The 61515-nt window shown below is 44.0% G+C and overlaps 5 protein-coding genes across 5 annotated transcripts; 2 read left to right on the forward strand and 3 right to left on the reverse strand.

The window, feature by feature from the left end:
* Positions 1 to 6436: 6436 nt before the first annotated feature.
* On the reverse strand, positions 6437 to 18963 carry enc3 (ectodermal-neural cortex 3). The gene is made up of 4 exons (XM_056277250.1): positions 18629 to 18963; positions 16475 to 17509; positions 15582 to 16358; positions 6437 to 7185 (listed from the first exon to the last, which is right to left on the reverse strand). The coding sequence occupies exons 2-3, from the start codon at positions 17495 to 17497 to the stop codon at positions 15612 to 15614; spliced, it is 1770 nt and encodes a 589-aa protein (XP_056133225.1). The 5' UTR covers positions 17498 to 17509; positions 18629 to 18963; the 3' UTR covers positions 6437 to 7185; positions 15582 to 15611.
* A 2364-nt stretch (positions 18964 to 21327) lies between these two features.
* timm13 (translocase of inner mitochondrial membrane 13 homolog (yeast)) lies at positions 21328 to 23432 on the forward strand. The gene is made up of 3 exons (XM_056277488.1): positions 21328 to 21536; positions 21790 to 21855; positions 22013 to 23432. Exons 1-3 carry the CDS (start codon positions 21417 to 21419, stop codon positions 22109 to 22111), a joined length of 285 nt encoding a protein of 94 aa, XP_056133463.1. The 5' UTR covers positions 21328 to 21416; the 3' UTR covers positions 22112 to 23432.
* An 83-nt stretch (positions 23433 to 23515) lies between these two features.
* On the reverse strand, positions 23516 to 37110 carry tmprss9 (transmembrane serine protease 9). The gene is made up of 15 exons (XM_056277560.1): positions 36966 to 37110; positions 36650 to 36777; positions 36495 to 36562; positions 36207 to 36382; positions 35984 to 36028; positions 35412 to 35525; positions 34643 to 34808; positions 32816 to 33090; positions 31890 to 32032; positions 29054 to 29330; positions 28737 to 28850; positions 28456 to 28624; positions 27920 to 28185; positions 24884 to 25020; positions 23516 to 24136 (listed from the first exon to the last, which is right to left on the reverse strand). The coding sequence occupies exons 1-15, from the start codon at positions 37108 to 37110 to the stop codon at positions 23975 to 23977; spliced, it is 2385 nt and encodes a 794-aa protein (XP_056133535.1). The 3' UTR covers positions 23516 to 23974.
* Positions 37111 to 38885: 1775 nt separating this feature from the next.
* On the reverse strand, positions 38886 to 43194 carry lsm7 (LSM7 homolog, U6 small nuclear RNA and mRNA degradation associated). The gene is made up of 4 exons (XM_056277394.1): positions 43158 to 43194; positions 42818 to 42908; positions 42520 to 42591; positions 38886 to 39944 (listed from the first exon to the last, which is right to left on the reverse strand). The coding sequence occupies exons 1-4, from the start codon at positions 43161 to 43163 to the stop codon at positions 39802 to 39804; spliced, it is 312 nt and encodes a 103-aa protein (XP_056133369.1). The 5' UTR covers positions 43164 to 43194; the 3' UTR covers positions 38886 to 39801.
* Positions 43195 to 56011: 12817 nt separating this feature from the next.
* On the forward strand, positions 56012 to 58518 carry LOC130110778 (kelch-like protein 23). The gene is made up of 3 exons (XM_056277960.1): positions 56012 to 57005; positions 57588 to 57999; positions 58215 to 58518. Exons 1-3 carry the CDS (start codon positions 56012 to 56014, stop codon positions 58516 to 58518), a joined length of 1710 nt encoding a protein of 569 aa, XP_056133935.1.
* The last annotated feature ends 2997 nt before the right edge of the window (positions 58519 to 61515 follow it).

Raw genomic sequence — 61515 nt, forward strand, 5'->3', positions numbered from 1 at the left:
TCTGTCCCATTCAAGCTTGCAGTGGATGCCTGTGATGTTGGAGTGGGGGAGATGCTGCTACAGACTGATGTGACAGGAATAAACAGCCCTGTTGCATATTTCTCAAAGAAACTGAATTGCTGTCAGAAGCGATATTCCACCATTGAGAAGGAGGCCCTGGCTCATGTCCTAGCAGTCCAACACTTTGAGGTGTACGTGTCTAGTGCTGGAGCTGATCTGGTAGTCCTCACTGATCACAACCCACTTACGTTCCTGTCAAAGTTCAAAATATTCAGTCAGAATGTTCTGTTGGAGTTTAATTTTACAACCCTATAACCTGATGGTAGTGCATTTGCCAGGCAGAGAAAATGTTATTGCAGACGGTTTGGGTATTTTGAAAGGGTTGGGAGTGCATTGTTGATAGTAATGCACGTGAATCAGTGGAGTAAAAAAAAAAAAAAAACGGATTATATTATAATTGTACATAGTCTTGTTGTTGTTTTAAGAAACAAGAAAATTATTAATATTAAAAGGATAAAACAAAGAAAAAAATAGGTTGAAACCAGATGTTTTTTGTTTTGTAAGGGGGCAGGAATGTCAGAAGTGATGGGAGTTATAGTTGCCTTCTTCCTTTTCTTACATAATTGGACTAGTTTTCATTGAGAAAAGATTGGAGGCATGGTTAAGCAGTGTTTATAAGAGGATGTCACTGTGGGGTGCCAACGCATCCCCTGGAGTTACTTAATGCCGGCAGTTTGCATACATACGCCTCAGGATACGCCATTTTGAACACGCTGTCCAGGACACTACAAGTTCTCACCTTTCCAGCTCAACACCATCAACCTAAAGTTAACTAACCTACCAAGACGGAGTCTGCCGCTTACGGGAGCTGAGACCCATATGGGCAAGGCCTTGTCGGAGGGACCTGCTAACTGCTAGCCTGCTACCTCAGTAAGCTAGCCCACCTCCTGGCTATTTCTCCAGTCTTGGAAATCAGTCCTCCTTTCTGTTTCTTCCCTCGTTTTTCATCTTTTCTACACACTCCAGGTTAGGACTAGTATTGCATGCGTAACCCTTAACCCCTAGACCCGACTAGTCTGTAACACACATGCACAAACCCACACACACCTGAAGGCTGCATAATAGTCCCTACCGCCTCTCATTGTGTCGGGTACTGGCCAACTACACTGGAGATGGTGCCTTGCTCAGGGGTACCTTGATGATAACAGTTGATGGACATTACCTATTAATGAGTCCCTTTCTCAGGCCTGTTATCCCTAGGGATTTAACCAGCAACCCTGCTGTCACTAGCCCAGTTCAGTTAACTGTGTAAACATTTATACTATGGGGCGGGGGGGGACTCCTTTTACAGCAATACTAGGGTGGCACGGTGGCCTAGTGGTTACCACTGTTGTCTCAGAGCAAGAAGGTCCTGGGTTTGAACCCCAGGCTGTCCCAGGTCCTTTTGTGTGGAATTTGCATATTTTCCCCGTGTCTGCATGGGTTTGCGCCGGATGCGCCAGTTTCCTCCCACCATCAAAAAGACATGTATGTTAGGGTTAATACTCCTGTCTGTGCCCCTGAGCAAGGCAATAGGAAGAAATAACTGGAGTTGGTCCCCAGGTGCTGCACAGCAGCTGCCCAGTGCTCTTAGCTACACAGCTAGGGCGGGTTAAATAAAGAGAGTACATTTCATTTGTATGTATGCATAAAATGACTAATAAATACAATACAATGTATTGTACAAAAAATACAATTTAATGTAGCTCATTGATACACATTGAGTGGCTCTATCAGGTTTGTCTCTGTGTCTATGTATGTGTCTGCAGCCTGAGAGCCCAGGTCAGTTTGAACAGGGCTGCATTTGATTCGGCCAGAAGGTATGCATTGATCTGCCCTCTCCCTCTGGGGTTCCCCATCCCCGGCCTGCTGGGTCTGCCAGGCCCCCCGGGGAAGGTGAGTGGAGGTCCATTCTGGCCTTAATCAAGGGGTCTTTGTGCCTGGACGGGGGAGGCGGAGGTGGAGTGAAGCGAAGCGGAGGCCCCAGCTGTGGGTCTCAGACCAGCAGACACACGCCGGTATTTGGGTGGAGAGACCGAGTACACCCTCCATGTCCGTTACAGCTCGATGCCTCCTTTCTTTTCATTGAAAGCAAGCGGTGGGTGCCCCTCCCCCTCCTCTAATGCCAGTGTATACACACACACACACACACACACACACACACACACACACACACACACACACACACACACACACTCACACACACATTAAATTTCACATACAGAGTCACTCACTCACACACACAGATACACATGCATTAAACATGTACACCAATGCAGACAGACAACCACATGCTCAGAAACACACACAGAGTCCAGATTGTTGTGGTGGTTTTTCCTCTTTATCTTGCTTTATTCTCCCCATCTCTTTCTCACTTCGTCTCGTCTCGTCTCTCTCTCTTTTTTTTTTGTTGTTCAAGTCCTCTGAGTTCCTTTTGTCGCCGGCCGACTTTCAAACGTCTATTTATGCTTGCTGGCTTGATTGTGTTGTTGGCTGAAGCCGTTTGAAATTGTTGGGTTTGCACATTTTGCATGACAATAGGCACCATTGACTGGCTGTGCTCATCCCGCTGGCCTGTGCCAGGTCCTCTTTCAAGAGAGAGGTGTTTCATCTTTCTACGCATGTCTGCATTGTGTTTAAAAATCCATAAATTAAAACTTGATGATCCCCTGTCCCCATACTGGCAAAAACATGCCTACATGCCTGACTGGACACAGCCCATTATAGGCATGACGTCATCCTGCTGAAAGAAGACTTTCTGTTTGCAATTAATTAAGATGGCCCTTTGAAGTTTTAAAGCTTTGTTAAAACTTGAAAAGATTTAAGAGCGCTGCTGCATTATGTTGCCCAAGTGCACGTTTTAAAACATCTTTTACTGGCTTTTATGTAATTTGTTAAACAAATTATGTTCTGTAATTTATGGATAAAGTTGTATTTGGGGCACGCTGAGCCTTCTGAACACTTTGTTCCCTGAAATAGTTTTTTTTTTCAGAGCTTGTAAATACAGCTCTAAACCGCTCCACACCGACTGCCACTATTTTATTAAGAGCATAGGTTGCAAATTAGATGCAAAACATTCAGACGGCTGTTTCCCTTGTGTCGCCTCAGCATTTTATTAGTCTCTCCTACCTAATTTTCCTATCTCTCTCTCTCTCACCCTCTCTCTCCCACTCTCTCACCCTCTCGCTCTCTCACCCTCTCTCTCTCCCTCTCTCACCCTCCCTCCGTCTGTCTTCCTCTCTCGCTTTCCCCCTCTCTGTCTCCCGCTCTCTCTTTCTCTCTCACCCCCCTCTCTCTAGTATCTTTTCCATGTCATTGTCTATGAGGCTTACCATCAGTCTGTCAGAGAAACCAGACCCAGCTGTCTTTGGAAGGAATGAAAGAGCATTAAGCTTTCAGCTCTACTCACCTCTGTTCTCCTTTCACTGAAAAACATCCATCCATCCATTTATATCTCTGTAACCAACATAAAGCATCATATGCATCAACATCCAATAAAGCATCCTGGTTCACTGGGTCTGAAGAGGCGAGGGCAAACTGGACAGCGGGATGAAACACACGTGGTGGTCTATGGATTAATGCTTTGGGTTGTGATTTTATGAGTTTGATTGAATTTATTTTCATTCTTTCCTAAGAGGGATACTGTAGGTCCTCTCGGACCAGACGCAGGAGCTGATTTACTGTTGCCACCCAGTTGCAGTGTTCAGTAGGCGTTCAATCACACAGGATCAAACTGTCCTGTCTAGCCCTCAGTCCTCCCTCTCTGTCTCTCCTCCCCTCCTTCTGTCTCCTGTCTCCTCCCTTCCTCACTGTCAAGGGTTTTGCCAAAACTCATAAAACCACACTCTGCCCACAAGGCCCAAAACAACCACTTGAAATATCTTAGCGTATAAGACGATGACGTCTTGAAGAAATTTTAAGGAAATCCACCAAAAAATAAAACAAAACACAAATCCACGTTAATCATTCCCAACTTGGACCAAAAAAAAAAAAAATTGGCTCAAATTAAAATAAAAGAACCTGCATACTTGTGTGACCGCTAGTTAAAAGTGAGCTTGGTGAAGGAGCCACAACCTGACAGCCTTGCAGTCCAGATGCACAGAGATGCATGTAATTGGGATGCATCATGTGCATGAGTGGTGATTGGGGTTGAGTTTAATTCACACGACAGTCAACAGGTACTATAGATGTGGATTCCAGCTTGTTCGTCAGAGCATGGGATGAGAAAGGAAAATGCCCATTCTGTTTTTTTTTTCCTTCTTCTGGATTCATAAGCCTCTGGGCATCACATTCCCCAGCGAAACAACTCCCTCCACTTGAGATGGGCACTTGCCTCTCCTTTTTTTTTACCCCTCCCTGCCTCTCGTCTGCATTCCTGAATGTGCCAACCAGTCTTCTATCCACCCGACGCCCCGTTTCTTTTTGTCTGGAGTGTGGTGTTTCTCACGGAAACCTGGCTGCGGCGGGGTGAGAGGTATGTGGGGGACCACACCTGACTACCGCCGAGGAGGATTACTGCATTCTCTGTGCATTGTGGGTAGTAAGGGTATGACCGTATGTGTGTGCTTGTGTGTCTATGTGGCCAGTGCCTGGAGAACAAAGAGAGACGGTTCACATACCACATAATCACATCACCTACAAATGTAGGCATCTGGGTATTGGGATGGGTGTTTCGTTATAGTGAAGTTCAAGCTCATCTGACATTGTAAATCACCATAGGCAAATGAATGCAAAGCCGGCCTGCATGTTCCATATACAAGGTGTTTGTTTTTTTTATCACCTGGTGTTGCATGCATTTCTTCGATTGCTCTCTCCCGGTCTATTAGAGCATTCGCAGAGTAAAGGAGATGGGCTGCGGTAGCAGAGGAAGGAGACGGTTGTTCCCGGTGAATACCAAAACCACTTGTGATCTTAAATGTGTGTTTTGGAAAGTATTCAAGGCACGCTAAGAGTACCTGTGTGATTATATGGCTGCCGATGCCTTTTTAGTAGCACAGCTGCAGAATTCCTGTCATTCCTTGGAGAAAAAAAAAAGAAAAAAAAAAGAGGACAAACAGCAGAAAAGCTTTTTTTTTCAGCCATATGACATTTATTAACAAGTCAGAGCTTGCAGGATATGGACAAGAAATTTCGACAAAAAAGTAACAGGTGATGTTTCATTAGTAACTTGATCTATCAGTACCTTGATATATGGAAAACTATAGACTGTACATAGAGAAAATGGCAACTGTTGAAAGAAAAATAAGTCAATTGTCACAAAAATGTCCCGATTATTCACACTACCCATGCGCTGGGTTAAGACTATAAAAAAATTAAGACAATTGAGAGTTCTTTGTACAAAATGTGCAAATCAAAGTCTTCTACAAACAAATAAAAGCAAATTAGACAAACTAGACACACAAAGACTTCTATTAAAGATACTCGATGCTGACAGAAGTTAATAACAGCTCAGAATAATTTGCCGACTACAATGTTCAGAACAATAGCTTTAAGTAATCGTAGCTTTGGCAAAACCGATGTTAAATTGGATAATGCGTGTTCTTTCCAATATAATCAGAACATTGCAAAATAAACTCTGCAAAACAACAGCTGAAGACGTTCTGAAACATTTCTGAGCAAATTCTTCCTGTCCAATTTCAGCCTGCTTCAATGATACATTCACAAACAAAAAAGGAAAATATCAGCTTTTGATGCCACTTTTAGAAACAAAAAGACAGAAGTTAGGCTATTTTACACAAATATAGGCAATGTTCATTTTTACAGAGCACAACTATACATAACCCTGAGACAAAAACAGAAAAACAAAATAAAAAGAACACTACTTGCAACACCATTTGAAATCATGTCTTAAAAGAGAAATACATCATCTTGGGTCACATTCTCTCTGCAGAGCTCATGTTTTAAGGTTAGGAAGAAGATACAAATTTAGTTGACCAAAATTAAGGGAAGCTGGACTCCAACATCTAAAAATACACACAGAGGAAGATCGCTTCTGTGCAGCAAATCATACACTGTCCAAAATGCCCTCCCTCCTGCTCCTATTCTCAGCACAGCAAAGGCCTTATTCAGCCTATCAGCAGTCCACAATAAATTACACCTGAGTAAAGGAAGAAAGCCCAGTGTGAGGAGAGGAGCGTGAACCACAACAATTTACAGTATCACAAGTGAGACTATTTTTGGTCAGATACAAAACAAATCCAAAATGAACGTCCTGATCAGTCCAATAGTCTAGACCAGTGTTTCCCAACCCAGTCCTCAAGGAACCCCTATCCTGCAATTTTCTTTGCAACCCTGAATAGGTACCTGTTTGTAGTTGTTCAACCAATCAGCAATGAATTATGTCAGATGTTGCACACCTTGCATAATTAAGTGCTGTGAGATGATTGGTTGAGTAAGTACAAGCAGGGCTACCTATGCAGGGTTACAATGAAAATCTGCAGGATAGGGGTTCCCTGAGGACTGGGTTAGGAAATGCTGGTCTAGACTTTTCCAACCTGATCAGTCAGTGACGACACTATTAAGTCCTTAAAGAGGTTGACGAGTCCCTTTTAAATCTGTGGTAACTTAAAAAACAAAACAAAAACAGATGCACAGTTAGTGATACAGTCAGTCAGTTCAGCAGTATTGGGGCATGACAGTCAGTGCTTTTCAACAGCTTACTAGCCCCAGGGAGCAAAAACAGAAAGGGTGCCGACAGTTATTTCCCTTTGAGGCAGAGTTAAGTCCGAGGGGTAGCTGGCAGACCGGCATTCCTAATGCTCAGAGCCCACATCTAAGCTATCTGGCCGTCTCTGGGCTGTAGTCAAGTGTGTTGTATAGACAGTACTGGTGAAGTAACCGGTACTGTGCATTGCACATGGCAACTAGGGCAGCTCAGAGTGGTCGCTACATGGGAAAGTTACACAAGGAACTCCGGCGGGGAGACGCCACAGGCAGGTGGACTGCAGGCCTCTAGTTTCTCGGCCGTCTCCAGGGCCCCGGGCCTTTGGTCTACCCCTGCAGAAAAAAACGTGAATCAGGCTAGATGGACGAACGGCAGGAATACAAAGCCCCCCCCTTCCTCCTCCTCTTCCTCCAAGTGCCCACGAAACATTCCACAGCCATTGAAGGGAGACACACACCTGCATTCCAGACACCATCGCTGATCTGGGGAAAGAGGAAAGAGGGAATACGGACAGGGCGAGAGGGGTGGGGTGGGGGGATGAGACAAAGAGAGAGAGAATAAATGGTTAGGCATCCAAAGAACTCTGAGAAGCTTGCTCCATGAGAATGCTTAACATTTCTATGGAGGCTGACCACATGACCAGCGGGGCAGCCTGGACGTTCTCAGGGATAGGGGAGGAATGCAAAAAACTGCACTCCATCAGGCTGCGGATCAGCTTATCACCATGCCAAATTATCAGCCTTATTCACATAGCGTTAATAATGCCGTAGGACAGGGTATTATTGAGCCAAAGTCCTGCTGGCATGCCAGATATTAGGCAGCGCTAGCCATTTATGTCATTGAGAAATTAATATCTGAGGATGGCAGCAGAGAATACCCCTCTGTGAAAGGGAAGCTTCTCCGCCCTCTATTTTGAGTGCAACAGGAAAGCAGATACTCCAAAACGATCCCCTCGTTATTTTTTTTCACCCCAAATAATACGTGTTGGGATTTTAGTTTCTTTATCCTTGCAACACTTTTCATCTGATTTCTAGTTCCTGCAGCACGTACTAAGCATCAGTCACATTGCACACATTGTGGTGAATTCTTTGGGTTCCAGAGCTGGAATCTCTTCTCATCTCTCTCTATCTGTCTGCCGCCACAGTGAGATATTTTAGCATCCAATTTGCCATCGCTGATGTTAAGATGGAATGCTCCAACAGATCTTTGGGGGATAGGAGAGAAGAGGAGACATGATATTTATCTCTGATTTGCATACTTTCGCCGATAATTCAATTCTGCCGGGATAAATGAAGGACGCGGAGTGTGTGGACGTGTGTGTGTTCTCTGTCCTAAACCAGACAGAAAGCCAACAGTTGCAGTCAGTCTGTGCTGGAGGCTTGTTTGGTTTGCCTAATGAGCTCTCATTACCATGGCTGCCAAGGCAGGCTGATATTACAGAAACCCCTACTTACCCATAAGCATCGGCTACTGCTTCAAACATGCGGCACGAAGCACAATAGCAGCCACCTGACTAACACCGCGTACTACTCACACCACCTACAATTCACACTACCGAGGCAACACATGGTTATAAATAAAAGCTCGACTATAAAGACACAGTACAAAATGGGCATTCTGCAGGTACGCTAACTCCATGGAGGAGGGCTATGTTGGTATATTAGGGCTAGTCTATGCAAGATGTATTACAGTACAGTAGAATGCAAGAGTAGATATTCATGGACCCCAGAAATGGTAGGGGAAAAAAAGTGTTAAGCTTTCTCTAGTTCCCGAGAAGATGTGTTGCCTCGGGACAGAAAAAAAATCACCTAGGATACAGTACATTTACTGCAAAGGCTCCTCCTGATCAAGCCCAAGTAACGCAGCTGTAAAAAAAAAAAAAAAATCATACGCAGCAGCAACCCTGATGGAAGTTTCCATTGCTACTCTGTGTATGTGTGTGTGTGTGTGTGTGTGTGTGTGTGTGTGTGTGTGTGTGTGTGTGTGTGTGTTGTTGCCTCCTCTTAAATTCTGTGGCTGTTTTAATCTTTCAAGTGCGGATGATGTGGAGCACACCCCTCCATCTAAAATACTTGCCCCATGCTGCTCTGCTGCAGCAGCAACAATAGCACTGTTGCACAAGCACTGCAGCTTTACATTGAGTGGTACATCGCTCCACTGCAGTAGGGGTGTTTTTTGTGTTTGTTTGTTTTTTTAAACATGTATGCAGGCATGTGATGCCATCTGCATGATCTCAACAACGAGAAGAACGCACAAGTGCATACATAGGATGAGGATCAACATGCTCATCCCCATTTTACTTTCCCTTTTTCAATAATTAGACAGAGAATGGTTAATCAGTTGGTTTGTGTTTAGAACTGAATTGTCCTTGCCTGACCGGCTTAAAGGGGGGAAAAAGTGTTGTTGCACTGTTGTTGTAATAAACTTGCACAAAGACTTCCATGTCAGATAAAGTCAATGTTAGGAACAGCCGTCTGACATCAACTTTCCCGTCTGACATTATCTAACCTAGTCTCGGTCAGCCATTACACAATAAGGGTCCTGCTGTCACCAGAAATGAGATCCAGACAGTCTCTGTGCTATTACCCGTCATGTCAAGGTCAAGTTAAAAAGAATTTTGCGTTGTGTCAGCAAGGCTGTTCACCTCTCACCCCTGTCTCAAACAGCATCGCAGATGCAAATGGACAGCCAGATGCGACAAACCGGAACAAACATTAGTGAGGTTTGCACTCATTCTGTTGGGCGATTTTTAAAAAAATTTTTATTCGAACCATCCTATAGATTGTTGAACTGTCCACGGCGTGGAAAATGCAAACTGCATGTTGGCTATAACCTGTCCGAGAACTTTGCACACCGCCTGTGTGTATCTATGGGCAAGTCTTGTGTACTTTAATAACCACATACCACTGCCTTAACAGGAGCAGGGTTTCAATGTGTCCCTCAGCCAACCAACCAGCTGGGCAAGGCAGATATGAAATAATTGGAAATGGCATACCAAGGTTCAGCTTGACTACATCTGTCGACACCCATCAGTTAGCATTCTCCTCCACATGGGGACATTGCCAGATTGGGCTCTATAATTATGCTGTAAAACAGGAAAATTATTACCAATACTCGGGCAATTGTTGATGATGGAGGGAATGCTCCCAGCAAGGAATTGCATGTGCACCCTCACCTCAGGGCTGGGTCACATAAATCAAATCACTGACACCTGCATCACCAAAGTGATTTGCTTTGCCTTTAGCTTTGTCAAACCTCTGACTGCATCTGCTCATCGGCATCCACAAGAAGCCTAATTACCCACGACGTACCGCACCAAAGCCAAGCCTCATTCCTTTTAATCTGTCCCTGGTGTCCAACTAGGGCTGTGTCATGTTTACTAATGACCACCTAGAATTACACTGTATTGACTAACATATAAATCAAAACCACACCTCAGACAGATCTGATCAGCAACCATGAGTGTTAAGTATCTCAGGAAGTAGAGCAGCTCGTCTGGTAACTGCAGGGTTGCCGGTTCGATCCTCGGCTCCGCCTGGCAAAAATGCTGAGGTGTCCCTGAGCAAGACACCTAACCCCCATCTGCTCCTGATGAGCTGGTTGTTACCTTGTATGGTTGACACCGCCATTAGCGTATGAGTGTGTGTGTGTGTGTCCAGGTAAATGTGAGGCATTAATTAATTGTAAAGCCCTTGGAATGGCTGTTGCAGCTGAAAAAGCGCTGTATGAAATGCAGTCCAATTATGCAGTCCATTGTAGTTCTAGGGTCTACTGTAACTGTTTTTGATGCCTTCCAAGAATATAATGAGCCATGTCTCACCATGGCTGCGAAATCCTACCGAAAATATTCTCCGGTGCGGGATTACCACTTGTAGAGGGACAAAGACAATCTCTGAGACTGAATACAAGCCACTCCAATGCCACTTTAGAGAGGTAAATATTACATAATTCAGATTAATTACCAAGCGGGCATACCCTATCCAGAACCCAGCTGGCTTGCTGAAAAGGCCCCAGCTACTGTATGACAGCTCGTCTCTTTTTAAGAAGGTAATCAAATTAGTCTGGGTTATTATTCAGCCATTTTAAGCATCCTTTTCCCCTTTTTCCTCTTTGTCACTCACAGCGTGCAGAAAAGGACAATAAAAACTCCATTAGGTTTATGCAAATTTAAGCAGCCATGCCGAATGCTGTAATATGGCAGATTGATTACTCAGGGGGACCAGAGACGACAGAGAGTGTTGGTGCACGTGCTCACTGTGTGCATGTGTGTGTAAGCAGTAAAAATGGATGGGGAAGGAATAGGAGGGAAAGGGGGATAGTTGTTGTACACAGATGCCACAATAAAAAGCTCATTCAGCTTGGAGTTCCTGGTGGCCCTCACAGCGAGGCATTAATAAAACATTAGTATTGAGTGTGTGGGGCCTCTGCACTCCTCCTCCCTGATCCCACTGTGACCTTTCCCTTTTACAGCAGCTGTCTGGGGATGGAGGGAGCCCACCGAGCCCCCCCCCCCACCACCCAATGGCCTTTGACTTCTCCAGGTGTACCCTATCACAAAGCCGTTCGCACCTCATGAGGGCTCCTGTTGAAACCGTTAAAAAAAGAGAATGTGGTGATTTTGTCTGTGTGTGGGGGCGGGGGAGGGGGCAGGAAAAGGGAGGTGGATGACTGACAGGATAGAGGGGTAGTGGCTAACAGTAATTTCTATGGCCTCTACGGTTAACAAGAGATCATGGAGACCGTGTTGAACTTTGTGTGCAAGGATCTCAAGTTACGTCCTGTATGCCGGCCATCTCGTATCCACCAAGGCACAAAAAGGAGCTGGTTAGCTACCAACCCTCAGCGCCCAAAGTGGGTGAAACCCACCCCCTCCACTCAAAAAAAAAAAAAAAAGGGGGGGGGGGAGAAGTACAGCAGCCAAATTGATTATTCATGAGGTTTCATATTTGGTCTAGGCGAGACTCTTCCAAAGTAATTTCTTTCACCCATCTGCACCATAGCAAAAACAAACCATAATAAATCTCACTTTTACAAATACTTTTCCACTAACAGTGGGTTCTGGGCTTGGCCCTGGAGTCTGTGGTTAGTCACATCTGGGGGGAATGCAGAGAGCTAGGAACTAGGTGGTGACACAAAGACTAGAGAGAGGCTGGTGATCACACGCAGCCAAACCAAACTGCCAGGACACCCAAATTGCCTCAACCGCGAGGAGGCATTAACAAATCATTACTAATGGGGATCCAGGCCACACCTTCATTCCTCCCAATTTAGAAGAAGGATGGTTGGCTTTTTAAAGGACAGGCAATGCAAGCAATGCAACGCCTATGTGCGCCTCTGTGTCCATTTGTATGCGCGTGTATGTGCACGTGTGTGTGCACAAGTAGCACGAGTGTAAAACAAGAGTCGCCGCAACAACAACAACACTGGCTGTAGTTGATTTCAGCCCCTCATGAACATGGAGCGTGCACACATGTGCACACGCGCATGCATGTGCACACGCAGGCACACACACACGCAATTATTTCTCTCTCTGACCCCAGTTGAAAGTTGACAGCCTTGGGAGCAAAGTGTATTTTTAGTCAAGAGTTAGTCGCGGCTGCCAAACAGCGCAAAATATAGCTTAGCTTCAGCCTCTCTTACTCACTCTCCTCCTCATCTCCGTTTCTCAATCTGTGTGTGTTTCTAGCTTTGTGCCTCACTCGATCTTTCCCTAAATTTCCTTATTATCCTTTTTCTTTTTTTTGGATGGGGGTGGGGGGTGGGGTGGCATTGATTTTCTTATGCCAGTCCTCTCCTCTCCAGCCCCTTGTCACGGGTGAGAAAGAGACAAGCATCTGAGTGCTGTGGCGTCAGAGGAGAAGTGAAGGATGCCTGCTTAACAAGTGAGGCTTCTGGAAATCCAAGCTTTTTCCATCTCGGCTGTAATTAAACATAAAGACAGTCAGCAGCAGGATGGTAGGTACTGTAAGTCAGAGCACACATGAGGATTTGGTGCCTTGATCTTTCATAGCCAGCCAGGCTGTCTCCATCCCAGACTGAAGCCCCAGCCCAAAAATGTAGTCTAGCGTGAAGGCTGGAGTGGACCCAACTGGTAGCCCCATGCTAGTAATCCCTGAATTTCATCTTATCCAGCTGTTTACTGTAGGCATAAGTCAAGCATAAGCCTTGTGCTGCTCCCTTCCCTCTGTTCATTCATTTATCTGGCCACATTACTCAGCACACAAAAACAGACAGGCATCTGCTACTGAAAAATCATTAACAAAACTATTGTTAGGTGTTGTTTTCAAGCTTTTTAGCAAACCAACAAACATATTTGGATCAATTTACCATCATCCTTAAATAGAAAAACGCACTACAGATCATTACAGTCCTATGGAGCATCTGTGATCTGAGCAGTGTCTTTGTCTTGGTAAACTGTAAAAATTGATTAAGGTTATATTTTTCCAGTAATACAGCTTTAACTTCCTTTCATCTTTTCAATAGTGGTCAATAAAGAACATAAATGATCTGCAGATGATCACCCCCCCCCCCCAAAGTGCTGTGCACCATAATGCAACCTAATGGCCAGGGCATCATGGTGATAAAGGGCTTCTGTGCAGTATTGCAGGATATAATCACTTTAAATGCCTATCGAGTGGAGCGATATAAATAATAAAACACGTGACACCTTAGACTGCCTGTGTAACTGTTAGAATTTCTCATTTTGTCCAAATAAGAAGCTGTTTAGCTGTAAAAGGTTGTTTAAGGGGAACTGTGTTAAAAAAGAAAAAAGAAAAACCTGTGCATAGATGTTTCTTACAGGACTGGGAAATAATTAAATATCTTTTATTTTCTTATCAATGGTACTGTATTGGGCTGAAATTCAGATATTGTCATATTGTGATGTACAATTTTGTCATCCACATTAATGATAAGTGAGAATCTGTTACCAAAGATTTCTCACAAAATGAGGTCCGAAATATCTGAAGGGAGTATTATTGGAAAACTAGTTTTGGTTTGATATTTTCCTTTACATTGCCAAAATGGTTCAATGTGATGAACCTCAGCTGGCATTTTTTTCTACATGTAAGCAGATATTGTGATACGTATTAATACTGTATGACATTCCATGTGATTGTCATGATCATCACCCCCCCCCCATATCACCCAGCACTAGTTTCTTATATTAATAATAAAATGCCCATGTAAATAGTGTATTTTAGTTATCTGAACACTTCATTAGTTCAGACGACCTCCATTCCTGAGTTATTCTGAGCAGCAGAGTTCACATTCATCTGGGTACTTAACGTGCTGCTGCAGGGTTGACGTTGCCGAGAAGTACGCCGGCTAACAACAGTGGGTGCCCTTTGCTCCAGCCCGGTTCTACTATTAGTATTTGTTTTCTTGCTTTGAATGGCCGCGGCTTTATAGCACAGGGAACAGAGATGTACTTTGAACTAGTGAAACCCTATGAGGACAAATTGCTCTTGATAAAAGCATAATGAATCTATTCAGAGAGGTTGGGGGGGAAGAAAAAAAAGACAGTGCTGTTCTTTGTTTGCTTACGGCACAGCATTTTGACTTCAAAACATTATTCTTTTGAAGAGAAAAATTAAAAGTGGGTTGAAAAATGGAGCAGAGCTTGGGGTTTGTAAGAAGTGTAGTGTCTTTGACTAGTGTTGCAAAAGCACCATTTTGCATCTGTTGTATCGATACCAAAACATGGGCCATAGACGGGCCTTGAGTTAGGAAACTTAAAACCAGCTCTACAACCTGCAGGCGCACGTCAAAACAGCTTGGAAAATATATCACTGTGGTTTCTCTTTTCCTAGAACATGCGCGCGCGAGCACACGCGCACACGCGCACACACACACACACACACACACACACACACACACACACACACACACACAAACACACACACACACACACACACACACACAAAAACACACTATGGAAGCTAATCCACCTTAGAGAAAAATTTATCATCTGGTATCTGTGAAAATGATGGACATGAAGCTGTTAAAAAAGCCACCTGTCATTTCTTCAGGCAGAGCCTCCCGCAGGGCAAACGATTTTTCGCAGATATGCTGCACCACCCTTCAAGTCAATCACATTCATATAGCCTTAGTATAAATACTTCCTCCCTTCTCAACCTATTCTGAATTGATTACTGATCTGACTTTATTACCTTCAGTTATCATAGGAGATACTGTTTCACTGTTTCTATGGTCCTGTGTGGCTCAGTTTATAGTGGGCGGCACTACAAACTACCAAGGTTTAGGCTGCTGATTCCTGAGATAAGGCCCCATTTATACCGAAAGATAATTTATAAAAGGCATCCGCCGAATGAGCTAGGTAAAGCAACATTTGTCACACCATTTTTGGTAACTCGCTACAATAAAGGAAGGACACGTTTGAAAGTATTGACTCATGGCAGAAATTCAACTAGCACCCAGGGCCTGCCCTGCGGTGCACCCTGCCCACTTGCCCGCCAGGCCCTACATATACACAGGCCTAATTTCTGCCTCTTGCTCCTGTCAGTGACAAGAGGTCGGGTGTTGTAGCTCTCAGTCTGTAATTACTGGCCGGCCTGACATTCCTCCTGCTTTCTAAACCAAGACTACTCCATGTTTATCCAACACCCAGCCGTCCTGACGGTTAGATAATGTGTAACTGTAACCACTAGCAACCCCGACAACAGTTGGGGGATTTAAAACCGGCTTTGTCCAGATCTAGCCGACATTCACCTGGGCTGAGTTCAGTGAGAAACAGCTGTTTCAGTTATGGGAAAAGAGTTTCTTGTCTGAAAAACAGAACCTTTTTGAAAAAGTATGCCATCAATCACAAATGCCGTTGATATTTCTGTATCAATTTTGGAGAGCTGGGATTACTCACCATGTATCTCAAATGCATGAGCACATCTCCTTAGGCTGGAAGGTACTTCCATGTGCTGACGAAGGCTGTGGGGATGAGGGAGTAGGGTACACTGGTCACACTGTCCCAAGAGTCAGATGAGGGGTCATAACAGTCAAGGGTCTTACACCTCTGTGCCCCGAAGTACCCACCCACCACATAGAGTCTGTTCCCAGAGGCCACAGCATGGCAGCTGATCCGTTTGGCCGTAACATCGCCAAATTTGGACCACTGAAAGGTCTCGCTGTTGAATCTGTATGCAGAGCTGGCTGAGAATTCCGTGTCGCCGCCGATCACGACAACGTGGTTGCCGACAACCGCTGCCGCCGTGTAGCGCCAGAGCTGTGGACAGGCGGCTGGCACCGTCCACCGGTTCTGGCATGGGTCAAAGCACTGGACCTTGGGGAACTTGTCTCTGTTGACGCTTGTGCCTCCAAAGACAAAGAGCTTATTCTTGGCACCGACCACAGCGGCGTTGCTGACCCCTTCTCTGAGAGGAGCCACTAGGGCCCATTTATTGGTCTGAGGGTCGTACTGCTCCACCTGTTTGAGCGACACAGACGGTGAGGCAGGGAAGGAGCCCGCTAAGGAGGTGTGCCCTCCCACAACGTACAGCACATGGTCGAGCTCTGCCGAACCATGTCCGAATCTGGCGACCAGCATAGGAGCCGCCTTAGACCACTCGTCATGCAGTGTGTCATAGACCCAGACATCTTTCGAGGCACCGTTCTCTGACCCACGTCCCCCTGTAACATATACCTGAAACAACAAACGGTATAAGAAACATGATTATAACTATTTTTTAGACACACTCCACTGCTGAAAACTGAATCAACAAGAGCAGATGATGGTTAATAGGAACACTGAATATGTACCTTACAACCAATGGCACAGGCACTGCACTCTTTCCTGGGGCTGGGGATGTCGGTTTTTGGGGTGATCTCCTTGGTCTTGTTGTTAATCATGTAGACCTTATCACACATGAAAGTCTGTCCTCCGAGGAGCAGCAGGGCCTGGTTTACCTTTCTGGGACGGGCACAAAACCCAGTAACAATACCATCATTCTGAAGGATCCTCATCTTACAGCGCACGGCATCTTCTACAATCTCCCGGCCCACCTTGTGGCTCATCACCAGCTCCTCTGAGGCTACGTTATTCAGCAGGTACGTTTCAGGGAGCAACGCCAGACGGACGCAGCGTAAAAGCTCTGGTAGCTCACTGAGCCTCTGCTCCATATCAGCCTTGACCCAGTCGATGACGGCCTCGTACACCAAGCTCTCATCCTCTACCTCTAGCTCTTCACTAAAGATCAGCTCCTGCACTTTGTCTCTGGGCAGGCTGAGGAAGTCCTCTGTCCTGTAGAGGGAAGCAAAATTTGCGAGGCACATCTTCCAGGAGAGCTCATAGAGTCTCTGGCACTGGTGGGCGTCTGACAGGAGCATCATCCCCAGGCAGTTGGACTGGTGGAGGTTCTTTTCAAGAAACTCAGCCGCTGCGTCCCTGATGTCATGAAACTGGAGCATGTCACCGGCTTCCAGCAGTGACTCAGCATTTTCTTCATTGATGATGACTCGGGCTGAGTAAGCATAGTCGAGCAGGAGCTCCAGTACCTCCGGGTGGAGAGTCTCGTTGAAGTTGACCTCCTTATCACGAGTCTCTCGAAGCCCATTACTAAACATGGCTTCAAAGTAACGGCTACAGGAGGCCAGGACAGCCCGATGGCATTGGAAGGCGCGGTTACCAGCCCTCAAAACAACATCTGTGAACACTCTCCTTTTGCGGAGCAAGTTGAGCTGCGTCAACAGGCTGTCTGCATGTGATGTTTTGTGGAACAGCTGGATGTTCATGGAGCCGGAACTGGTTCGGGACTTCCTGTTTTCGTGGCTGCTGACAGACATTGTGACTTGGACCTGGGGAAGGAAATAACTTATCAGTGGAAACACTTGCTCTACTATATCACTTTTTCCATCAACCCTGGAGGAAAAGAAAGAAAAAATTTCACGCACACTCCCTTTGATATGGACACATCTGTACAACAGCAAACATTACTCTCCCTTCATAGTTCACAGACCGGAAAACGGTAAAAAGACAACTCGAAACAATACATCAACCAGTCTCATATCAGTATAATGAATGAAATCGGAAACAAACCAGACTCTACAGAGATAAGAGTCATTACCACTATCAAATCATATGCCAGATCTAATCCATTCTTGATAACAATGGCAACAAATAAATTAATATTACGTATCTCTGGCTTTTAATCTTAAGTGAGCACCTGGGTTTGATTCTGAACGTTTCTCTCTGCCTCTATTAACATTACATGCATGTGAATCACCTCCCAACCACATTCCAAGCCAATAAAATCCTGCCAGCCTGTTCTGTTCCCTCGATGGCTGCAAAAGGCAAAGCTTTCAAGCCTACATAAGATCTAACACATCTCAGAAGAGCTCTTTGAGCATAAAATTATGCAAGAACTGTGTAACAGATGAAACTATCTTTTTTTTATCATCTTGTGATGGATTAAGCACATATGCAACAGTCTAACACGTCCAAGACAATATAACATTCTATAGCTTGATAGCTCTATCTCGCTCTCTCACACACACGCAAACATTATATATATATATACACACACACACACACACACACACACACACACACACACATACACATACATATATGATGTTTTAGCAATGCAAAGTATCTTTTTGCTTATATTTTATCAAGATCAACTTTTTACGGAAACAGGAACCCTGGACTTCAGTGGAGGGGATTTAAATCAAACCCAGCGTGAAATCCATTGGTTTTGTGCAGTAAATGTAAAGCGTGCTCAGCAGTTCAGCCTGCTCTCAACTTTCCTCCGAAGTTAGCAGCCTGCAGACATTCACACGGCCGGCTGCAGCTCCGGGATCGAAGGGTCGGATGTTGCAACACGTATGTAAGACTAAAGTCATCACAATTCGGAAATGTCACACAAGCACATCTCTTGGATATCGATTGCGACGAAGATCTACAACAATGCTTACCGAGTTTTCCACTTTTCTTCTTCTTCCTCCTCTTTTAAACAACCGCCGGAGCACAGAGCGGATCCGGGGACTTTCTGAAAGCAGCAACTTGCTTCGGTTGTTTCTCGCAGAATTCAAAGGACTTGTCCGCGTGTTTTCCGATTCCCGTTCAAAACAATGCGATGTTTAAAAAACCCGGAACGAGGACGACCCATCGGTCTCGCTTTCTTCGTTTTCGACTCCGCGTGTAAAATGGTAATGAAGTTTTCGTATTGTTTCCCCCCCCCCTGTTTTCTTTTTGCTTGTTCCCAAGTCTCTCTCGGTGAGGCCAGAAACACGCGAAGGAGCAGCCGCTGGGTTTTGCGCTGAAGAAGAGCAAAGGCACCGATAGTGTTTCTGCTGGCTCCTCCTCCTCCTCATCCCGCTATCAGCGCCGTTTGTCCAATGGAGAAATGGGCTGAAACACACCGCAGTTTCCCCATTCTGTGTATATGCCCGAACACCACACACACACACACACACACACACACACACACACACACACACACACACACACACACACACACACACATCTCACTGTCTGTGCAGGCTTCAAACGAACGAGCCTGTCGAGACATTGTTCTGATTTTGTCTTGTCTGATGCTGTCTGACATCGGGTCGGGCACTACATTTCCCCTGCTTAGGGTCTTAATGAGAGGACCACGGGTTTACTGTATTCAGCCACATTCCCGGCATTTTATGAAGGATTTGATCAGTCATGAGGTTTGCAGGAATTCCTCAAAAATGTCTCACAATTCCCACCAGACCATCCTTTCTTTGTATGAGAGCTACAGGCAGGGGGGAAGGGGGCTACTTAGTTACATCAAATACCAGTATTTCAAAATGGAGATAAACTGTTGAAATACTGTGAGGACTAAATCACCAGTGTTTTCATACATGGGGTCTAGACTTGCACCAACAATAGAGATTCTGGGGACATGGCGGGGTCGACTGGCCATCCAGAAACTGGGTAAGTGTGAGAGACTGGTAGCCCACTAACTCCACCCATCTTCAAAGCATTGTGGTGCCTTGGTTCACCACCATGACCATCAACACCGCAAGCACCATGACCAGCTGGCCCAGTCGATGCCACACTGCTCAGGTTTCTCTCTCTCTCTCTCTCTCTCTCTCTCTCTCTCTCTCTCTCTCTCTCTCTCTCTCTCTCTCTCTCTCTCTCTCTCTCTCTCTCTCTCTCTCTCTCTCTCTCTCTCTCTCTCTCTCTCTCTCTCTCTCTCTCGCTCTCCCCCCCCCCCCGCTTCAACTGCTTTTGAAGACTAAAAGCTGCTCCCTGTTCCTCAGCAGCACGAATTTTGAATTTACGGGAGCTTGTGTGTGAGTGTGCTTTAGAAAAAGACAGAAATAGACATTCAACCGGCCAGCTATATTTTATGTTCCATAATTTCCCTCTTAACTAGACATTTACATTCTACTCATGTTTCAAGTGCCTATATGCCGGTGTCATGAAGAGAGCACTGTGGGTCAAACATAATCTCACAGTTTGATACTCAAACATACACTGAAAACCACCACTGCCAGTCCTCATTGACCTCACAACCCAAATGTTTTCATACACACAAGTGTGCCAAAAGGAGATTAAGAATTTAAGAAGATTAGTTTAATGAACTCATGATTGTAATCTAGGGTTAATTCATTTTGCTGCACTTTAACCCCCCTCCCCCTTTCTCTCTCCAACCCCCATGGCTTGAGGCCAAACTGATCTGTGCTGTCAACATGTATTGTGTGTCTGTGTGTGTGGGAATATATTGGACGACTGATCATTAATTACTTTTGGGCAGGCACGCCACCACTCAGGCCCCCCACAACTATTATTCAGTCCTCCCAGCAATGCAACAACCCACTCAGAGGGAGGCAGCTTGGGTGACACCAACTGTCACTCCATTGTCACTTGTACTGTAGTATACTGTACTGCTCTGTACTGCATATTCATTCACTCATAGCAGGTGGTCGGCTAAGTGAGGTCATCTTGTCTGCAACATAAGGAGAGGGGTCCAATGAGGGGTTGTCCTCATGTCTGGGCCTATACCCCAAAACACTGCAACGGTTCCAAATGTCTGTTTACGCATGCAGTCCAATTCCTTGTCTCTGTAGTTGATTTTTTAGCCATTAATTACCCATTAACCAGGGCATGTGGGCTGAGAAGTCATGCTTATTTACAATACCTCAAACACAATACCTACCTTGCCTGTGGCTGGACGAACTACTTTGCGGAATATAAGTCAAATATAGCATAATTCAACCAGTTACGCATCTAGCACTTTACTTTTATATACTTGGATTGGATTTTAAACTAATCTGATCGATGCCACTGAGGAAGTTGTACATTGGGATACACTGCCACCACGTGGTAACTAAGTGTATGCGCGTCCAGGTGCGCCAACGCGTTTGTGTACTGCAAATTTCAGCTGCTCCCGTTAGGGGTCGCAACAGCGGATCATCCATACGCCCACGCGTTTGTACCTGTTCATAAATTGTATTTGACGCGCAGATATTTAAATATGCGGGCGCATTGTGATACATATATATCATGCATACAATACATTTTCTAATTTCGTAGCGCCTCAGTATCTCTTTAAACTAAATCACACGGTTAAAACTACACGTCCTATGGCTATGCACGAACAGCCCTTACGGAAGTGACGCATGCAGACTTCCGGCGGGCTCAAGGGCACCTAAAGTTAGCCAACGTAACTGTGGTTTCCAACACGTGCGGAAACAGGGGATTGATAACTTAGAAGACTTTAAGATAGAAATGGACGGCTTTGGTTCAGACTTCTCGGCAGGCGGAGCAGGTGGCAAGGTGGATACCGGGATGATCATGGAACAAGTAAAGGTTCAGATTGCGGTGGCTAACGCGCAGGAGCTCCTGCAGGTAAATCAATGGGCAATTTTTTTCCTGGATAACAATGACGAGTTAACAGCTAACCTTTTCTTCTATTGTTTATCCGTCGTGGTTTACAAGAAACTAGAGACCTGGTTGAAGAGATATATATCTGATAAGCCAGCTGTCTCGTTGGCTCATATGCTTGCACAAGCTTGTGTCGTTCTTAACTGTATCGTTCTGGTCGCTTGAGATGCCCCCCCTCCAGAAAGTCGACTAACCTCTTCATGCCATCATGTTACAGAGAATGACAGACAAGTGCTTCAAGTGCGTAAGCAAACCGGGAAGCTCGTTGGATAACTCTGAACAGGTATGCAGGTGTCTTTGCTCCCATAGTTTTACTACTGCGTACCTAACCTAATGACTTGACTAGTTTCACATCATGTTTCATACATTTCTTTGCTTTTCAAGAAGTTGCTATGTGCTTAAGTGGATTGTGCAGATATTTCTTTTTGTTGTTATTGCAGAAATGTATTGCCATGTGCATGGACCGGTATATGGATTCTTGGAACACAGTGTCCCGTACCTACAACGCCCGGCTACAGAGAGAAAGAAACCGCATATGAACATCCTCCCCTCATCTGTTCCGCCCTCAGGCCAACTGCACCTTGACTTCTGTGAGGAGAAACTGGTGAGCAATCCAAGGTTGCCAACTGTGCAGGGCTGTCACAGCAATAGCACACCATCAACTTCTCTGTGATGTTATGTCACAGACAGGCTTGGAAAGCCTGTGAAATCTAGCCATAACAATATGTGGAAATGTTCATTTCACACTGCTTTGGTTTTACAATGATGTTTGCATATGATAGTTATTTAATGTTTTTTATGTGATATAGAAACAGTGATTTAGTTAACAACTCAAAAAGGCACACAAGCAGCAATTAATTAACTCACAATGAAGTAGCAAAGCACCGTGGCCTTTGTTATTTTGAAATATTCCAATTGGCATTTGGGTTTACCACATATTGTACAGAACATTTTATTCCTTTCCTAACTTTCTCAATTATCACTGTAAGCCTGAATATATCACAAGTTCCAGAGCCTGTAAGAAGGGGACACATGATACAGATTTACATTAAGACGGGGATAAATTGGGGATCAAATCATCGATGCTCTGCAAATGTTTCCCAAAAATTGTCAACGTGGTGCCCATTATTTTGTCACACTGTGTGAGTGTGTGTGCGCACGTGTGTGTGCATGCATGGAAAGTGAGAGAATTGAGCAAGGCAAAGAAACAACTAGTCTAACAAAAGGTTGGTACAGGCTTTCCTTACCATGCTGTTACTTCAAAGATGTATTTTAATTCACCAGGATGAACTAAGGAGCAACTTTTTGTTTTCTTAACCGTGAATCTGGCAGTCAAAAGTCTCCGAAGTCCTATACCAGAGTACGCCTTGAGAACAAAACTGTTTTGTCTGACCTGTTTTCTAAGTTGTCACTCTATCTGCTGCCCTCGACAGTAGTGGGCTTGTTTCAGTTGGGTCTGCCTTGCTGCAGACAGGGTACTGAACCTTTCTCAGCTTTGTGTGGACGGTTTGTCAAATATCTGGAACCAAAATCCTTCTTTCATCTTGTTGAATTTGTGTAAGGAAGAGACAAAAAAGTCTGCATACTGATAGCTGAACTGTGATATATGTTTGGAGGAGCATGTTTGATTGAATGACGGTGTTTTTCATGAGAAATCAATAAATCCTGTCAGTTTAATTTGAATTTTGTTTTTTTTTATCAGTGTTCTCATAAAGAATGCACTCGTGTCAGCGAGGAAACCAGCAGTTTGTAGTTTTTACAAAGCGTGGTTCATGTGTGTTTACTACATTTTTAAGATGCTGTTAGTAGCTACTCCTCTAGATGAAATATATTTTTTGCCAGATGAACCGACTCTTGAGATTTCCCCATTTTGCCACTCAGTCAAAAAAAATTCTTTTGAACTTGTATAGAATAAAGACAAAAACTCCCAATAAATGAACCAAATATAATCTGAAACCCAAATGAAGAAAATAAAATACATAGCTTGTATGTTTTGGATGAAGACAATAAATAACTGTAAAATAAATACATTATGCATGTGCTAGTAGAGTGTTAATAGGCCACAGTTCACAATGATGTTTCCATGTTTCTCTTCATTGCTCCTTTGTATGTGGTTGGGGGCGGTCCCAAGCTTCACAGGTTTCCACAATAATTAAATAAGCACCTATGACCAAGAAGTAAGACAGGTCAGTTTTCTGGAGTTTTGAGTCAGTCAGCACAATGGAGACATGTCTGTGTCTATAAGGACTAATTTGACACCTGTGAGGATTCTGACTCTACTAGCATGACTTTAGTCCTTTTTGTACAGTACAGTATACTGGAGAAGATGTATCGGTGAGAATCTGGACCTCAATGTGGACGGTTTGTTTTTCGGGAGAAACTTCTTATGCTTTTGCGTGACCTTAGAAAGGCAGGTACATGGATGTCCATTCCCTGACAGCTGTTACACGTGTGTACACCCCTGGGAAACCCATTCGTCCACATCCATGTCCCCAGCTGGTCACACCGGCGACAAACCACTGGCCAGAGGGGTGGCGGCACGTCAGGGGGCCTCCAGAGTCCCCCTTGGGGAAAGTGAAAGGTTAGTAGGAACATATGCGTGACTGGTAGCAACATCATCAAGAGGTGGTCTGTTATTTAAAACGAGTCATGCTTTAATTTGCTATTAATCACATTTATTTTTGCACTATTATCTTTCCATTAAAAATGGAGAATAAAACAGTGCATGCAAAGGAGAAAAGGGGAGAGAGCAAAACACTACTGGTACAGAGAGAATGTCATTTGGATGGCTGGTCAGATGCCAGGTGCCTTGACCGAGACAGGAATGCATGTGGTTTTACTTACATAAGCAGATTACAGAGAGGGACAAGGTGAGAAGGGGAGCACTGTAGTTTTAGGGAAGAAAGTCTACTCTCTCCCTTTAGATAAGCATCTGTCTCTTAAGTGTAACCATGTCCCTGGTCACTCAGGCTTTCTCTGTCCAGTTTGCACAGTAACTCTAATCTTGTGTATTTTCGTCATGAGATTGGTTCACATTTAATATTCTGTCCAGAAACCTTGGAATCCCTAAATAATTGGAGACAAGTGTTACTACACTCTGGTCCGGCTAGCCATCCACTGTAAAAAAGAAATATCTGGACCATGGCCCAGTATCCCAGAGCCTCTCAGCCCTAACTTAATCTTTGTCCACAATCTGATTTTACCACTAAAATGCTTCTCAGGATTGCGCCACCGAGATGGCTGACCTCCCCGAGTCCATTTTTCAACACTGTTAAGAGTACCCATGCTACTTTCACTGTATCACGGCTTACCAGACACGTGTCCTTTCCTCCTTCCATGTATCCAGCACACATCATACTAGGAGTCAGCCCACTGCCGTAGGACTGCTGGCAGTCTGCTTGGTCAATTATGTTTACTGCGGCTTTCTGCAACAGGTTGGTCAGTGAACCTGCAAACCGAGAATATTTGTTTTAGCTAAAAAAAAGAAGAAAAAAGAAGAAGTATTTTCACAAAGGTAAAGTGTAATGACATATCTAAAGTGGAACACCTGAAAGGAACTGGCGTCCTTATGTCATGTTGTCAGGTTCAACTGCAAGTGAATGATCATGAAGCAAATACTCATCTGCCCTGCTACCCATCACTCCAGCAGGAAGTCAGCTTGCAGATTGTTTGTCTCAATGATTTTGGCCTCATAAAGGACTAAGACCGTGGCTCCACTTTGCAGCAGATTCTATCCTTTTCGGTTCTTACACGACATACTCTTACAGTGTGATGAGATTAAACTCTTGCTATGACAGGCAGAAATTCGGATGGCACACTGCGGTTTGCTTGAGCCTACGTCAGCTGACAGAGCAAAGGCACGAGTGCGGTGTATCACTCAAGTATGGGTTACCAAAAACATCAAGTTATTGCTGTGATTCCAGCAGTGTTTTTTATGTAGAAAAACACAAAAGAAATAAATATAAGAGCAGAGAAAGTGTTCCACTTGGTCAGAGAAGAGTTTCTCTTTGCTAACATGACTTGCATTTGGGTTTTTAATCACATCCTATGCTATGTACAGGCATGACATCTTATTTGGCAATGTTCCTATAAGTCAGTCACTAGGGTTGTCCCTTAAAGCCACTGTCAACTTAGCTTGAATTTTTTTTTTTTTTAAATTCCCCCCCCCCCTTTTTCTCGCCAATTATATTCGGCCAATTACCCCACTCTTCTGAGCCGTCCCGGTCGCTGCTCCACCCCCTCTGCTGATCCAGGGAGGGCTGCAGACTACCACATGTTTCCTCCGATACATGTGGAGTCACCAGCCGCTTCTTTTCACCTGACAGTGAGGAGTTTCGCCAGGGGGATGTAGTGCATGGGAGGATCATGCTACTGCCCCCAGTTCTCCCTCCCCCCAAAACAGGCACCCCGACCGACCAGAGGAGGCGCTAGTGCAGCGACCAGGACACATACCCACATCCTGGAGGCAACACGGGGATTCGATCCGGCGATCCCCGTGTTGGTAGGCAACGGAACAGATCGCTACGCTACCCGGACGCCCTGGCTTGAATTTTAAAAATGTCTATATGAGATGAAAGAGGCATTAACCAAAGTTTCAAATTTTAAAAACTGTTTTCTTTAACTAAACACATTGAAAAACCTCTGCTTAAAAGGTCCTTTAAGGCCCACCAAGACTGTGGGGGGTGGTCTGATCACATAATGACTGACAGCGGCGTAAAAAAAAAACAACCCAACATCATGGTGGTCAGTGAAAGTTAGTGCTCTCCTAGCAGTGACAGCATCCAGAAGGGTCACAGAGCGGCCGTATATGTTTGAAATGGCAGATGCTGATTTCCCTCAGGGATAACTAGAAATCCTGTGGCCAAAAACAGATAGCTTCACACTGCTTAACGGCTAAGCGATTGGTGGGTTAAAGCACAAAGTACATGGATGGATGGAGGGATGGATGGATGGATGGATTGCATTTATATGGCAGTGAAGAATGCATCAGCTATTTAAGACAGATGATGCGACAGACATTTTTGCAATGTGACTGCATAGTCAAGATATGGAGTAAACAAAGTTGCCCCATGTTGTGTTTTTCTTTTGTTTTGCTTGGAGCTTGCTACAGGTACGAGGAGTGTGTGTGTGTGTGTCTGTGTTGGTTGTTGTGTGCAACAGAATAATGTGTGTTCGGTTCTTTCCTTCACGTCAGTTGTCTGTTTCTTTGATTTAGTAAGTTTTTAAGAAGGCAAAGCCAAATTCTGTTACAATAAGCCCGAGCAGTGTGCTGGCTTTCATTTTTTTCTATATTTAACTTTGATAAGTCTTGACTACACAAAAATCAGCCAGAATGTCACATGATATGCCGTCGCATCAGAAATGTGGAGCATCATGCAAGGTTATGAATATTGGACAAGTCAGTCGTTCTCATTGTGTGACACAGTGGAAGACGATTGATGAGTTGTCTGTCACGAGTTTGAATGGTCCGAAAGAAAGCCAAGCACGTCAGAATTGTTTTGCGTCTCATCCTCCAGTGACTCGCTCACTGACGGTGACCAATAGGAGGGAGCACATTCATGAAATTGTCTGAAGCGGGCTTTGGTCCCATTTGATTTGACTGTCCTCTTACAACTGCTGGGTGTGTCATAACACATAAATGCATATGTTGCACCAGTAAAATCCTTTTTTTTTTACGTGGAATTTTCCCCCTTTTTTCTCCACAATTGTATCCGGCCAATTACCCCACTCTTTCGAGCTGTCCCAGTCACTGCTCCCCCCACCCCCTCTGCCAATCTGGGGAGGGCTGCAGACTACCACATGCTTCCTCCAATAGTCGCCAGCCACTTCTTTTCACCTGGCAGTGAGGATTTTTGCCAGGGGGACATGGCACGTGGGAGGATCACGCTATTCCCCGCAGTCCCCCCCCCCGAACAGTCCACCATAGCCACGCCCACTGTGCCTGAGAACCTCACCTGGTACGCCATCTCTGTTTCCCCTTATGTCTTTGAAAGTGCAGCTAGAGAGATCATGAAGTGAGCGTGATTTTTGAATAATGCGCACATGGGGCTGCTGCCTACCAGTTGGTAGGCAATAAGGCACCGTGTAGCCAGTTGGCCAAACTCTCTCTATGCACAGCGCTGGACCAGGACACATACCCACCTCTGGCTTCCCACCCATAGACACGGCCAATTGTGTCTGCAGGGGATGCCCGACAAGCCAGAGGCAACATGGGGATTCGAACTGGCAATCCCCTTGTTAGTTGGCAATGGAATAGACCGCTACGCTACCCGGATGCCCTAGCAAAATACTTTTTGGTTGGCTTTTGGGAGAGCCATACTAAAAACGTATATGAATCTTAATCTCACCTCCCTCCCTCATGGACCCCCAGCCCATGATGTAGCACTCTGCACTCTTAAAGAACCGGTGGACAGGCGAGGGGAGACAGACAGACTGGATGGTGTAAGACCTGGGGGCTGGTACCGCCAGCTCCAGCAGAGCCACATCATGGTCCATGTTGGTGGTGTTGAAGGCTGGGTGTAGGATGACCTTCTGGATGGGGATGACCAAGGCTCCTACCCCAGATCGTAGCACTGAACCAAGGCTCACTGACCAGCCAGAAGGGTTAGGGTCTCTTTTGGTGCAGGCAGAGATTAAAAATAAATAAATAAATGGTGTTTTAACATGCCACATACCCTGCTGGTAATTTCAAAGGTAATATTTATCAAGTTTTAGGCAAGCTTTACTGATCATCTAGAAGTACAGTTGAGGATATTATGTAATTATGGGTTTTAGGCTTGTGAGTTTAGAATACCACATCCTAATTTGTATAAGTCAAGTAAGTCTGTATAAGGTTATGTTAAAGGGTTTGAGTAACTTTTGAAATCCAGCTAAGAGACGATACCCTTTGAAGCAGTGAGCCGCAGTGAGCAACCACTTGTTGTGTATGAGTGTGCCACCACAACGGTGAAGCTTCTGATACTGGAGACTGCCAACCCATGGCCACTCCCCTCTGCGAGCTGTCACTCCACCCACGATCTTCTGGGATCCCAATGCAGGACGCATACCACAGTCTGAAACAAGACAAAAACACACCTCAAAACTGTTTCCTCAATCCATCAAGTATACAGTGTTTTTTTGGTTTCTTTTTTGGACAGTGCCTTGTTGGCTCCGGTTAGAACTAACCACAGTTTCTCTCATCAGCCTCGTTGGGGCAGTCTTGGACTCCATCACACTCAGGGTTGACCTTGCTTATGCAGGAGCTGGTGCTACAATGGAAGTTGCCACTGCAGTTTGAGGCTGGGAGACATGATAGCATAGGTATTAAGCTTTACAACCAAATTAGTGTATACTCTATTCGTAATATCACAGTTGTATGACTGACTTCATTTTGCATACCTTGCTTTTAATGCACACATGTACACTGATAGTGTAATGATAGATAAATGATATGCTTCATCAATAAACTGGACTAAACAGACACCGGTCTTCCAGGAGATTACCAAGTAAGGCTGGAGGAGAGGCTCCGGCCATGGCTGTAGCCCTAGCAACAGGTGGATGATTAAAGTTCTCCCCGGGAACAGTGACTGCCACAGTGGGGATGTTGTACTGGACTAGGCCGGGGTTTGTATAGCTTAGAATCCAGTTGCGGAGCCTGGTAACGTGGGAATAGACCCCAGGTTTATTGATCTGGGCACAGCCCACTCCCCAGCTCACAACCCCGGCTAGGAAGAACCTCCCTGGGGCCTGCTCACACACCAAAGGCCCTCCAGAGTCACCCTGGAGGAGAAACACAGGACCCCTGATTCTCAAACAAGCAGAAACACCCAAGACATCAAACAGACTGTTTTATATTATGTACACCAATGACTGTTGTAGTGAGTTTGGCAACCATCATATTGTTAAGTTTGCAGACAATGGTTATAGTGACCCTGGTGAACAATGCTGACATGTCTCATGGACCTACTTTAAACTATTTTTTGAACTGGTGTAAAGAAGCCTTTTTAGAATTGAATGCGGAAAAAACCAAGGACGTGTGCATTGATTTCAGACGCCACTACCCAACTCTTGCAAACACTATAATTCATGGACAAGCTGTTGAGTCTGACAAGTGTTTGGGCATCATAAATGACAAAAGTATGACCTTTTATAGGAATACAGGGCATCCGGGTGGCATGGCGGTCTATTCTGTTACCTACCAACACGGGGATCACCGGTTCGAATCCCCATGTTACCTCCGGCTTGATCGGGTGTTCCAACAGACACAATTGGCCGTGTTTGTGAGTTGGGAAGCCAGATGTGGATATGTGTCCTGGTTGATGCACTAGCGCCTCCTCTGGTCGGTCGGGGCGCCTGTTCAGGGGGAGGGGGAACTGGGGGGAATAGCGTAATCCTCCCACGCACTATGTCCCACTGGCGAAACTCCTCACTGTCAGGTGAAAAGAAGGGGCTGGAGACTCCACGTGTATCAGAGGAGGCATGTGGTAGTCTGCAGCCCTCCCCGGATTGATGGAGGGGGTGGAGCAGCGACCAGGACAGCTCAGTAGAGTGGGGTAATTGGCTGGATACAATTGGGGAGAAAAAAGAGGGAAAAAAATCCAGAAAAAGAAAAGAAAAAAGGAATATAGATATGCTGAGTAAGAAAAGCCAGCTGTGTCTTTTTTGTCTGAGGAAGCTGGCCAAGTTCCAGGTTGACAGATCCCTGATGACATTGTTTTATAAATTAAATTTTGTATTGAGTCAGTTTTCATTTTTTTCTTTTATCTGCTGGTATGCAGCACTCAACCTCAAATGGAAAAACTCGTTAACAAGGCTGATGAAAGTCAGTCGCAAAATTATTGGCACCCAACACAGAAGTCTCTCTGAACAAACAAACAGTTGTTAAAGAAAGCAGAATCCCTCATATCTGACAGCACCCACCTCCTGCACTTAGAATTTAAGCTTCTGCCTTCTGGTTCCTGCCTCAAGACAACCATCAGCCAAAAATAACAGTGATAAATTCTCTTTCGTACCATCTGCCATTTCACTGCTCATCTCAGTAAAGTACAGGTAGCATCAGCACATCTCCAACCAGGCCCGTTTCTCCCTTCTTTTTTTGTGGATCCCCCCCCCCTTTTCTCCCCAATTGTACTTGGCCAATTACCCCACTTTTCCGAGCCATCCCGGTTGCTGCTCCACCCCCTCTGCTGATCCGGGGAGGGCTGCAGACTACCACGTCTCCTCCATGTGGTGTCACCAGCTGCTTCTTTTCACCTGACAGCGAAGGAGTTTTGCCAGGGGGACGTAGCACATGGGAGGATCAGGCTATTCCCCCCCTGTTCCCCCTCCTCCCCGAACAGACGCCCTGACTGACCAGAGGAGGTGCTAGTACAGCGACCAGGACAGACCCACATCCAGCATCCCATCCGCAGACACGCCCAATTGCATTTATAAGGACACCCAACCAAGCCAGAGGTAACACGGGGATTCGAACCAGTGATTTCGATGTTGGTAGACAACCGAATAGACTGCCACGCCACCCGGACGCCTTTCTCCCTTCTTTTTTCCCCACTATGATTATAACGTTCGTACTTTATCTGTTCACCTTTTACTCCTTTTTTTGCATGTGGTTTTTATTTACTATGTTTGGTCTTTATCTCGCGTGTCTCGCCCTGTGTTGATCTTTATTGCTACTGCGGCAGAACCAATTGCCCCTGAGGGACAAATAAAGGTCTACCACTACTTTACCACAGGGAAGATAATGTCAGTTAAGAGAGAATAGTCGTTATATTTGTAGCGCTTTGGTAATATTTAGAAGAGCCAATTCAGTGATACATGTTGAGGCTGACAGCTGATTTGGAGTGAGTTGTTATCGAGGCTGGTGCATAGCCTTTACCAGGGAGAGAGGCACATGCTTTTCCATATTTAGATCAATGTTATCCCATTGTATTAATGGCTGATGTCATCTTAAGGCATCATGGAAATAAGGGTATCACCATACAGCCTCCTATTTTTTGGGTGGAATCAGAAATACTACGCTGTTTTAACACCAGGTGTACATATACTCAAGTTATCAAATGGAGAAAAGAACATCAGCGTATTTATACAGGACACCCACCCCCACAAGGCAGAGACGTATTGTCAGAAAATGTAAGCCGATAGCTCAAATGCAATGGAGCAGTAGCCGTGTCATAAAGTTCTCAGTCCTGTTTTTCATACGGCTACAAAAAAGTGCACTCACATTATTGAGCCAACACGAAAAGCTTTACATGAGCATAACTGAATGTTGATTAGATCCACCCTAGAAAGAAAGAAAGGCGGAAAGAAAGACTGAAAGAAATAGGTTTTCACAGCGCTGACCTGACAGGAGTCCACCTTGCCCTGCAGGAATCCGGCACACATCATATTGCGCGTGATGGCTCCTCTGTAGACGGAAGATTTATTGCACACCTTTGAGTCGATGAGCTTCACCACTGCCTTCTGCAGCGTAGGAGGCACTTCAGCTGAAAGAAACAAGGACACGGGACAAGAGAGCTACTCTCCTCCAACTCACAGCTGCACTGCAATGGAAACTGTTACAATCAAGAGATATGGAACGTCAAACAATTTCAGTTGTCTATGGTTACGAAATAAGATATGACCCCTTTCAGTCTTTTTTTTTTTAATTTTCTCCCCAATTGTATCCGACCAATAACCCCACTCTTTCAAGCTGTCCTGGTCGCTGCTGCACCCCCTCTGCCGATCCGGGGAGGGCTGCAGACTACCACATGCCTCCTCTGATACATGTGGAGTCGCCAGCCGCATCTTTTCACCTGACACTAAGGAGTTTCGCCAGGAGGACATAGTGTGTGGGAGGATTACACCATTCTCCCCAGTTCCCCCTCCCCTCGAAGAGGCGTCCTGACCGACCAGAGGAGGCGCTAGTGCAGCAACCAGGACACATACCCACATCCGGTTTCCCACCCGAAGACACAGCCAATTGTGTCTGTAGAAATGCCCGACCAAGCCAGAGGTAACGCGGGGATTCGAACCGACAGTCCCTATGTTGGTAGGCAACGTAATAGACTGTCACGCTACCCGGACGCCCCCTTTCAGTTTTAATATCATAAAAAGTGACAGACATCTTAAATAACTACATGAATATAGAACATGTGGAAAAATATGTTTGGTTGACAATGCAACAACAACACATTCTGAACGAATGAACTCTGTGAAGCACGTCCTTTGCATTTCATCTTATTTTGTGCTGCTGTTATGTGTTGGAGAGTGCACCCCGGCAGACTCACAGCTGAGCTGGGACAGTGCGCCCCACCCCGACACCACACATCTCTGGCCTGGGACGAAGGTGTGAGAGCTGGACGGCAGGCAGACAGGCTGGATGTAGGGGCTGAAGGTGAGAGGGGTCTCCAGCTCCAACACGGTCACATCATTGTCTGTGGTCAGAGGGTTGTAGTGTGGGGACACTATCAGTGACTTGATGTTAATTGTTTTGGATTCTGGCTCCTCGCCACTCACCAGACTGGCGCCCACCAGGGCTGTCCACACCTTGGGGTCATTGTCCCTATGAGCAGAGAAGGAGAAGACAAAAGCAGTCTATACTCTTCATTTAAGTTTATCGTAATGGGTGATTGTGTAATTGTTGATTGATTTCTGAACATTTCCACTCTTTCTTACCTGTATTCTGCCTATAAATAATTCTAGGAAAATTTACAATAGTGGAAAAAAGCGTTGCTCCCAAAATTCTTTCTGACATGACCAAAAGTGCTTCATGACATTAATGTTGAAACAGATGCTACTCCCCCACCCCTTTTTTTTCTCCCCAATTGTATCCAGCCAATTACCCCACTCTTCTGAGCCGTCCCAGTTGCTGCTCCACCCCCTCTGCTGATCCGGGAAGGGCTGCAGACTACCACATGTCTCCTCTTGATACATGTGGAGTCTCCAGCCGCTTCTTTTCACCTGACAGTGAGGAGTTTCACCAGGGGGTAGCACATGGGAGGATCATGCAATTCCCCCCAGTTCCCCCTTCCCCTGAACAGGTGTCCCGACCAACCAGAGGAGGCGCTAGTGCAGCCACAAGGACACATACCCACATCTGGCTTCCTTCCCGCAGACATGGCCAATTGTGTCTGCTAGAGGTAACGCGGGGATTCAAACCGGCGATCCCCATGTTGGTAGGCAACAGAATAAACCACCACACCACCTGGACGCAAAACAGGTACTACTATATTAGCTATTCATAAATGAACCTTCGCTGACCTAGAGTTGATTACACAATTGTGGCGGGGATATTTGGACGTGAGTTTGAAGGCAGATAGAGTTAGGAGTGGCTCGTGTGAACAAGGAACACCTACAAACAATTAGCCTCTGTATATTTACATGTGTGTTTCAGCAGGCAGAGAGGGAGAAGTCCTGAGGCCTCATTTATCAGCCATTTGTATGCACAAATTCGTTCTTATACACTCATGGAAGTTTTTAAGCCTCAGGTTTGTCTCATAGAAACAACAGAGCCTGGGTAACTCCTGAATTTAGACACCATGTTTATGTATGTTTGTTTATTTGAAGAACCTTTTCACTCTCCAAAGGGAATAATTAAACACAGTGGACTCCCTGAAAAGGGAATTGTTCGACTGAGTGCTGGGCTTTCAAAGAACTATTATCCATCCATCCATCCATTATCCAAGCTGCTTATCCCAATCGGGGTCGCAGGGATGCTGAAGTCTATCCCTGCCGTCATTGGGCGACAGGCGGGGAGACACCCTGGACAGGCCACCAGTCCATCACAAGGCCGACACGTTCACACCTAGGGACAATTTAGTATGGCCGATTCACCTGACCTACATGTGTTTTCATTGTGGGAGGAAACTGGAACACCCGGAGGAAACCCATGCAAACATGGGGAGAACATGCAAACGCCACACAGAGGACACCCCAGGATGACCCCCAAGGTTGGACTACCCCGGGGTTCGAACCCAGGACCTTCTTGCTGTGAGGCTGTGGGAACTATTATGTTCAATAAAAAACTGTACATACTGCTATAAATCTGTCTGTCCACCTCAGTGCCTGAACCCTGTCACAACCATATGCAGTGAGTGACAATGGCTGAAACCGACCTCTCAAAGCAGTGGGCTGCGCTGACCAGCCAGCGTTCATCGATGATGGAGGCTCCGCACGTGTGGCGTCCATACAGTTTCAAACTGACCTGCCATGGCAGCTCCCCTAGTCGTGCATCCTCACCACCCACTACACGACTCCCCATGGCAGGACGGGTACCACAGGCTACAGGAGAGAGGGAGAGCCAGTGGGGAAAAATGAAGAGAGGGAGATTTAGTCAAAAAAGGCAAGGTTGAGGTGGAAAGAAAAGAAGTAGTGGAGGAAGGGGAAATAATTATTTATGAGGGCATGCCAAAAATCCAATTAAGTTAACCTTTATTGTTCCATTTGTTAGATTGAAAATTTGTCATGTGTTGCCTATATTGCCCAGACTGGGAGCAGCACCGAATCAGTTGCAGAGTAGTGTCATTCACACACCATCACCATACCCATACACTCAAAATGCATGTTTTTGGACTGTATGTTGAAACTAGCATACCCAGAGTAAACCCACAAAAACAGGGGAAACAAAAAGGTAGACACTGAAGTAGAGGCCCATGCACAATTTGTAACAACTACAAACTCCAAACAATCACCTTGCCACCTGATGTGACCAACTTTTATCATATATTCTGCTTGAATGTGTAAAACATAATACTCCAAAAGTAAGAATACAATGGAGCTGCATATTATTGTACTATTAATATAAGTATAATGACATGCAGTGCATTGTATACATTTAAAATAATGTCATTTTAGGACTACGAATCCATTGGGACAGCCACTCACAGCAGCGAGCCTCATCTGATCCATCAGCACAGTCAGGGATGACGTCGCACTCTGGATTAGACTTGGTGACACACTCCCCATTGTCACAAGTGAAAGTGCTTTCAGGACACCTGGCTAGAGACAGAAAACCATCCAGTTAAACCGATTGGTAAATAAACCACCAGAAGAACCTTAGAAAGGCGGGTAAGAGAATTAAAAAAGAGAAAACAGGCACGCAAGGCTATTAGACAAGTAAATAAAGAGGAAGGAGGAATCTAGGTGTAAGAGAAAGTTTGAGAATAAACAAGAAACCTGTCAAACGGTATTTGACGGTACTTATGAGGGCTTATGTTATCCTGGCTGGGAGTCCGATGGCTAATACAATATGAGACACTTTACACATAAACACTACAATGAGAGCCAGAGCATACAGTGGAGCAGTTTACCTAACTTTGAAATGATTTAACAATTTAGACAACACAATGCCCTAATGTGGTAAAGCCCATACACCAAGCAGGTTTAAACAAATATTGTTTGCAACAAATGTCTTTGCAAATACACTTTGACTCAGGTCTGCAAAACAACATGCTTACCCATCATCTCATCTCCAATGGTGAAGAATGACTTTCCACTTGCCCCTTGGGAAAAGGAGAATAAAAGCCAAAAAGACCAATAAGCATTTTAAAGCCTCATATCAACATAATTTCACAAACTGCGATGTTTTGGCAAAATAGTAATCTGTTTCAATCATTGCAACTTAATACATTTGTAGGACCATGGATTACAGTGTCATCTGAAAACAATTGGCCTGAGTACCCAGTAAGATGATATTGTTGATCTCTCCAAACTCAGGGACCACTAGGGGATTTCCATGCAGTGCTGCATTGAGCCCCACCCTCAGCAAGTCCTGGATAAAGTTGTCAGAATACTGTTGGACCTTGGAAACTGTGAAGACCAGTCTGAACGTTGCCATCACATCACCATTAATGTTGCTGAAACGACAGCAGGAAACACAGAGACACTGCTTTTCCATTTGTCCTATTGACGCCAAACATGATTTTCCTCTTGAAGAAAATTAGGTACCGTGGTTCTGCACTCACTTACCCATAGGCAACAAAATTACAGTCAACGTAGTGATGTGATATTGACGAGGCGCTGAAGACATTTTTAATCTGCAAGAAACGGAAAATTTAGTGTTTAACATGGTGAAGGAAAGACGGGCATTGTAGGTCTTTGGGGTTGTGCCAGTCTGCTCTAACCTTGGTCTTCAAAACGGATGAGAGCACGATGGAAAACCCAGAGTCCACATCTTGCAGAACAGGATCATACTTAAGACCCTTCAGCTCCACTGTCTCCATGAAGTAATGCTGCTCCTGCACCAGGTATGCTGGCAAGGACAGGAAAGAAATGATCGGATGGCTTGGATAAAATCAACTAACTTGAATTAAGAGGAGTTCAGAAATATAGATTTGGGCGCTGGTACATGAATCATGTTACACCCGTTTAATTAACAGTAGAAATCTAACTGGCTAACTATGAATGATGTGAACTCGGTGTCGTCGTAACTGTACCCACCAATAAGCAGGCCTAAAAAGACCCCGATGATGAGGAAGATGAGGAGGAAGATGAAGAGGATGCTCCTGTAGCAGACAGGGTTGCAGGGAGCCGGGGAGTCTCCCGATGAAGACCACTGCCCTCCTCCATCCTTCTTCACCTCCATGTTGGACTCACAGCACCAACCTCACAACTCTCATTCTGCTGAGCGCAAGACAGAGTCAAGACAAACCTGCTCCTGAAAAGAAAAGCTGCCTTCTGTCATCTCTGTTGTAAGTTCCTCGGCGTCTAACGTTTCCTACACCGGATGTAGCTACAAGTGAGACGGACACAGAGAATGAGGAAAAAAATGGCAAGATTGAAAAATAAAGATAAGGGGGGAGAGAGAGAGGGGGGTAGTGTATATAAAAACAGAAAGAGGTAATAAATGATGAGGCCTGTGGCGAGTAGTCTGCAGGTCACGCTAAAGTCAATTCGTCATAAACAGTCGATACTTGAGAAAACGACGTGCTACAGCCAAAACAAACGGATTGGCTAACGAAGAATGACGTCCAACAATGATGGGCGTGGTGTGCATATAGGGATACATAATGATGATGTCCCATGTAGAAAGTTGTCTGAAACAGTGGCAACTTGCCCAAAAAAACGGAACAGACACATATAAAAGTATGTATAGAGAGATATACAACTATACGATGCACGTTCAACTCTCTCGTCGGTATTTCCACTGGTGGTGACCACAGCTGTAATCACGCTGGCGTAAAAGACACCAGGGAGGCCATGTTCCGACCCGGACACAACGTCGACAAGGAACAAATACAAAATTAATAAAACCTTCCTCAAAAAAATAAAATAAAAAAAGATTAGTGTACAAGATTTCAACCCCCCCCCCTTCCCCTCTCTCTCACTACACGACCTGGACAATTTAGTGCACTCGGGAGTTTTCGCGGGTGGAAGCCAAGGTGTAGTAACGGCAGTCGGACTCCGGGGTTAGAGGGGGCGAGGGTGGGGTGGTGGGGACAATAAGGCTTCGTATTTGCACGGCTTTACTCACTCACCGCCTCTGTCTCCGGTGGCCCCGGACGCTGACACATTCACGACACGCTGCGGGTCTCCGTGGACGTCTCAGTGTGCGCGACTGGAGATACATGGATGGGTACGCTGAGAGAAGAGACCGGCGCCAGTGGTCCGCTATTTGTTCCCCCTGCCGAGGGGGCGTGCCGTCCGGATCCAGCTCACCTTTGCTTTACAGAGGCCGACCCCGCTTCAGAAACCTCCCGTCGGTCCTCCTCCCGCCCTGATCTTGATCCCACTGGCCGCCCAGAGACACTTTCTGGTTACACCCAGGTGTGCACAGGCATTTCTCCATCATCTCCGAGTAAACGTTAAACCTCGGACACACCTTGACATGCTAAAGACAACAAGAGGTCGAAGGGCAGCTATCAAATCCATGTGAAGTTGTACCTGCCATCCGGTAAAGTCTCTTGCGCCTTCCACCTGCAGCCTTACCGTGCTCCATTGACATAGTGACTGAGCAACGGAGGAGGGGCAAAACGGCCTGGAACTCTCTTTACCCTGGCTCAGTGCCCCCGCCTCACTATACTTGGCTCCTCTTACCAGGATTATAGTGGCCCCAGCTTGTTTCTCTTATCAGCTCTGGTCCTTGTGCACCTTCAGAGCTCTGCTAGGATGAAGAAGACAGTTGCAGTGATATCCGAGTCGTGTTGTGGAAGAAGTTAAAATTAACCAAGCAAACCTTAAACGATTTGATGCAACTTATCGGGTATTTGAGGACCCAAAAGTTAAATATTACATCTCCACATCACTAATGCTGAAGTGTGATAGTTTCTTTCAAGTTTTCAGTGTATCAGCAGCAGTTCCCCTTCGTTATCTCTTAATAGTTAGCAGCATAACTCTAAAAAAAAGACCGTGTTTGCCACATGCTTCAGAGGTAGTATATTCAAACCCCACCACACACCCAAAGGATCAATCTTAACAAAGACAAATCAGTTTAATTCATCCCACCAACCCTATCTAAAGCATTTCCCAACCCAGTGTAGTTTATGTCACAAACGTGTCTTTGTCAGTGTGCAGACAGGCTTGAATGACTTATCTCTACACACAGGACTAACTCCGTTTATCTTCATATATAGACTAAAGGATTACAATCAAAGCCTTGCTCCCTCTCAGCTGCAAACATCTTTACTCAGGCAACAGGAGAAAGCAACACCTGACTCTTGCTTTTGTAACGCTGCAATGGTTAATCGTTTGATTACTTGAGCAATTACATTAACTGCGGTAGTAGATCAATCATTTATCATTTATGAATTTAAAACATGAAATGAATGCTTTAGGATTTTTGACGGTTTTAGTAATTTTTGACATTGACTGATTTAATTAAGACAACGACAATAATCGTTACTCTGCCCTAAACTTGCGCAACCAGCAAAAACTTTTGGAGAAATACAATATGTGAAATGCTGCCATCTAGCGGTCGATAGCCTGATATCTAAAATCCAAAGTGAGCAATATGGCTCATGTAATTAAAGAGACAGCAGAAATGTGTTTCAATTTTCTTATCAAAAACAAAACAGTATAAAGTCCATTGATTCTGGGTAAAAAGAAAACGGTAATGTTAACACCATCCAAAATGTAGGCTTTTTCCAAATCAAAACATTACCAAATCCACATAGCACAAAGTCCTTTTCAAATGTTCATCAGAACTATCAACATGTGAGTCTAAACAACAGAAATCTGTTTTGTTGTATGTACATTACTATTTCATAATTAATTAAACTAAAATACTGTTTTCCAAAATAAAATAAAATCGACATAGGTGTGTGTAAGAACAGCTGTTTTAGCCATCCTGTTGTTGGATGAAGGGGTTAGGTATGGCCTCCATGCCATCCTGAGGACAGATTAGCACCACTGAAGTTCCTCTGCATACCACCAGTCCCAACTGCCTTGTGTCTTCTGTCAGCTTCAGCTGGTCATCTGGGTCTGGACAAACAAAAAGGTTACATAAACACAAGAGATAAAGGTCTAGGATTTAACTTTCCTTTATAAGTGGATCAGTGTCTTAGTTGGAGTGTTACCAGGATCAATCCAGACAAAACTCCTGGCACAAGTTTGATTTAAAGCCATATTTGAAAAGTACAAACTCAAATTTTATGTTAAAGCTGAAGTACATTTTTCTGCTAATTGACTGAGTTCATACAGAACAAATTACACCCAGTGGTGGACTAAATAGACCAAGTAGTTTTGCTGCTAGAACCTCAAGTGGTGTGATGTGCTGTCCAATATATATGACGAAGACTAGTTTGTTACTTTCACACCAGAAATGAAACAAACTACACCACTGGTCAAAAGTTTTAGAAGACCTCAATTTCCCCAGTTTTTAATGACATTTACGCAGTTTAATGTCTCAATGTACTCAAAGCCTAAACAAATAAACAACTAGAGATAAAAAAAGTAATCATGGTTTTAACAAAATTTAATCTACCATGTTTGACTCATCAAAGCAGCCACCTTTTGCAGATATAACAGCTGAACACACAAACAATGCTCATGGCATTCGTACAACAATGAAATCAAAATATTTTTCGGATAGTTCTTCAACACTGTTGCAGAAATTCCCACAAATGTGTTGCACTTATTAGGTTGTTTTGCTTTCACCCTTCTGTCCAGTCAAACCCTATCGAGCTGGTTTGGGATGACGTCTGGAGATTGTGCTAGGCAGTCTGTGATTTGAAGGCTAGTCTTGTTCTTTGCTTCTTAGGTAGTTCTGACATAGCTTGGAGGTATGTTTTGGGTCATTATCTTGCTTGGTCATTATCTTAGGATGAACCTCTGACCAACTAGGCATAGACCTGAGGGTATTTCATGGTGCTGCAAAATGCTCTGGTAGCCGCTTTGGTTCAGTGTGTCAGTCACTGTGCTAGTCGCCGACTCTGGAGCCAGCAAAAAAAGCCCCAGACTATCATGGTTCCTCCTCTATGTTTGACAGTTGGTGTCACACACACTGAGGAAACATCCTTTTGCCTACTCCACGGCATACAAAAACCCTGCATGATGAACCGAAAATTTAAAGTTTTGATTCATAAGACCTTCCAGTCTTCAGTAGTCCACTGGCATTGCTTCATAGTCCAGCCAAGTCTTATTTTGTTATCTTTGTAATGGCTTTCTTACTACCATTTGACCTGTCAAACCTGTAGCTCGAAGTCTTCTCTTCACAGTTGAAACAGACCTGCCCACTTTGACCAGTGTTAAGCTATGCTTGAAGCTGTAATCCTATAGGTCACGAATCACACAAGCAGTTGACTCTCAGAAACTTTTCTGAGTCTGTTGTGGCTTTGGGTCTGCCAGACCTCTTCCTATCAAGAGTTTCCATCTGTTTCCAAGTGCCTTTTGATGGTGTATGAAACTACTCACTGACATTTTGGCTTTCTTTGCAATTTCTCTAAAAGGAAAGACCTACACTTTTAAGGGTTATTATGGTCTGTCTGTCTTCCTTTGTTTTAGCTTTTTTCTCTCCTTTAAGATAGCAATATACTACTTCCTGGTACAATATTGTCCAAATAATGCTTCAGATTACCTGTTCAAACACTGCTTTTATAAAGACACAGGGTTAGTAAGTAATAAACAAAAGCTGGGACACCTGTAGGAATTGTTTGCACCAACTTTAAAGGCTTAATTTACTTCCATTACTGAAGAACAGGTGTCCCCGTCCATAGGGTTAGTGGTTGTGTCAGGAAGGGCATCCGACGAAAAGTTTTGCCAAATCATTATGTGGATTGACAAGACCATACTGGATCGGTCAAGGTCCGGGTTAACAACGACCGCCATCGGTGCGGTGCCCTCACAGGGTACTGATGGAAACTATCAAATCTGCTGTGGCGAACAAGCCAAACGAAGAAGAAGACTGAAGAACAGGTGTAAGTTGTTAACCCATTACATGTTCCCTGAAAAAGGCCCTTTTTATATCTCTGAAATCAAAGTTGAATCAGTTCATCTGGATACGTTTATTGACAGGCAATAAACTTATCCAGATGAACTGATTCAACCTTCTTTGATTTTCTTACCTGGATAAAGCATGCATAAAGACACATATCTCTGAAATTTACTTTTTTCCCCCGATTTTGGTAACCTGAACTTCTTTTAGACCTGGCAGTTTGTCACTTACCTTAGTACCATTTCAGGTTATTCACTGGACCAGATTTGCTTGCATTTCAATAAAAACTGGAAAAATTAGTGTTCTAAAACTTTTGACTGGTAGTGTACATTGAGACAGAGGGGAAAAAACAGTGGGCTAGGATTTTCATCAGTAGACACAGAAACTTAGTTCACTAAGCAAAAAGAATTCACTTTGTTGAACATCTGCAAGCAAAAAGAGAAAGCAAGAAAAGTTGGAACAAAAGCTTTAATTGGGACTGGTTTGAATTTGTAGAGGAAAATAACGGAGCAATGAGTCAGGACCAGAAATAGCTCATTTCTGAAATTAAAGTTTGTGCTGTGCAGAAATGTTAACCACAATTGATTTGCACTTTTGTAAGATGCCCAGCACTGCGGCTCATACCTCGCATGTATTCGATAGTACCATCCAACACCAGATTCAACAACGGATCAAACCCCTTCAGGACACCACTGGCTGTGAGTGAAACAACAGAGTGTTGGGTTTAGATGAAGAATCGCACAGTGATCCTTACAAACACGATTCAAAAGCTGGTCTAGATGTGTAATACATACACACATTCATAGGGATTCCAGTTAACATGCGTTAAAATGTTTAGCTTCAGATGCTAACAGTCTCATGTTAATCGGTCCGGCTCACGTTAGGACACTGCTAGAAAGATTTACCGATTTTAAATACGCACCTTCTCGTCCTCCCTGAAACTTCACACGTATTGGTTTGTCAATGTACTTTGACAGGTCAAAGATACTCTCCTTCTTTTTCTTTTCTTTATCCTGAAATAAAAAAACAAACGAAGGACCATGACACGTTAGCTCGCAAACACACCGAGAGCTAGCTTTGCATGGCTAGACAGTTAGCAAATGTATGAGACGTTTCGCATAATTCTGTTGAAAACAGCTGCTTTGAGAATTTTGTTAGGGTTTAGGGAAAATAATTTTTTTGCCAAGAACTTGGCTATTAATAGTTATCGCTATAAAATTATCGTGCAGTTTCAACAATAACGCAAACAAATACAAACTCACCGCCATGATTTGTAATGACACCGGAAGTTGTACTTTGACCTTTTTTTTTTAATCAATCGAATCATCGAGCGCCTGCTGCTGATCCAATTTTACAAGTTAGGCCCGATGGATTGTACGTATTTTAGTAATTAGGATAGTAATTTATGTACATTTTGTTAAAAAGTTATTGAATCGCAGGAACATCTTTTCTACACGTGTAAGATTTTCAGGGACAGAATGCATGGGTGGTTAGTTACAAAGAATGTATTACCTGTTTTTTGAATATCGTATGGTTAAGTTTAGTATTTTCATGCAAAACATAGATGTTGAATTTTTGTTTAATAATATTTTGATTATGGGTAAATTTTACATACACAAATGTAGATTTTTGTAAAGTTGCTCCAAGTGTTGTGGCATTTCACACCAAAGTAAAAGTAGTGATAGACAAGGTCCAACTAGAAAGATATGAAAATAAACTCCTAGGCGTGATACTAGACCACAAAATCTGCTGTTAACCTCACGTAACATATGTGTGAGCAAAGCTGGCAAGGAGCACTGCAGTCATGGGAAAAGCAAGACACATTCTGGATCATAAATCATTGTACACACTGTATTGTTCATTTATTTTACCATATTTGATCTATTGGGTGGGGGTATGGGGTAACACCTACAAAACCAACCTACAACCATTATGTATACTACAAAAAAAGAGTAATAAGGAAGGATAGTTAATAATGTAGGATATCGTGAACACACCAAAAAGCTATCTTTAAAGTCAGGTGCCTTGAAGTTTAGGGATTTAATAGAATTTAACATGGCACAAATATGTTCAAAGCAAGAAACAATCTACTACCAAGAAATATACAAAAATATTCTCAGATAGAGAGGAGAATATAATTTAAGAGGGAAATTGAACTTCAAGAAATTATGTGTTCGTACAACTTTGAGGAGCATGTGCCCAAACAAACTATAAACATTACACAGTTCAAGAAGAAGTACAAAGGACTGATTATCAAGAGATATAAAGTTTTATTTATCTCTAAACATTTCTTATTACATTTAAAAAAAATTCTTTCTATGACACTGAGTCGATATTTGGGTTGTACGTAGCATTGAGATCTGTTTATTCTTGGTACATGACATTAGGATGTGTTTTTCTTTTTTCTCTCGTGTGTGTGTGTGTGTGTGTGTGTGTGTGTGTGTGTGTGTGTGTGTGTGTGTGTGAGAGAGAGCCCTGTGATGGCCTGGCGGCCTGTCCAGGGTGTCTCCCTGCCTGCCGCCCAATGACTGCAAGGATAGGCTCCAGCATCCCCACGACCCTGATAGCAGGATAAGCGGTTTAGATAATGGATGGATGGATGGAGTTTGTATTGTGCAGCACAACTTGCATTGAATTTGAACGATGCAGTACAGTGAGAATCCATCCATCCATCCATTATCCAAGCCACTTATCCCAATTGGGGTCATGGGATGCTGGAGCCTATCCCAGCAGTAATTGGGCGGCAGGTGGGGAGACACCCTGGACAGGCTACCACTCCATCACAGTGCCGACACATTCACACCTAGAGACAATTTGGTATGGCTGATTCACCTGACCTACATGTCTTGTGGGAATTGAGTTTGAAATGTATAGTAGCTGAATTAACTTAAGAGTAGGTGAGAAGGGGTAGGAAAAAACAAGTGTATACTGCCTCCTACTCCTTTCTAATCTTCTCTAACTTGATGTGGTATAACACATCCTTGATCCATCTATTGTAGGTTGGTGGCAATAGCTGTTTCCATTTAACCCTTGTGTTGTCCACACATTTTGTATACTGCCCTTGTCTCAAGGGTCATTTATGACCCGCCTTCATTAACTCTAAATTAAAGCAACTTAACGTAATTTTAAACCCCAAATCTATTTTGCACAAAGAAATAGCCTTTCGTTCATCACAAACTTTGTGACTATCTGGGTTTTCTCTCTTCACAGTGCAGAAAGACTGCATTTAATCAGTGGACACCAGTCGTTTTTATAGGGTCAAACATGACCCAAACATGTCTTAGGGTAAAAAATGACCCTAAGACAATCTTAGTACCATAATGGTGTACAGCTTTCATGGAAATATGAACAAAAACAATGTTTCACTTTTTCTAATGTTGGGGTCACTGTAAGAAAAGTCATCAAATTTCAGGTTGAAAAAAATAATAATTTAAATTCTTTTCTCTGCTGTTAAAAACTGTTATCGGTAATTTTTTTACCCCATTGTAACCAGGTGGTAAATAAAATATATTCCCCACAGGATAAGCTACAAAGCAATGGTTGTTTTAGTCCAGAGAACATGTTAAAATGTTGTTAGAAAGGAATCTAACTCCGTAACTACCAGTTACAAATTTTGTCCACTAGATGGCATGGTCTGGAAAATTGTAAGGTTAGCGAGCCGGATGCATCTCAATCTTGTTTCCGTTCTGGTTAAGCCTGGTAGTGCACGCATGGAGGGAATGGGATTGGACATCGTGGAAAATAATCGGTAAATACACCGTGGATTATTAACATCTGACTAAAATAATTTGTGTTTTTTATTTTTGTGTCTTAAATGTACAGTTGTAAGCCCACTGCTGTATTTTGTACATTATATTTTATGTTTTCCTAGCCTTGCAAGCTACCGTAAATAGAATAACCCCCAAAGAAGTAATTATGTCTTCTTTGGTACATAATTCCATAGGCTGCACAATTTTGGTAACAGGAGTGGGGTTCTTTAAACGCAAATTGGCTAAAAGTAAGGTAGCTTAGGTTATTAAAATATGGCAGTGGTGAAGATTGGCAGGCAGAGAATCCAGCCCAGTGGCCAGCTTGGTGTAAGAGCAGCTGGTAGCGAGACGGCGGAGTTTCAGAGTGTGCCAGTTACAGCGGCTGCTACCAGTGAGAAGATTTACCTTTTCCCGTTGTGGTGGCTCCAGCTACAGAGTCCCCAGTCCCAAGACCTCCAGAAGCAGCAGTCTTCATCTTACAGTGGCATGTGCCAGCAGAATCCTTGATACTCCCACCTGACTGAAAGACTGTATTCTGAGGCAAGTGACACCTAGAGCCATGTCCAGTCACTCTGATGATGGAGGGGTGGTAGTCAATGAGCATAACCAGGTCTTGAGGGAAGGGGATTGTAATTCAAATATTGTGCAAGAATTACAGAACTAAGTACAAGAGGCAGGATGAGAGAATGGCTAATAGAGCCAGTGGTAGTAGTACACGTTCTTATATATATGTGCCATGTGGCATCAGATCCAAGGCTTTAGTGGTGAATATGCTACAGATGGGAGGTCAGTGAATGAATTCATTGAGTAGGTAAAGAGAGTTTTGAGGGCCAGAGAACAGTCTAGGGAGGAACAGTTAGATTTTACTCTGTCACTGCTGAAAGGTCCTGCCTTAGAGGAAGTGCAGCTGTGTTTGGGAGACCAGTCAGGAGAACCCAGTGATCTTTGCCTTCTTGAGAAATGCATTTGGAGAAAAACGTAGTACTACCCAGCTGTTGCAGACTTTCTACAATCATAAGCAGTTTGATGGTGAGGACCTCTGTGATTACCCCCATGCCTTGTCTCAGATCTTAAGTTCTGTAAGTAACAGTTAAGGGAAGGTTTACCCAGAGAGGAAGAAATGCTAAGAGACCAGTTCATTGAGGGGTTGAGGGATCCAGCACTCAGACGGAAGCTCCGTAAGTTTGTAAGGCACAAACCCCAGTCTAGCCTTGCAATACGTAATGAGGTTATCCTTTGGTCCATCGAAGACAGTAAGCCTCAGGGGCCCAGGGCTGTGAAGAACAGGCAGGTACAGTCTGAGGTAGTTAGTGAGCCCCATTGTGCAGCTGTTGCAGTAGAGAAGGACCAGCCTGACGCTGTAGATGCTATTCAGAGAGCAGTGGCTCAGTAAGATAAACAGATAGCTGAATTAAGAAAAAATGTGTCAGAGCTCGCCAATGCGCTCAGAGAAATGGCACCATTCCAGGCCCAGCAGACAGTCAGAGAGTTAAGCTGGGGACCTAGACCACTGCCAGGGTATGATGAGGATGGGCGACCCATCTGCTTCAAATGTAGAGGGGTAGGGCACTTGGCTGAGAGGTGTCACCAGACATGTAGCCGTCAGGACAAGGGGACACCAGAGCCCTTTGCTACTCAGGAAAACTGACTCCCTCGGTTGCTATGAGCCAGGCAATCTGAGGGGAGGTTAGTGGCTCAACTAAAGCTCCACTTAGCCGGGAAAGAATACTAGAATATGCAGTTGGTGAATGCCGGGTAGTAGATACCAAAATAAATGATGTAAAGATATCATGTCTACTAAATACTGGTAGCAATGCTAGTACCATTTCAGAGAGTTTTCTCAGGGAACATTTATCTGGAAATGACAAGGACCTCATTTCTACATCTGAGTGGTTAAAGATAACTGCAGCTAATGGGTTGAATATACCTTACATCGGTTATCTGGAGCTGGAAGTGGAGGCCATGGGACTTACTATCCCTGAGTGTGGGTTCCTGATTAAAGAGTCACCACATTCCCCTTCAGTTCTGGGACTATTAGGCATGAACATCATTAAGAGGTGCAGAGAACTGGTGCAGCCAAAATTTGACACCAACTTAGGTGGGCAGCTTTAGTCGGGCTGGAGGCAGGCATTTCAGCAAATACATACAGTCAGCATGGTAGACAAGGCTAGCTTTGCCTGTGCATCTGGCAAGGGCGTCATCCATCTACCAGCCTTTTCTTTAGCTACAGTGCTGGCCAAGGTACACAGGACTGTTAAGGAGGATGGCCCTTTATGGCTGTTTATTACGTTATTATTCTGTTATGACTAAAGACAATTAAGAAGTATTAGATGTTTAGCTGAAAGAGCGGTAAAAGACATAATTCTATAAAGATACAGGGGAGTGGCGGTTAAAGATGGCGGCATAGAGGACGGACACAATGAAACCAGCTCCTATTCTAATTCCTTTATTTTAACCCGTTTCCTAACCCCACGACCCTGAGAACAGGATAAGCGGTTTGGATAATGGATGGATAACCCCTTTCCTAGCAACGCAAGTACCAAAACAACTACTGCTGCCTTTTATCACAATTCAACACCATTATATTGGATATGCCCCCCCCCCGAAAAAAGCTGAAACAGCGACGAATTAAGACAAAAGCAGAAAGAAAAACACCCCGAGCATGGATAGCACTAGCATTAGCCCAAGAGTCGCCAACCCATCAATCGCAGTCGACAAGTGGGTCTTGGAAGCATTCCAAGTCGAACAGGGGAAGTTTTCAAAATCAAAGAAAAAACCCCCACATAAATGTAAATGTTTTTATTTATTCATCCATCCATCCATCCATTATCCAAACTGCTTTTCCTGCTCTCAGGGTCGTGGGGATGCTGGAGCCTATCCCAGCAGTATTTATTCATTATTATTTATTTTAATTTCAAATGCACCCTGTGTGAGCCCTGTGTGTAGTGATGGTGGTCGAGGGGTGGGGAAGGGGTAAATCTGGCCAATCAAATACAGTTTCTAGGTTAACGGCTGAAAAATTACATCCCAGACTCGCGCCTTAACTAGCTCAAGCACTTCTTGTTACGCTCACGAGCTATCAAGCTAACGATACACGATGGCAGAGGCACAATGGAAAAAGCAAAACATTTATTTTCACGTAGAATGGATTTTCTCTTCACCAAAATGATTTGCCTGATTTGTCACCAGGCTGTAGCGCCTGCAAAAAGGGTAACATGGAGCGGCACCACAACACCATCCACCCCAAGTTCAAAGTAACCTACCCACTAAAAAGCATGCTTTGTTCAAGGAAAGTTAACGAGCTCAAGTCTATATTGAAAGCACAGCAGTCGCTTTTTACCAAACCAGCAGCTAAAAGTAAGGCTGCAACAGAGGCATCCTTCCGTGTCAGCTATCTTTTGGCTAAACATAAGAAACCGTTCACTGATGGAGAGCTGTACAAGGAGGCAATGGCCGTTGCCGCCAAGACATTATTCAAAGAATTCAAAGACAAAGAGGACATTAAAAATGCTATCGGAAGTGTGCCACTTGGCCCAGCCACTGTGACAAGAAGGGGGGAGTCGTTATCGGAGGACGTGAATCAACAAGCGCTCAAGGATTTATCACTTTGTCAGTGCTTTTCGCTGCAATGGGCTTTCAGCACACTCTCTTGCACATTCCGACACGGCCTGCTCAATCATTTCCGGGCAGCGCCGGAAGTTAATACAGACAACTGACAACAACAGCGAAGCAATGGCGTTTTTCACTCAGTCTCCTCAAGATTTACCCAAACTCACGGTTAACAACGTTAGTTGCATTATCCAAGAAGCATGCCATACGTCAGTTACCAAAAAGCAGAAGGGCTTCAAACTTTTTTGTTTGTTTTCACCTTGTTAAAGTATGCTGCTTGGAATTATTGTTAGGCGTGTTTAACAATGATAACGCCTGTTTGTTATTTGAATGTTTAATAAAGATTTTTTTTAAAAAGTTTGGCCTGACGGTGGTACAAGATTATAGATCACCTTCTTCTCTCTCTTGTTGTTGTTATTGTTGTTTTAATGGTGGGTAGCAAATCAAATCAAATCAATTTTATTTGTATAGCCCAATATCACAAATTACAAATTTGCCTCAGTTGGCTTAACAGCAACACACCATCCTGTCCTTAGACCTTCTCATCGGATAAGGAGCAACTCCCTAAAAAAAAAAACCTTTAACAGGGAGAAAAAATAGGAAGAGACCTCAGGGAGAGCAACAGAGGAGGGATCTCTCTTCCAAGACAGCAACTAGCGTTTAAGTGTATTCCTGCCACCTACTATGCTGGGGTGTGGCCTAGAGTTCCCTATTTCCATTAGGACTAAAAAAAACTCCCTAAATTCTCTTCATTAATCCAGTTTCTTTTAAAAACTCAAAACAAGGCTTTATATTGTCCTTCCTCAATACTAAATAAATTCTTAAGATTCAATATTCCCACCCCACGTTTCTTTTATTCTTTCTTCAGCTTTTCTCTGTGGTTTATACTGGCAGTGACAGATAACATGTTCAACCGTTTCTTCTTCTAAACCACATTCACATAGTCCTGACAGATGTTTCTATATTAAGTGCATTGTTTTATTTAACCCTGTGTCCTAACCTGTGTCTTGATATAATTGTTTTCTTTCTGGAATTCTTTCCTATTGTTTTCATTCCTCCCACTTTTTGCTTTATTTTATATAACACAAAATGCCAATTTTAATGACTACTGCAGTCTCAAAATTATTCAACTCCTTCATGACAAGCGTCTTTAGTACTTAGTAGAGCACTGTTTTGCTGTTATGACCTGCTGCAAACATGATGCATAGCCGGGAACCAGCTTCTGGCAGCGTTCCTGAGGAATCTTAGCCCATTCCTCATGGGCAATGGCACCCAGTTCACTAATATTCTTGGGTTTGCGTGCTGCAACCGCCCTCTTCAAATACCACCAAAGATTTTCTATGGGGTTCAAGTCAGGCGACTGTGACGGCCACTCTAGAATCTTCCAGGACTTCTTCTGAAACCAAGCTTTGGTGGACTTTGAGGTGTGCTTGGGGTCATTGTCCTGTTGGAAGGTCCAATGACGCCCAAGCTTCAGCTTCTTCACAGACGGCATGTCGTTTTCTCCTAGGATTTCCTGATACTTGATTGAATCCATCTTGCCCTCCACACGCTGCAGGTTTCCAGTGCCAGAGGAAGCAAAGCAGTCCCAGAGCATCACCGAGCCACTGCCATGCTTCACCGTAGGCAGGGTGTTCTTTTCAGCGTATGCTTCATTCTTCCTCCTCCAGACATACCGCTGATCCATAGGCCCAAAAAGTTCCAGTTTTGTTTCATCACTCCACAGAACAGAATCCCAAAACCTCTGGCTTATTTATATGGTTTTGAGCATATGGAACCGACTTTTCTTGTGCTTTTGGGTCAGTAGTGGTGTACGTCTTGGAGTTCAGGCATGGGGCCCTTCAGCATTTAGTATGCGCCTTACTGGGCAAACTGCAACCTCAGTGCCTGCTGCCAAGTCTTGCTGCAGGTCTTTTGCAGTCACTCAAGGGTTTTTGATCACCTGCCTGCTCAGGAATCTGGTGGCAGCCGTTGATAGCTTCCTCTTCCTGCCATGTCCAGGTAGTGTAGCCACTGTTCTTTTAACTTTGAACTTGCAAACTATACTTCCAACTGTATCTCTAGGGACAGCCAGTGCCTTTGCTATCTTTTTGTATCCTTTTCCTTGTTTATGCAAGGCAATGATCTCTTCTCTTAACTTTTTGGACAATTCTCTTGACTTAGCCATATTTCTAACATGCAATCAAATGTCACCTACAACAAACCCCTAGCCAGTCCCGGTATTGATGTGTTCTATCTCAGGCACACCTGATGCAACTAATGAAGCCCTTGATTAGTTGTATCAGCTGTGCGTGAGACAACACCTGATTTGCAAATGTGTGCTCTTATGAGGGATTCTGTTCAGGGGGTTGAATAATTTTGAGACTGCAGTAGTCATTAAAAGTAGCATTTTGTGTTGAATTTGGATAAAACCTTTGTAATATTAGTTTTATTGAACTATTTGAACTGTTATTGTGTAATTTGCTTATTGCAAACAGCTGAAAAAATTGTACATTTTGCCAATAAAGCTAATATGCAATGGAGGCTGAATAATTTTGATTGCACCTGTATACTGGAATAAATGTTTTATGTGTTGTTCTTAGTCTTTCGTCAACTATTTTACCCAGTTTCCTTTTCCTTTATCTCTTTTTATTTTATCTTGAATATAAAATACAGAGAAATAACCATGTTGGAGTCAGTGGGTAAGGTACTGTACTTTTCTCATGTAATCCCATTTCATTTGCCATTTTACTTGCTGCCCAAACAACATTCTCCTGTTGCTTTCCCACTTCCCCAGCATGGTTCAAGGGTTTTCACATTTGGATGATCTCCTTCCTTGTGCCCTTGAAGATATGCCCAGTAATTCATCATTAGCTGTTTATATCTTAGGTTCAGTGTTTTTTCTCCCCTTCTCCAGCTTGCTTTAGCTGGAGAAGTCATAATAGCCCAACAGGATAATCTCAGTGTCTAATTTTGTGCAATGTTTTTGCTGCTGACCTGTATGCTACACTTCCATAATCAATCCCTGATCTTATTAAAGCAACATACATTTTCCTCAAAGCACCTCTACTTCTTCTCCATTCAGAACCTGTCAGACATCTCTTTACATTTAGAACCATCTTGCATTTTTCTCTATCTTATTTAGATGATCACTCCAGGTCAACTTTGTATCAAATAAAACCCCCAGAAATCGAAAAGTGTTCACCTGCTCTATCCGTTTCCCTGACATCTTAAGTCTACACCAGCCTCTCTTATCTTCTTCCTCATAAATACCACTACCTTTGTCTTCTCCATTGAAAACCTAAATCCCCAGTACGACCATATCTTTACCACCATCATCATTTTATCATCCTTGAATTACTGTTAAATTCTTCCCTCTTAGGGTCTGCGGTGGTGTAGCGGTCTAAGCATCAGCTTTGTGTCGATGCAGTTGCCCACTGGGGACTGGGGTTCGCGCCCTGGTCCCGTCAGATCCGACTATGGCCGGATTTGATGAAGCAGCATAATTGGCAACGCTGTCTTCGGGAGGGGGGCGGAGTCGGCTTGTGTTTGTCACATGAATGCATCTCTGGGTGGGTCGGAAAAAGCAGTGATTCGGCCTGGATTCGCCTTGTCACGAAAGTGGCGAGGCGTCTCCTTCGAGACTGCCGGCCGGAGAGATGCAGTTGGCGAATGCATACAGTACGAGGGTGGGTGTTTGAATTAGAATAGGGAGCGATTGGCCACTAAATTGGGAGAAAAAAAATCCCCCTTTTCCATACGGTCCCACATCAGCAAATAATGATTTTCCAATATCACATCTTACGTCAGAGCACATATCATTAATCATAATGGAGAAAAGTATTGGGCTGATCACACTACCCTGAGGAGTTCCCTTATCTCCCTTATATCTAGTAGATAGTGTTGTTCCCGTCTTAACCTGAATATATCTATCAAATGTAAAAATGTAATCCAATTAAAGGTTCTTCCTGTTATTTCCATTTTATCAGACTTAATCATTAATCCCTCTTTCCATACTATATCATATGCTTTCTCTACATCAGAGAACACTACCATTAAGGATTCTTTATTAATTTGGGCTTTTCTAATTTCTGTATCCAAAGAAATTACGGATTCACTATTCCTGTCCTAAATTCACTCTGGTAAGAGAAAACAATCCTCTACTTTTTATAGTCATTCTCTCTAATCATCTTTTCCATTATTTTCCCAACATGTGAAGTAAGTGGTCTGTATCTTGTTGGACTTGCCAGGTCCTTTCCTGGTTTTATTATAGGTATAATAACTGCATCTTTCCAACTGGTAGGTACTCTTCCTTTTTCCCATACTTTATCATATATTCCTAAAAGTTTGATTTCTGTCTGAACTCCTTAATGTTTAAAAATTATATGACAAATTGGGTCTTTTCCTGAAGATGTTAACCCAGACTTTGCTATAGCTCTCCTCATTTCTTACACTCTTGTCTCCGTAAAACATCTGGATATGCTTCTCTAGATTCTTCTCTCCCTTGTTTCCCTTCCTCTGTTAGATTATTGGAACTATGAATTTCAGTGAACAGCCTGGCCATTATTTCTGCTTTATCTTAATTTGATATTGCTGTTTCCTCTCCAACTTTTAATACTGGGTACTGCCACTCTCTTTTGACTCACCTCACCTTTCTTATTATTCCCCATACATAGTTGCTCTCCCTTCTTTGTTACAGAATTCCCTTCAACTTTGTTTCCTTGTTTTTCTCACAACTTTCCTTACTTGTGCCCAGTGATGGCTGGTGGTGATATTGGTTAGGTGGGCTAAAAAATGCATTATACCCATCAATAGTTCATGCTGCAGCAACAGCAGCATCACATCTGAGATATCAAGTTACAGCAACAGCATTATATACCTTGTTATAGCAAGTGCTTTACAACAACAATATAGAGAAGTATCCACAAGAATGGCTTGATGCCAAAAACTCTATCTACTACTACTACTACTTTTTGCTGCTCCTGTTAGGGGTTGCCATAGCGGATCATCCATTTCCATCTCTTGCTGTCCTCTGCATCTTCCTCTGTCATGCCAGCCACCTACATCTCCTCCCTCACCACATTTATAAATCTCTTTGGCCTTCCTCTTTTCCCCTTGCCTGGCAGCTCCATGTTCAGCATCCTTTTCCCAGTATACTCCTATGCACATGTCCAGACTATCTCAATCTTGCCTCTTTTGCTTTGTCTCCAAACCGTCAAACCCAAGCTGTCCCTCTAATATAATCGTTCCTAATTCTGTCCTCCTTCGCCCCTCCCAATGAAAATCTTAGCATCTTCAACTCTGCCACCTCCAGCTCCACCTCCCATCTTTTCATCAGTGCCACTGTCTCCAAACAATATAACATAGCTGGTCTCACTACCATCTTGTAAACCTTCTCTTTAACTCTTGCTGGAACCCTTCTGTCGCAAATCCCTACTGTCACTCTTCTCCACCTGCTCCACCCTGCCTGCACTCTTCTTCGACTCTCTTCTGCACTCCCTGTTACATTGAACAGTTGACCCCAAGTATTCAAACTAATCCACCTTCATTTCCTCTACTCCTTGCATCCTCACCATTCCGCTGTCCTCCCTCTCATTCATGCATATGTATTCCCTCTTCCTCCTACTGACTTTAACTCCTCTTCTCTCGAGTCCATACCTCCACCTTTCCAGACTCTCCTCAACCTGCCCCTACGCTCACTATAGATGATAATGTAATCTGCGATCATCATAGTCCCTGGAGACTCCTTCCTGATCTCGTCTGTCAACCTGTCTATCACCATTTTAAACAAGAAAGGGCTCAGAGCTGATCCTTGATGTAATACCACCTCCACCTTGAACCCATCAATCATTCCTATCGCACACCTCACCACTGTCACACTGCCCACATACATATCCTGCAACACTCTTACATACTTCTCTGCTACTCCCAACTTCCTCATACAATACCGCAACGCCTCTCTCGGCACCCTATCATATGCTTTCTCTAAATCCACAAAGAGACAATCTAACTCCTTCTGACCTTCTCTATACTTCTCCATCAACATTCTCAAATCAGACGTCCCATCTGTAGTGCTTTTTCGTGGCATGAAACCATACTGTTGCTCGCTAATCATCACCTCTCCTCTTAATCTAGCTTCCACTACTATCAGAGTCTCCCCACTCTGGCCCATTCACAGCAGAGCTAGGCCTACCTGCCATAGTTTTCACCGCTCTGTTGGGTTTCCCCATGCCATCCAGAGAGACCCCTCACCTCCGATTTCTCGATGCCAACCGCAGTTTCTCGGGTTCATCAATCGATTCCCTACTCTCACTTGTAAACTGCTAACCATAAGCCTTGCACCAAACTGATCCTCCACCTCCACCCGAACATGCCCAAGATAGATCACTTTACAATGAGGGAAAAATTTAAAAACTGACCATGTTCACTAAAATCGGTGTCTTTGATATGTGATTATACTGTAACTACAGTGTGATTTATTATTAATATAACTTGACTCTAAGGATACATCTCTAAAATACGGGACAACAGCCAGTTGTGAAAAACAGCCTACTACATATATGAATGTTAAACTAATAAGTGTGCTTGGCACACAGAGGGTCTGTGTTATAATTAGCATCAGTTTTCCAAACTGACCTCCTTTCCATGTTTACTTGGTGGGTAGCAAATAGGCAGTCAGGGGGATATAAGCTATTAATATCACTGGCTTGCCTGATGTAAACCAGAGAAGTGGGACAGCATGCGTTTCAGACTATTGGTGCGGCTGTGTATGTAGTGACATGGCCTGCAAAGCAGATACAGAGCAGGAAACTCAGAGATTAAGACACAGTGTTTCCTCTGACAAGAACAAACTGGAGGAATATGAATCTTCTTTGCATAAGGAAGACCCTGAGTGTCAGTCGGAGCTTGATGTAATCCCTGATACAATGCTACAGGTTGAGGGAGAGTGTTTCTATGTCAACCGACAACGACTGGCCCTCCAGAGTCCTTACTTCAGAGCTCTCTTCTTTGGCTGTGGAAGGGAGAGAAGCAAAAAGCACGTTGAAATCAGAGGAGTGGGCCTGGACCACTTCCGGATCTTGATGGCATTCACAGAGACATCCACTCTACCACTGGATAGGGAGAACGTTCTAGGGATCCTTGAGACTGCAGATTTTCTCCAGCTGGAGCGAGCCAGGCTGCTGTGCTGCAAGTTCCTAGAAAGGGAGCTCCACCTCAGCAATTGTTTGGGAATGATGAGCTACGCCTGGCACCTTGGCTGTACACAGCTCTACAAGGCAGCAAGACAGGTGGTGCTCACACACTTCCCTGCTGTTGCCTCTGACGAGGACTTCCTGTCTCTGTCTAAGGAAAGTGTTGCTGACCTTCTCGCCAGCGATGACCTGTCCATCCCCAAAGATGACTTGGCCCTGGAGGTCACCATTCGCTGGGCAACTGTTGACTCCAGGCGGGAAGAACATTTTCTGGAACTAATTGAGCTGGTGAGGCCTGAGTGTCTCTCTTTGCCATATATCACTGAACTCTTGACCCGTATCAAAGGGTCTGACCCAAGTGCCAAGCTCATCTGTAAATTGAACGAACATTTCCCAGCCACTTGGTCCATGGGCAGATCAATACATCGGACCAGGGCCAGAGAGACTTTGTTTGTCCTGGGTGGACCTCATGATCAGGAGAAACAGGCACTGTACCAGTTTCACCCTCTCAGTGGTAGATGGAAGAACTGTGCCCCTCTTCAAAGGAAGAACCTCACGCAGTACTCTGTAGCTGCAGTAGGTAATGCTTTGGTAGTGAGCATGGTGGTGATAATGAGGAGTAATATGTTAAGTAATGTTTGAGATTGCATTGACAATAAATATTTGCTGTGCAGTATATACATGTAGGAATACATTACCCCACATATTTGTTACACCGCATATACCACTTTACTGATATTAAGTACATTGGCATATTCATGTCTTATTTGAGGATGCATGTTGGCTTGGAGGTTAGCACTGCTGCCTCACAGCAGGAAGGGCTCAGGGTTTGATCCAATTGCTACTGTGTGGAGTTTGAATGTTCTCCCCATGTTTGAGTGGGATTCCTCTGGGTGCTGTGGTTATGTCCCAGAGACATGCTTAGCAGGTTTACTGGAAACACTAAATTGCTCAAAAGTGTAAATGGTGTGTGTGGGTCCAGTGATGGACTGTCAGGCTGTCTACGGTATCTCGCTGGCTTCTGCGTAAGACCTACTGGGATATGAGCCCCCACCCCCAACCACCCAAGACTGAAGTTGATTAAGCCAGTATAGCATATAAAAGTTTAATCTGATGTTATGCTTGCAAGGTCCTTATTTACTCTATTTCTCCACTCCTCTAGGAGACAATTTGATTTTGACAGGCGGATACTTCCGTGATGTGCTGTGGTTCAGTGTGGATTGGGTCAGGATTTACGAATGTGGGAACCAGCGCTGGGTTGATGGGCCGGCCTTGCAGAAGTCAAGGCACAGCCACTGCTCCATAGGGCTGGATTCAGTGCTGTATGTGCTTGGGGGGAGCATGGATGAAGGGCCTGTGGCTGATGTGGAGAAGCTGGTCCTTGGGTCAGAAGAGGGTTGGGAAGAGATAAGCCCCATGGTGAGGGCAGTGGAGAGGGCGGCTGTCGCTTCGCTAGGCTCCTGTATCTATGTAGCATGTGGATTGGATGAAAATGGCGATGTGTACAGTGGAATTCAGAGGTATCTGGTGAAGGAGGATCAATGGGATGTCGTATCCTACTCCCCATTTCCACGGTGAGGGAAATTTCAAATTAAACTTGTTTCATATTCATGTATAAAATTATGTGGTGGTTGTTGACAGTGTAGTGCTAAAGTTTGATAATTAGCAAACACTTTCACAGAACTTTTTCTTTTATACAAATGGTCAGAAGGCCAGACTTTGGTTGATAGAATGTCAACACATGAAACAACCTGAAAATGTCATACTTGTTTTCTTTGCTCATCTCCAGGTATGACCTTTTAGCTACAGAGCTCAATGGTGCCCTCTATCTGTTTGGAGGCCAAACACTGCGTCTGGATGTGGAAACAGATGAGTGGACTATTCTAAAGGAGGAGTGCCTGGACAGAAAGTTCTTCTCGGGCTGTGCCACAGTCAATGGTCAGATATACCTGGTCAGTGAGAGGAAGACCAATAAAGCATTCCCCAATATGGTATTGCTGGACCCCTACATAGACACTTGCATAGAAATAGATGATGCCATACCCTGCCCTGTGCCCCTCAGGGGGTGTGTCACCATGCAATTGTTCATATGATGTTCCCTAATGTGAGTGAATGAGGTGCCAATGAACTTCCTTTCATCATATTGTAATCCTTCACGTGTGATTTGTTCTTCAGAAGTTGTTACACCTCGTCTCCAAGAGAGCGCTCACCACGGAGGGGTCCTTTCATAGCACATATAGTCAGCATCTTTGCCTGAAAAAAAGTTGGATATAAAACACACACATTATGTGCCGTCCCATTGTGCATTTGTGGCCATGATTCCAAGATTCAAGAGTTTTATTTGTCACGTACACACAAGTACAAGTCTCAAGTGCAGTGAAATGAAAAAAGGTACGAGCTCCAAGATGTGCAAACAACAAAGTACAACAGGTACACATGCATTCCAATTTACAATATACAATTTACAATCAATAGTTAAGAACTCTGTAAAAAGAAAACAGACAGCACAATATATACAGTAAAAGCACTTACTGAAATACGAGGTATGTATGTACATAATATGAGTTATGTGTAGTCGGTTACCTTACTGTTTGTGCACGTGCGTGCTTGAGCATGAGGGGGGCAGTATGGGTCAGTGAGGGGGCCCCGGTAAGGTCAGAGTTCACAGTCCTGATGGCCTGAGGAAAGAAACTCAATCTCAGTCTCTCTGTATTTGCAGCATGACTGCCTCTGCGGTCATGCTGCAAAAAAGGGCAGTCCATCATCTCCATGATGGACTGCCCTTAATTTGCCTCTTGATTCCCACAACAATGTGGGAACGCGCCTCAAGAAAAAAATAGACTGATCAGCCAAAACATTAAAACCACTAATAACATTGATTATCTCATTACAATAGCACCTGTCAAGGGCTGGGATATATTAAGCAGCAAGTGAACAGTCAGGCATTAAAGTTGATGTGTTGGAAGTAGGAAAAATGGGCAAGTGTAAGATCTGAGCGACTTTGACAAGGACCATATTTTGATGGCTAGACATCTGGGTCAGAGTATCTCCAAAACGGCAGGTCTTTTGGGGTGTTCCCGTTACGCAGTGGTCAGTACCTACCAAAAGTGGTCCAAGGAAGGACAACTGATGAACTGGAGACAGAGTCATCGGTGCCCAAGGCTCATTGATGCATGTGGGGAGCGAAGGCTAGCCCGTCTGGTCTGATCCCACAGAAGAGCTACTGTAGCTTAAATTGCTGATAATGCGCCCTGCCACACTGCAAAACTTGTTCAGGTTTGAGGATCATGACAAAGAGTTCAAGGTGTTGCCTTGGCCTCCAATTCCCAAGATCTCAATCACATTCAGCATCTGTGGGATGTGCTGGAAAAACAAGTCCGATCCATGGAGGTCCCACCTTGCAACTTACAGGACTTAAAGAATCTGCTGCTAACGTCTTGGTGCCAGATAGCAGAGGACACCTTCAGAGGTCTTGTGAAGTCCATGCCTTGAAGGTTCAGAGTTTTTTGGCAGCACGAGGGGGACTGACACAATATTAGGCAGGTGGTTTTAATGTTTTGGCTGATCAGTGTATGTCGTTTAGCAATGTGAAAGGCAACCTCTACCACCCTAACAGGCGTTGAATGAATTTTGTGAAAACATGAGTGAACTTCACTGCAGTGGGCTTTGAATGACACAATGTCCAATGCTGCATTGTTTAACAAAAATAATTTATTGAAAGTGTTGAACTGACCACAGCATAAGCAAACCAAGGAGATACGTGCATTCATTACAGATAAAGACTGGTCATATGTTATTCCAACAACAGCATCTCTCTTGTTACAAACCTTTATTCACTTTGAAATATATTTCTTGAAAAATAAATAATAATTCTGTAGTCATTAGTGGGAGACATTCAGTTGACCAGCCCTTTTGGTGCTGCACTCATAAACCATTTAAAACCCCACATTGGTGTGGTGGGTGAATATGGCCCTGTTTAGAAACAAATCCCAGCTTCTACTCCTGATTTTTTTCTTGATTAAAAATGTTATAAAACATAAAATGCAGTGTGTGGACTAAAGGAGGGCTTATAGTCATGTCAGAGAGACAAAAGCAGCTCACCATTTTGAGTGAGATACTGGGGACGTGTATACGTTTGTGCATAATATAGAGTAGTAGGACAGCTTGTGAAAAAGGCCCCCGTTTCATACTGTTGTCCATCACAAAAGTATAGAAACCCCCCCTGACTGGAGCCAAGCAACAATATAGTAATTCAGTTTTCTGTTGCAGAGTATCAGCTGGATAAATAACATGACCGGGAAGTATCTCTAAGCAATCGAGGACAACAGGTATTTTATGAAACTCCTGTTCCAAGGACAGTGGTGGAATCCAGTTTATTCATATCAAAATAGGATGAACTAACATGATAAAATCTTTACATTTTGGTGAGACTTTTTTTAAAAAAATTTTAAACCCCATCCAAGCCATACTGAACTGTTCTTTTACAGGCAAGCTTAGAATCTAAAATATCCCGCATTTAAATAGTATCCATTAGTACGAGTATCTTTTCAGCGCTCACCTATAGGCACTACCTGGCACACCAGATTCTCAAGCAGAACACTGGGGCAATTCTCACTAAGTCCCTTCCCACACATCTGTCAAGTAAAGCTATCTCTATTAGCGCTCAGAGCTAAATATTAAGTGCTTGTGGCAAAAGTTAAAATGGCGGCAAAGGCACAAAACAAATTCCAGTTGCAAAGGATAAACAAAAACCATGTGGAAATCATGCTGTGAGCCACTCTCGTCTCACAATGACATTCAAAGTAGAAAAAGGAACACACACACACACACACACACACACACACACACACACACACATCATGGTAAGTTCGTATTTCAATAAAAAGTATTTTTTTGCAAAGGCATATCAGTCATGGGGAGCACCTATTCTACAAGGATGTTTTCTTTTTTTGCAGGAGGGGGCGCCATCGCTATTCTAAAAGTAAGTTTCAGCCATTAGAATGACGAAACCAAAGACGGTAAAATCTAACTACTTGCCAAATGCGTCAGTAACGGGGTTTCTTATGAAGCTATTTCATATATTATGTCAA

Source organism: Lampris incognitus, chromosome 3 (genome assembly GCF_029633865.1).
Source record: "Lampris incognitus isolate fLamInc1 chromosome 3, fLamInc1.hap2, whole genome shotgun sequence".
Classification (NCBI taxonomy): Eukaryota; Metazoa; Chordata; class Actinopteri; order Lampriformes; family Lampridae; genus Lampris; species Lampris incognitus.

Excerpts from the sequence above, each read along its gene's own strand:
- timm13 (XM_056277488.1), top strand. The coding sequence starts at position 21,417 with ATGGACGGCTTTGGTTCAGACTTCTCGGCAGGCGGAGCAGGTGGCAAG. Across the intron at positions 21,537-21,789 it reads ACGCGCAGGAGCTCCTGCAG|AGAATGACAGACAAGTGCTT; the intron begins GTAAATCAATGG and ends ATCATGTTACAG. Across the intron at positions 21,856-22,012 it reads CGTTGGATAACTCTGAACAG|AAATGTATTGCCATGTGCAT; the intron begins GTATGCAGGTGT and ends TTGTTATTGCAG.
- enc3 (XM_056277250.1), bottom strand. The coding sequence starts at position 17,497 with ATGTCTGTCAGCAGCCACGAAAACAGGAAGTCCCGAACCAGTTCCGGC. Across the intron at positions 16,359-16,474 it reads CCTGTGCCATTGGTTGTAAG|GTATATGTTACAGGGGGACG; the intron begins GTACATATTCAG and ends TTGTTGTTTCAG.
- LOC130110778 (XM_056277960.1), top strand. The coding sequence starts at position 56,012 with ATGGCCTGCAAAGCAGATACAGAGCAGGAAACTCAGAGATTAAGACAC. Across the intron at positions 57,006-57,587 it reads GTACTCTGTAGCTGCAGTAG|GAGACAATTTGATTTTGACA; the intron begins GTAATGCTTTGG and ends CCACTCCTCTAG. Across the intron at positions 58,000-58,214 it reads TCCTACTCCCCATTTCCACG|GTATGACCTTTTAGCTACAG; the intron begins GTGAGGGAAATT and ends GCTCATCTCCAG.
- tmprss9 (XM_056277560.1), bottom strand. The coding sequence starts at position 37,110 with ATGGAGGTGAAGAAGGATGGAGGAGGGCAGTGGTCTTCATCGGGAGAC. Across the intron at positions 36,563-36,649 it reads CATCCGTTTTGAAGACCAAG|ATTAAAAATGTCTTCAGCGC; the intron begins GTTAGAGCAGAC and ends CGTTTCTTGCAG. Across the intron at positions 24,137-24,883 it reads GAGGAAAGGACACGTGTCTG|GGGGACTCTGGAGGCCCCCT; the intron begins GTAAGCCGTGAT and ends ACTTTCCCCAAG.
- lsm7 (XM_056277394.1), bottom strand. Across the intron at positions 42,592-42,817 it reads GTTTCAGGGAGGACGAGAAG|CCAGTGGTGTCCTGAAGGGG; the intron begins GTGCGTATTTAA and ends TTTCACTCACAG. Across the intron at positions 39,945-42,519 it reads TACTATCGAATACATGCGAG|ACCCAGATGACCAGCTGAAG; the intron begins GTATGAGCCGCA and ends TTGTTTGTCCAG.